The sequence below is a fragment of the Haliotis cracherodii genome, unplaced genomic scaffold (assembly GCF_022045235.1).
Source record: "Haliotis cracherodii isolate W230 unplaced genomic scaffold, xgHalCrac1.p SCAF_1, whole genome shotgun sequence".
NCBI classification, from domain to species: domain Eukaryota; kingdom Metazoa; phylum Mollusca; class Gastropoda; order Lepetellida; family Haliotidae; genus Haliotis; species Haliotis cracherodii.
The window spans coordinates 72,300,884-72,372,972 of NW_027266264.1; the positions used below are offsets into that span (position 1 = coordinate 72,300,884).

The 72,089-nt window shown below is 39.2% G+C and overlaps 4 protein-coding genes across 4 annotated transcripts; 2 read left to right on the forward strand and 2 right to left on the reverse strand.

The window, feature by feature from the left end:
• Positions 1 to 6,391: 6,391 nt before the first annotated feature.
• LOC139469137 (glycosylated lysosomal membrane protein-like) lies at positions 6,392 to 26,871 on the reverse strand. Its single transcript, XM_071251306.1, has 7 exons — positions 26,791 to 26,871; positions 22,593 to 22,886; positions 21,719 to 21,949; positions 20,985 to 21,206; positions 19,713 to 19,996; positions 17,750 to 17,936; positions 6,392 to 7,186 (listed from the first exon to the last, which is right to left on the reverse strand). The coding sequence occupies exons 1-7, from the start codon at positions 26,869 to 26,871 to the stop codon at positions 7,169 to 7,171; spliced, it is 1,317 nt and encodes a 438-aa protein (XP_071107407.1). The 3' UTR covers positions 6,392 to 7,168.
• A 3,169-nt stretch (positions 26,872 to 30,040) lies between these two features.
• On the forward strand, positions 30,041 to 37,956 carry LOC139468261 (NADH dehydrogenase [ubiquinone] 1 alpha subcomplex subunit 13-like). The gene is made up of 4 exons (XM_071250111.1): positions 30,041 to 30,155; positions 33,666 to 33,744; positions 34,344 to 34,415; positions 37,560 to 37,956. Exons 1-4 carry the CDS (start codon positions 30,065 to 30,067, stop codon positions 37,762 to 37,764), a joined length of 447 nt encoding a protein of 148 aa, XP_071106212.1. The 5' UTR covers positions 30,041 to 30,064; the 3' UTR covers positions 37,765 to 37,956.
• A 5,394-nt stretch (positions 37,957 to 43,350) lies between these two features.
• Positions 43,351 to 52,598, reverse strand: LOC139457399 (stabilizer of axonemal microtubules 5-like). Its single transcript, XM_071238802.1, has 7 exons — positions 52,034 to 52,598; positions 50,707 to 50,810; positions 49,342 to 49,573; positions 48,116 to 48,234; positions 45,635 to 45,833; positions 44,056 to 44,144; positions 43,351 to 43,518 (listed from the first exon to the last, which is right to left on the reverse strand). The coding sequence occupies exons 1-7, from the start codon at positions 52,596 to 52,598 to the stop codon at positions 43,351 to 43,353; spliced, it is 1,476 nt and encodes a 491-aa protein (XP_071094903.1).
• Positions 52,599 to 53,258: 660 nt separating this feature from the next.
• LOC139469234 (vesicle transport protein USE1-like) lies at positions 53,259 to 59,355 on the forward strand. Its single transcript, XM_071251410.1, has 6 exons — positions 53,259 to 53,357; positions 53,816 to 53,865; positions 55,376 to 55,454; positions 55,989 to 56,136; positions 57,132 to 57,307; positions 58,437 to 59,355. Exons 1-6 carry the CDS (start codon positions 53,259 to 53,261, stop codon positions 58,614 to 58,616), a joined length of 732 nt encoding a protein of 243 aa, XP_071107511.1. The 3' UTR covers positions 58,617 to 59,355.
• Positions 59,356 to 72,089: the final 12,734 nt, after the last annotated feature.

Below are 72,089 nucleotides of genomic sequence, written 5' to 3' on the forward strand. Positions count from 1 at the left end.
CCCAACTAACTCACTCAACTAAAAATATTATCTGATTAGGACATTGGATTCCTGTGTTTCATTTGTCGTTGCACTCCAAGGATATTTGAACATCGGTCTCGATTATAAAGACATAAGAGAAATCGCAAAATAACTTCCTTGTATTAAATTGATTCAAGGATGCTTGATAGAGTTACAGTAACTAAATCCTTGAATGCGTCTTTTCACATGATTTCTAACATCCCTTTAAAGTGTAATGGTTCTTTTCAGTGCATTATAGGGGCTTGCAGTTGTATCTGTTCCTTTCTCTTTGATTGGACGAGTAAAAATAACTCTTGTCTATCAGAATCGGGCAGAGCTTGTTTGATATCAAATAGGTCAATCAAGATGGGGAAGGCGACGTCCGGAAGCCTTTCCTTGAACGTGCAGTTTCATTGCGTTATATCATTGGAGTCAACTTGATTTGGGGGGATATGTTTTGAAGTTTGATGACTGTGTGTTGATCCTAGTTTGTTTGATGATAAATTGCGTGAAATATTACTGCTGTGTCTGCTCATCGCTTCATTACGCCTGAAGTAAGGGTTGAACAACGATACTGTTCCTTGTCATTTGTCATTACATCGTTCACTGATCAATTCAAGATAAATTTGATTTGGTTTTCTACGTGTGTAAATATTGACTTCCTCGTCGTCTTCGTTCATCGTCCTTTCGACTCTAATTTGCATTATTTTTTACATTAATTTTGAAATATTCGTTGCAGAGTGTGCATTTTTCCGAGGGTGCGGGTTTTGAAATATTCCTTTAAGAAATGGGAAATGAAATAAAAGCGCGCCTGACCACCCGATCACGTTAGTCGCCTTTTACGACAAGAATGGGTTGCTGAAGACCTATTCTACCCCGGATTTTCACGGGTCTACCATTGGTTTGGTGACGCTGTTTGAGAAGATTCGTGTTATCATTGCCCAAAACATTATTGCCAAACAACTCACCACCTTCATAGTATTACTCAACATCTTTGGGGCCGGTCGGGTAGCCTAGTGGTTAAAGCGTTCGCTCGTCACACCGAAGACCCGGGCTCGATTCCCGACATGGGTACATTGTGTGAAGCCCATTTCTGGTGTCCCCCGCCGTAATACTCACTCACTCAACATCTTGAGCCAAGCCCATCATCGCATTGTTACTTAAGTGCAATACCATCACCATCTTTCGAGTTAGCATCGCCACAAGCATCAGCTACATGACCACCAACCAGCATCTGCAATACATGACGACCATCGTCTCACCATGATACCACCGCAACCACTACCATCATCGTCTTGACCCATACCTACGACCCGGTAAACATACAACGACACAACACCATCACCACCACCTCTATTACCAAATTCACCTTCACCACAAACACTACTTTCCCCACAACAACCCATGAGCAACAAATCAACGCTCATCACTGCCGTCACCATGAAAACCACGACTGTTACGACACAAAACACTACCAACGAGTTTAGCGCCGCATCCATATAGCGACGTGCATGCACGTGTATGTGTGTGTGTGTGTGTGTGTGTGTGTGTGTGTGTGTGTGTGTGTGTCAGCTTGTACTAGTCCGGGCTGATGTCGATTTATAGTGCTAACCAACTGAGATACCATGCCGTAATTTAACATGAATACCCTACCCAGACACAGCATACTGTTTACGCCCCTTATGCCGAGCGCCAGACAGGGTAACAACAAGTACCATCTATTAACGTCTTTTGGAATGACGCGGCCGGGGATCGAACATTGGAGCTTCCGCTCACCAGGCAGACGCTCTTCCTCTAGATCACGGAGGCGGTCCAACAACGCATGAACCATCACTGCCTCAATAAACACTACTACATTCCCAACCACTATTCTATCGCCAACAATAACCCACAAACCTACATCCGTCATCACCACTGTTTCCTCACCGACGTCTGAATCATGTTCAGACGTATACCATGACCTTTCTGCAAGGTCCTTTAATGTTCCTCTTTTCATATGCAATTACATGGTTAAATGTCACTTGGAATAATTAATCCCTTAAAACGGATAATGATAATAGTTAACTTACAATTTTCTACTTACAAATATACAGTCCAAGTAGGGAATACAGTAAACTACGGTTATAACGAACACGCTTATAACGAACTGACGGATATAACGAACTTACTTTTTTGGTCCCGACTATTTATTGTAGTTATGCTGTATATCTGCTTATAACGAACTACGGTTATAACAAACTATAATTAGTAGTAGGTATGGTAATGAATGGATAACGAAACGGAAGGATTAGGTGTAACATGACAATCAAAAGAAAATGTTGGCGGTGTCTGTTTTCTGTCTGGTGGTATTGTTAGGATGCAAACAACGAAGAAGACCACAGGGGGGTGTTGTCACAGATGTCTGAGATGACGTGATCAATAATGGGCCATGCCTCCACGATTGGTCAAACATTCGTTTATGCGGCGTGGCATGGCCAGAATCAATCTCCCAATGCCAGTTTCAGGCAGCCTTGTCCACTCCCTTTGCAACGCCTTGAACAATTCGGCCAACGTAGCGGATGGCCTTTGACGTCGGCATACAAGTCCCCCGATCAGTTTTCAGACGTTCTTTACCGGGAAATGGTTAGGGCACATGGCTGGCAAATTGCATTGTGGTAATGTTTTGCTTCTGACACATGCACATTGGGCACATGCTTTCTAATCTTAAGAGTCAAAACGTGGACCAGCATGGCGCGCATACTGCACAACTATTGGCACCAGTATTTTATCTCGGTAGTACTATCCAGTGGCCCTAACATGGACAATATGCAGTGGCAATCTGACAGCCATAGAGATCCCGTCCCATAAGATTCGTTAGGACGTCTCCAGACACGTCCAAGTCTATCCAGAAAGTCCACAGTAAATCTGGACTCACCTGGAAACATTACACGAGACCATCGGCGATTTTCCCAGTTTGGCGCCAGACATCGGGCTAGAATGTGTCGATTTGTTAAAGGTGGTACAACACGTGGTCGCCGAGCATGCAGCTTAGCTGCATACAGACGTTTTGATTGACTGTTTTTGAATGACACTACAGCGTCCTGTGCGGGGCCGATCATAAACATTTGGTGTGTGCGGAAACCTGTTTTAAAATCTGCAAATCACAGACTGAGACACATTGAACACATTGACTACCACTTCATCCAGTTCGAAGCATGACATTAACCCTTAATTGTTCTTAATATTATAGACGACGTAATTCCCAATTCCCAGCATAAGTGGAGAGCTTACGAGTTCCTGTGGCTAAAGATATTTTCAGACCTCCATCAAATACTAGTAGCTGAAATATTGCTGAGTGCGGCGTTAAACAACTAACAAACACAGTGTGGCTAATGAAAATCAACAAGACTAATGGCCCCGAGCGATTTGACGACCCTTTACTGAATTATAAAAATTAAGAATGACCACCTACCCACTTGCAAAGAGAAATAGCCTGACTCACGTGCAATGTTACGGGTGTGTTGTGGAGTCAGGATTTGGTACACAGACCGCTCTACCTCTGGTAATCATTTTCGAAACTGATCGTTCTTCTGACGACCGACCATAACATATATACTTCATGACCCCTACTTGTTTTAGAGAGTATACAACTCCTGCATCGCAAAATACTTGCTATCCGCAGACTGCTTTATTGATCTCAGAAGACAGCATTTCATATGCCATATACTTCCACTGAGAACTGAAGAACTGAGGTGTCCGTGTCAAGTGTCCTCAAATGAGTAAGTAATATAGAAGATATAAACTGCAGACGCCAAGCAATAAAAATACTGTAAATATAATTTAATAATAAAATCAGTTTAAAGCAATATCGGGGGATGCATTTTTGAGGTGACATTGTGGAACGATTTAAATCCTGTGTCGTCAAGGCAAAACATATGCAAAACATATTCTTCCTTAAATCTACTTCACCAGGTGATATTGTATTAAGTGACGCAAATATCAAACGGCATTCAATGACAGTTATTTTTGGAAGCATTTGAAAGAACGGCGTCTTTGTATAGGTAAAAAAATTGTACATAGCACATTTGCCTTTTAGAAAAGCTCGGGTTCACAGAAAATGCCATATTATCGAACTAAAAAATAATGACAATTCCACAATATCAACAATGATCATCAATTTTGATCGACTGGTCTAATCGGGAGGATATGATATAACACAATATTTAGGTTATTGTATTTGAAAGTCTACACGAACCCAATGTGGATGTAGAAAATGAACAATTCCATTTTAGATTTCAATCGTGACACACCCAGAATAAGGCTAGGCGTATATGTCTGTTAATTATTCCTTATCATGCATTTATCATATATGCAAGGCGGCGGTCGGGTAGCCTAGTGGTTAAAGCGTTCGCTCGTCACGCCGAAGACCCGGGTTCGATTCCCGACATGGGTACAATGTGTGAAGCCCATTTCTGATGTCCCCCGCCGTGATATTGCTCACTCACTCATACATACAAGAGTACCCGAGAAGGTGCAAGCTACCTTATTAATACTTCAACACATATAATCCTGATCATGCAAATCAATAAGTTATAATTGTGTGTGTGATTGTGTGTTTGTGTGTTTGCGTACGTGCGCGTGTGTGCGTGCGTGCGTGCGTGCGTGCGTGTGTGCGTGCGTGCGTGCGTGTGCTACACTCAACCATAATCAGGCTACATCACGGCGGCCTAGACTTTACGAGTCAGGGAAACCAGTAATTGATATTATGAGCAACGTGTGACGCCGTCACCAAACTCACCGAGCCTGACCACCTGATACATTTCTAACCCGGCATCCCCACTGGTGAGATGATATTTCCATTCTATCTTTGGTATTGGGTATGAAATAATGCCTAATATTTGAGAAGGTTCCTGGCAGTGTTGAAATAATGGAGGTTACTACTAAATCTCTAGTTATAAATGATGAATGTAATGCACAAACAGAAAAGTTTTGAGAATCTGATTTGAGCAAATCGCTTTGATAACCCTTCCAACATCGGGACCAGGATTCGAACCCTCGACCATAGGTTTCTGTCGTGCCCTAGAGACGCAACTCTGCACGGCGAATTCCGGGGCCTTGGATGACCGGCCACCCGTCGATTCTAAAACCAATGAACACATAGAGAATCTCACCCGAGTGTCTTTTGATATCTAATATATTAACATGAGTTGATAAAAGTGGAAAAATTACGAGGCTTGCCGAGGATTTTTGCCACTTTAATCAACGAGTGTTGATATATTTGATATCAAAAGACACGAGGGTGAGATTCTATTTATCATCCAACATCGTTCTTTCAACTTTTTCAATTTTTAGACAGTAATTAACAGTGTCTTCAGTGTAAAAAGTACTGCAAACAGCTTCAGTAGCAGAGCCATTAGTGATGTCATTTGATTGTGACGTCATGGTAACCAGTGACATCACGATGTTCTGCAAAGCATTGTGATGTAATTTCATTGGAGCGATATCTACAGTGTAGATATCGCTTGATCTCATCCAAGCGATATCTCCTGTGGGAGCCAGTTTTGGATGATAAACAGAATTGTTTTCCTCATGGGAAAATCCAGATTCGTTGCATTCAACAAGACCTGCTTTACAGCAGTGAAGGGTGAAACTCGGTGTGTGATAGATGTAGCGTACCATTCGTTTCCACTCGTGACATTCCGTGATAGACCGCGGCAATTTGCGAAGTGAAGCGATTTTTGACGAATGGGAATGAACAGGTGGCATGTCTCATCCAATGCAACATATTCGAACAAGCCGATGTCCTTAATGTATAGGCATTAAGAAATGATACTTTGGAAAAGGACAAGAAAATTAGAATCCAAGCTGATTACAATCTTGAAGTTTGCATCGGTACCCATAAAGGAAATAAAAAATATTCTTGCAATGTGAATAAAACATCCGATTAAGATCGTATTACTTAAAGGTAGTAGCGATTTGAATTACATAAAAACAAATTTTGAATTTACAAGCATTATTCTTGAAGTGTAACTCCACATCCAGATAAACTGATTTCAATACAATCAGTTTGTTTGTTGGTCTTTCAGCGCCGGCACTCAATATTCGAGCTATATAGAGTATGACGGCTATCTGTTAATAACAGAGTCTGGACCAGACAACCCCGTGGTTGACATCGATCTAGGCAGTTGGGACATACATCAACCAAGTCAGCAGGCCTGACCATCCGATCCCGTTAGAGTGAACGAACGAACGAACGAACGAACGAATGATTGAATATACGAATCTAATAGTCGCTAATGGTCTCCTGCTTGCGGTCACCACGCGTCCACCAGATATTGCCATGTGGCCTGTCATAAACTTTCCTCAAAATGGATACAAAATAATTTCACACCAAAAAATAAGGAAAGTTACATGTTTCTTGACTGTTTATTTACAAATTTGTAGAAGACAAAGAATACTTTAAATCACAGCTGATTGTGTTTTAAAAGGCTGAAATAATTTTGATATCATCCATACAGATACTGCATCGATAAACGGCTGCCATGAAGACCTATGTGTCATGAATATATGTTATACTACAAGAATGATTGGCATTTCGATGAGTATTATATTAATTCATCCTAGATTATTCTCCAAATGAACTCGTCCTCAACTCTCCGGGGTGACCTATGCATTCTCTGTGTTAAAGCAAGTATCTACAGAATGTTTGAAGCCCTACTTTACAATAGTTCATGTTCAAAATGAAGACGGCAAATTAGCTAACAATAGTGATTAAATTGAGATTATAATCACATACGATCTCATACACATTTGAGTGAAATACATATGTAAAATTTCACTTAAAAAAGAAAACATTACGTAACTTTACTCATTTCCCCAGAGACTAACCGTATATACAATGGGTTGAAGTAAACCTAATTCCCTGAATAAATAATTATTGCACATGCACACATATATTAAGAATTTGACAATATATAACAGTTTTATAAATATATATTAATAATTATTGCACATGCACACATATATTGATAATTTGACAATATGTAACAGTTTTAAAAATAAATTATATATCAAATGAAAGACCAGATTTGGACCCTTGCGCTGCAGACAACTGGCGGTGGAGTTGCTGGTAAAAGTTAGCTGGAACAGGTTGTACCCCAGGTTTGATGCTCTGGGCGATGTTCTTCATCTAGGTAGACACGCCATTCTGAAGAACATGGAAGTTGTATATAACTACAATGAGATATGGAAATATATAACGTCAATGCCATAGAATAACCAGACACAATGTTCCCACAGATTCCATTGGGGGTAAAAGGCAGAATTACATGAAGAGTTCACTCAAAATCATCGATGACAGTGATGTTCGCAAATGACGTGGTTGGATAAGGACTCGTTTGTTCCACTGGGAATGTCAAGCGTTTAAGTTGAGGAAAATGTTCTTATATTGGCATGAAAATTGTCATGTTCAAATGGCTGGCAAGTTATGTTTGTTTTGTCACATTGGCTTGTTTTGGACTTCTGAATGAACAAATGCATACACATGGCTAAAAAGAGTGAAAAGGGAATATTTGTACAGTGTTGTTATTGCTATTGTTGTTACTAGTCAAGATGCAGTTGTTGAGTGAGTGAGTGAGTATGGTTTTACGCCGCTTTTAGCAAAATTCCAGCAATATCACGGCGGGGGACACCAGAAATGGGCTTCACACATTGTAGCCATGTCGGGAATCGAACCCGGGTCTTCGGCGTGACGAGCGAACCACTAGGCTACCCCAGTGTCCCTGCAGTTGTTGAAATGAACAAAGTGATATTCACATTCATGGGAATACAGCTGATAACTCTCACAATGATTTCATGTACTAAATTGCATGATTATCCAACAACATGGGCCAACACGTACTCTCATCATACCATGTTCAATGTGTATACCAAGTTTTGACACAGTCGATGAGGGGGCATTGGTGACCCAGTCGTCTAAGGCGCCGCGATTCGCTGTGCAGAGTTGCGTCCCTTGGGAACGCCAGAAACCTATGATTGTGGGTTCGAATCCCGGTTCGCCCCGATTATGTTTCTAGGTTTGTCAGTACCATACCCGTACTCGTGGGTTTCACCGAAGTGGTAAACGTCTGAGACCTACATCACTTGGGGCTTTCCTCCCACATTAAGCTGACACGCCTCGATATAACTGGAATACTGTCAAAAGCGGCATTAAACCCAACTCACTCACTCACTCACAGTCGGTGAAGTACGAATTAGACCAGTGCCACACAAACCAGTGGTCAATAGTGCGAACATTAATCCGTCGGTTTAGATCTGAATTGTTGTCCATTGTATCGTCATTTGGTTGTTTGGTTGGTTTGTTGTTTAACGCCGCACTCAGCAATATTCCCGCTATATGACGGCGGTCTGTAAATAATCGAGTCTGAACCAGACAATCCAGTGATTATAATATCATGAGCATCGATCCACGCAATTGGGATCGATGACATGCATCAACCAAGTCAGTGAGCCTGACCACCCGATCCCGTTAGTCGCCTTTTACAACAAGCATAGTCACCTTTTACAACAAGCATAGTCACCTTTTACGAGTCCCAGTCATGTACATACTGCAACAAAAGCGACTAAACCCTTTCCATAATCATAAAATATTTATTTGTCCGTAAGTACGATTTCATGAAACGCCGTATTGGTCATTTGATCTGAAATTGTGTCGCCATTTCATATCTTATAGGTCATCTGCGACAGACTGGAAGAGGACGTTAGCAACCTATACTCCTGATACAAATTGTGTCTGTCGTTGACTATTCCAAATATAAATCTAAATTAATCTTGTGAGAGACGTGTGTCGTCTCGGTGGAATCCTGTTACCTCCTTAGTACCATCAACGCTTTTGTTTGGAAGGTCACATTATTTATGATCAAAAACAGGGTGAGGTGAGGTGGGGTTTAACGTCGCATCCAAGATTATTGCACTTATATAGCGATGTGCATGCACGTGTGTGTGTGTGTGTGTGTGTGTGTGTGGCTGCTTGTACTAGTCCGAACTGATGCCGATTTATAGTGCTAGCTCACTGAGATACCATGCCGCAGTTTAACATGAATACCCCACTCAGACACAGAATACAGACTCCGAGTCGACTAGTCCATGTTTTAGCCCCTTAATGCCGAGCACCAGACAGGGTAACAACAAGTGAGTGAGTGAGTATGGTTTTACGCCGCTTTTAGCAATATTCCAGCAATATCACGGCGGGGGACCCCAGAAATGGGCTTCACACATTGTACCCATGTCGGGAATCGAACCCGGGTCTTCGGCGTGACGAGCGAACGCTTTAACCACTAGGCTATCCGACCGCCCCGGTAACAACAAGTACCATCTTTTAACGTCTTTTGGTATGACGCGGTCGGGGATCGAACCCCGGACCTTCCGCTCTCCGGGCGAACGCTCTACCACTAGACCACGGAGGCGGTCTCAAAAACAGGGAGGGGTGAGGGCTCACTAACGACATCTTTTGTTTTTAAATACTTAAAGCGGGGGTTTTCTGTGCCATTGGCGTGCCGAAATAGGACTCTTGCACTATTCTGTGACGACTGTGGGCGGGAAAGGTCAACTGTAACATGTGTGCCGACAGAATAATGCTCACATGATCGCCCTCTGGCTTGCCTGATCCAGGTCCATCTTTCATACTCCTTTGATTTCCTAATAGTTGTTATATCGTGTGTTTTTAGCGTTACTTGCAGATGCTACTTTTTAGTAAATACAACGTTTAGTGCTGCCGATTTGATGGACAATGACAACGGACAGTGCATGCATCAAAGTGCACTGACATTTCAGTCTCGTGAACACTCATGTCCTCCGGGAAACAGCTGGATCGTGCACGTCACCAGATTTACGGAACAATAGCTCATGTTCTTATATGTGCTTAACACGATTTCTGTCAAACGCAAAGCCCAATACATGCCACAATGCTTTTAAAACATAAATAAACAACTACAATGCCTAGCTATACAATATGCTATGTGCAGTTATGAAAAGCTGGGCATGACATTTAGACTGATCAATATGATACACAAACATAGGGAAACCATCTGATGTCGGAGCTGCAATACCCTATCAATATATGACCATCAAATTAAACAGTCGTTCGTATATATACATATATGGCCTTGACAGGCAATGGTTTCAGTCTGACGTTTATGCCTTCTTGCAAGAAGTTTTGTCAATATCTGAAAGTGAATGTGGATAATACCCCAGCGTCAGGTTTGTAGCAAATAAAGGAGAACGTCCACATTACCGTTCTCTTGGGTGGAGTCAAACATGGGAGTGATGGCGGATGCTTAGGTATGGAAGAGCTTACAGGGGGTTGCTTCTTGAGGTGAGGTGAGGTGAAATTGAGTTTAACGTCGCGTCCAAGATTATTGCACTTATATAGCGACGTGCATGTACGTGTGTTTGTTTGTGTGGCTGCTTGTACTAGTCCGGACTGATGCCGATTTATAGTGCTAGCTCACTGAGATACCATGCCGCAGTTTAACATGAATACCCCACTCAGACACAGTATACTGACTCCGAGCCGACTAGTCCTTGTTTTAGCCCCTTAATGTCGAGCATCAGACAGGGTAACAACAAGTACAATCTTTTAACGTCTTTTGGTATGACGCGGCCGGGGATCGAACCCCGGACCTTCCGCTCTCCGGGCGGACGCTCTACCACTAGACCACGGAGGCGGTCTGCTTCTTAAGAGTGTGTTGCCTCTGGGACAAATACACCAAAGTGTGGAAAAACGCATTGGTTGATCTGAGTACGAATAGGGCCAGATACCAGGATGATCCCCATCATAAAAGGTACAGTCAAAACCACGATAAAGTGTCCAGAGTAAGACGCCATACAACTACTATTTGTAATCAGATCCAGATCGTGTTCATATATTATCTTTCTCAACATCAACTGTTGATTGGGGTGTCACATTGTAAGTTAGTATCAAAGATGTTAATTAAACGTGTAACGCTAATCTGGAAAATATTATTCCACTAATTCTACTTTACTGTTCAAAGTAAAATATAGAAAATAATTGTAAATAATCGAGCCTGGACCAGAAAATCCTGTGATTGATATCATGAGGATCGATCCACACAACTTGATCGAGGATATGCTTCAACCAAGTCAGCGAGACTGACCACCCAATAGTGTTCATTAAAAGCAACAAAACTCTTTCAATGATCACCAGAAGCCTCTGCCATTGTCGATAGTACGATGCCAACTATGTCATGATCATGTGTTTTGCATCACTATCAAATAGTTATGAAACGAGGTGTTCATGAAAAGGTGAGTGTATCCTGTCTCATTAGTGGAGCCCATTGCAAACACATGCAAAGGCAAGTAAATTATTCACCTGGGAACATATGGTACAAGTCAAAACAGGGGATTGCATGAGACATTATTTTGGTCACAGATGCGTCATCAAGCGATACAACTTTACGAAAGCTTTAGTGAGGCCTCACATATTGTTACCCTGGCAAAACAAACGTTTGAGCAGGAGTCATATGGCGCTCTTGGAAATTTGTAATACTGTTCTGAACAGTATTTCAGTTCTGTCAGGGCCTGTAAGCTTGATGAGGGAGGCCAGGCTCATGTGATGCAGGTCTTCAATGTTTGCCACAGGTATGGGTGGATTAACAAACCACGAAACATATTCAGGTCGAATCTGAGATTCGAACCCAGGATCACAGGGGTCTGGCATGGCTAGGGGACACAACTCGGCACAGTGAATTGTGTCATGGTAAAATGACTGTGCCACCCATGATGCCTGTAATATTTGAGAAGGTGTCAAAAAAGTAAAAGATAACAATAGATGGACAAACAACTAATTGACGGATGACAACAGACAATGCAATACGTCTGTAGAATTTCAGTCAGGTGAACTAAAAAAGAACACACTGGGACACAAATTGAAATTTGGTGTCCATTTTTCAATATGATCCTTCTGTCTAACAAAGGATGACATTATATGTTTATATACATATTTCATGTTACATGTCAGGAACAGCCTATCATGACATGTATCCTCATTCAATGTCCTTTGACACCATGAACAAAAAAGAAAGTAAGAAAAAATACTTTATTTGGTCGTTAACAAATCAAATTTCAAATCAGACCACAGTGGGTAAACAATTTCAAACATCACTGAGATCAATATGCAATCATGCTCATAGTAAAACTAGGAACTTGCAACATTATTTCTGATCAGCTCTAAAAAATACCCAACTCACACAGGAACAATATATACAGTACAAGATAACTGGTACAAAATAGGTAAGCATAATACTATACATCTGTACACATTTACATGGTAAAAGAGTATAAATGAGTATTTCATGATTTATTTCAAAATGTTAAATTACCTCCATTTCCATCACAGTGAATCAGTTTGACAAAAGTAGTTTAGTTAAGGATAAGTGAACTTATTTTTTTCAAACAGTAAAAAGAACTAAGAATGCTTAGCGTTTGTCTCTTGTTGCTTGATTTTGTACTCTTTACCAGCAAAAGTTTGAAACTGCATTTGAAACTTTGCAAGATCTCAGTCTACTTGGTATTTACAAAAAAGCTATTTTATCATAAAAAACAATATAAATATGTATCTGTAGCAAACCTTTATGCAAACCAGAGGTATGTGCAAAAGGAACAACGAGTTACAAAACATTGAAATGAAATGTTTCTTGCATTGTACAGCAGTAAAAGACATTGCATGTTAGCTATACAATAGACTCATGATGTGATGGAAACAATAATAAAATGCCCATTTATAATGAGTCAGATTCCATAAAAAGGTACATTATAATTAGCCGATCTTTAGATCAGTGTGCACTCAATACTCCCTGCTGTAAAAGGCAACTATGCTTGTCTCAAGAGTCGACTAATGGGATCGGGTGGTCAGGCTCGCTGATGTATGTCATCATATCCCAATTGCGTAGATAGAGGCTCATGATATCAGTCACTGGATTGTCGGGTCCAGACTTGACTATTTACAGACCGCCGTCATATAGCTGGAATATTGCTGAGTGTGGCGTACAACTCCCTGGGCAGAACACAAACTAAGCTGTCCTATGAGTCGCTAGAAGGACAACAAGTCACATTACCATCTTATCCTACCCTATCCAATGGGGCAACAACTGGCAAACATACAGACACTCTTCTTTCTGATACATGACCACATCAGTAACAGCGAGTTCAGTTTAACACAACTATGAACAGTATCTTAGTAATAATACATAATGCCAGCTTACTGTGGAAGGAGAACCAATTGTGACACATGTCACAGACATTATGGAAAACCCACAGATGTGATCCTGACAGCTGGGATTAAATTGAGTGAGTGAGTTGGGTTTAACGCAGCTTTTAACAATATTCCAGTTATATCACAGCATGTCAGCTTAATGTGGGAGGAAAGCCTGAAGTGATGCAGGTCTCAGACGTTTACCACTTCGGTGAAACCCACGAGCACTGGTATGGTACTAACAAACCTAGAAACATAATCTGGGCGAACCATGATTCGAACCCACAATCCTAGGTTTCTGGGATGCCCAAGGGACGCAACTCTGCACAGCGAATCGCGGCGCCTTAGACGACTGGGCCACCTGTGCCCCCTAGCTGGGATTAGAACCCATGACACAACTCTGCAGGGCCTGAGACCACTGGGCCACCATATTACACACTGAATCATATCATGATATGTTATGCATGTTCCCACAATAGGTCACTTTGACATGGCTGATCTGGTCCAAGTCTGGAAGGGGAAGAGGTATCTCTGATTTGTACATTTGTACAATGGTATGTCTTTATCATGACTGAGTGGGCATAACTTCAACACTATTACAGGTAGATATAACAGGGGTGGTTATAAACATGTTGTAAAATGATAAACCCTGAACCAGCAGTCAACAGTGTGAGCATATATTGGGGTAAGATAAAACACTCACTCATGGGTCTAAGTAACTTGTTTTCTAATTTGCCCTAAAACACATATGCAAATACAAACTTTACACATACTTAGAATACCAAAAATGACACCCCTATAAAATTCTACTACTTTTCATTGGAATGGGAATGTCAACTAAGAACATAATGAATAAAAAAAATTCCAGCCAGAATATATAAACATTCTTGAAGCAATTTGCAAATAAGTACCCTTTTCTTACAGTATCAATCACATATAGAACACCTCTTTACGAAACTTTTTCAAAATGATTGATTGAAAAACATGCACAGCTAGTTTTTACCATGGAAGCTCAGGGCTCAATTTCAGGAACTTGATTCAACTTGCACCCTAGTCCCATAAATTTATCAAAGTTGAAACGTGCAAAAAATCTAGAAATTTCCACAGTTTTAAGTCAAGGTCCCCAATACATGACAAATTACACAAAACCAAGGGAATGGTGATGTAGTATGATAAATAAAGCTTAGAGGAACAAGGGAGATAGGTCTATGGATATGCAACAGTGTGTAAACATCATCTATCATCCTTCAACCTTGTACAAACATCAATTACCCACATGTATAAAACCTCATTTCTGTTCATCACTTGCTTGATAACGGTGTCAGTATCTACACCGAAACGTTGCAGTCATTGTAATAAAGAATTTGAATATCCACAGAACTATCTCCCTTGCTCATCATGCCAACTTAAAGAAGAAGGCTTAGAGGTACTGATTGTGTTAAAGATTGACTTTGTATGGAGATGAAGGGTAAGCCACAAATTTGAAAGATTTTGACATGCATTTGGTGCATGTAAATATAAATATTAGTTTGCATTTTTCAATAACAGGTTGCACTGGTGCATGTTTATACACCTAAATCGAGCCCTATAACTATCTCAATCATTATGACCTCAAAGTATATCCTCATGGAGCACTGTGTCACTACACAGACATGTCATACAGTACATTACTTTGTCTGTGAACATGAAGTCACCAATGTCGTATGATGGGATAGTATTTCAAGGGAGGTAACTGTGGTGAACAAGCCAAGGGATCTTGGGTTGTATTAGCTGAAGAGTCATAAAAGATACATATACTAATTACATGGCAACTTACTTCACAAACACATTTATGAATATCGTCAAAACCCAGGACAACACAACATTGACTGCAGCCATGTATACAAGCACAAACATTGAAGTAGTACATCCCTGACAACCAACTCTCATATTGGTGGACATTACCTGAGCATGTAAAGAAAACATGGCTGATTCAGATCAATTTGATAACAACTTTGTTCTGCTTGCATTAGGTGTTTAATGGCACAGGGAATTCTAGTATTTATTTACATTTCAGCATGGATATTTAATGCCTAGATTTCAAGAGAAAAAAGCGCTTCATGGATATTCAATGCCTAGATTTCAAGAGAAAAAAATTGCTTCATGGATATTCAATGCCTCGATTTCAAGAGAAAAAATGTGCTTCATGGATATTTAATGCCTAGATTTCAAGAGAAAAAATGTGCTTCATGGATATTTAATGCCTAGATTTCAAGAGAAAAAATGTGCCTCAATTGACACTAACATGACTAGTTCCAAATCAGTTCAACAAAAAATATTCCAGATTATGCTGAAGATGTTATTACAATATATAAAGATTCAATAGGATACAATTAAAGGACAAAATAAATTGGAGAAATGAAAATCACTCTCCTTGATTAATTAAATATTTTGTGTTCTTTTTGCTATGTGGCTAAGATATTGCAGACGTGATGTTAATATCAACAAACTCATTTTGTCATGAAAAGCACACAAAAGTAGTCTTTGATTTCAAGTTGTAGAAAATACAGCAAAGCAATAATCATAATAATGCCAACAGCACAAGCTTAATGAAAGCAAATCATTTCACATGTTTAGGTCACATTGATCATTGTTAAGAAGTCCAACATTCATTACTGTAAACCAAATCAAAAGAGCGTCACCTCGACTTCAGTACTGTTGAATATTTTGTTGAATCACAATCCTTCATTATTCAGTGTAAGTACAAATATAACAATGCCACAAAGTGTTGCACAAACTGCATTAAACATATGATAAGATAAACATAATGGAAGAATTATTAACCATCTGTTAGCATATCATTAAAAACATGTTAAGCTGTCCTTTTGACCACGCATGAATTAACAACCTTTCTATTTTTAGAAACTGTTGTTTCCACACCGAGCTCATTACCCTAAATGTATGCAAGCACAAAGAACAGGGCCTGAGCATGATGAAATGGTAACCATGGTAACTATATAATATATATTTGAAAAACACAAAATCAGTCCCTCTCATAAGTTTTGTCTTCAAAACAATTTTACAGTGGTCTAATATTAATGATATTAGACACTTAGATACAAAGAAACATATATGTTCAATATCCATTGATACGTCAGCGAATCTTAGAGCTCCTAGCAACCATGTGAAGATTATTTGAAATGTAAAACAGTTATTTATCATGTTTCTGTTAGTAATCTGTAAATTAGTAAAATCTAAATATTTTTTACATTTGTATACTCATTCAGCATCACTCATTAATGCATTAGCTGCTGTTTACTTTACAAAAAGATGAAGCTGTGAGAGGCCTAGCTGCAGAAGTTTTTCCAACCGGTACTGTAGCAATACCCTCACACTGCTGCTGCGTGACACGGAAGTGTTGACGTCACGTAAGAGCACAATAGGCTTTGTCAGGCAACAAAGCTTGTTCGCGGCTCTAGTCACGGTAATTATGGGCGTCTTGTTGTTCTCGCCATTTTGTCTTCACCACGTGGCCGCGTATTCGTGTCTAGTGTTGTGAATTCTAATGCTTGTGTATTAGGCTAAAAAGAATAATAGTCATGGTTCTCAGGCACCGCCCGCAACATCATAAGTTGTCCGCACATTTCGTTTAAAAATAAATCCTTAAATATTCCAACTGTTTATTTGGTTACACAACTGTTTATTTGGTTACATACTAGTTTGAAAAAAAATAAATAATAATTTTCAAAAATCATTGCCTGAGAACTAATTCTCTTATTTTTTAAGCTTTGGTAATTTATTCTACATATATAACCTATTCCTATGTGTACATTTTAAGTGTTTATTACACTTTTTTATGTATACTGTCTCTCTTATAAACTGATGAGTTTTTGAGTTACAAATTATTTCTTATCCTACTTAGACTGTCTACTGTTTCCGATTGTTCTACCTGTTCTCGATTTCTAGAACACAGCGGCTGTTTGCTTACATGCCCGTAATACTTTAACCATTTTTTAGTCAAGTGGGCTTTTGTTAAACTTATCTATGGATATTGAAACTATATGCAACTATATGCTACTTTGTGCTATGATACAAGTACCATCTCATGACATATATCAACACCCATCAATTAATTAACATAAAAAATGACATGTTACGAATGTGAATAGTACAATTTGTAAAATACTATTTTCTTCCAGGATGGCCAATCTGGGATTTATTTAGGATATAAGTGAGTGCCAATTGCAGGCATGGTGGGAATACAGTGTTATTTTATACCGTAGAGGTTTTTTTCAAAGTTCATAATTTGGTTCATTGATGATAGAATACATATCCTTAAGTTTCCTTGTCCTGTGATCTCACTATCAGTGCAGGTATGTCATGACATCCTACCACTGTCTCAGTGACCAGCTCTGACATGCAGTAAAGCATCGTGACAGATGAGAAAATAGTCTGGGAGATGTCCTGTGTTGAGTGACTAGGGTTGAATCGTGCTTGGTGCTGGTGAAATTAAGTATTAACCTGTGGGTAGCTGGAGGAGACGTCTTGTAGATGGCGATAGCTCTTCTTGCGCTGCTTTCTGATGCATACGAAGATGCCACCGAATACAATGATGATAACTGGGATGCCAAGTCCAGCTGAGATGACCCCAATGACCAGGAGGGAGACCTTGTCAATGGGTGGGTTGCCATGGCCTACACTGGCTGTCCTGGGGACACAACAAGTCCATCAATACAAGAGGTACATCAATACAAGAGGTACACCAATACAACAGATACATCAATACAACAAGTACATAAGTACAAAAGGGCTGGGACGATACTAGGGATGTCATGGTATAGGTACCTCACGATATGATTTGTATCTCGATTTTGAGGTTGAAGATACGATATGTATCTCGATACAGCAATACCGACGTTGTATGCGCAAATTTAGAAGCAAACTTTTTAATTACATATCACATTCACAATTATGTGTTCTAATCACTATCAGTAGATGATGTTGTAAATAATAATACTTAGGAAAGGTTGATTCTGTTTATTCAAACAAGTGTCAGACACTAACTAAGTTTTCGTATGTGTCAAATTCAGAAAATATGATGACATTTCAATTCGAAATGAAAAATCAATCGATACACAAACAAATGGATACCGATTTCAATAAAATTCTGTATTGATATAAATTTACATGTATCTTGTATCTTATCGTGAGAATTATCTACCGATGCATCGCTACAATCGGTGAATCGTGACACCCCTAAACAATACACCAACTGGGCGATCCCATACCAAGCTCACAACACTTGCATGTGCTCCTATCTGTGCTGCATCCATCATCCTTTTCATAGACGATTTACAGTTGGCTGTGTTAAGAATGGTGCAATAGAAGAAAATACTACTACTAATTTTAACTACTAATAAGTATTTGGTGGAACAGTTCTTACAGCAACCATTTAATGTTAGAATGTGTGTGACTGCGATGAGTACTTGTATCGGGAAGTAAACAATCATGATCCACCGACGTCTCTGCGTATCTTCTCACTACTACAATGCAACAAGTACAACAGCAAATTTTCAGATCACTCCTATAATTTTCTGTCCTTTCAACATGTTCAAACCGATGTACATCTTTCATGGAGAATGAAAATACTATACTATGTGAGAAAGTACAACATTAATTCGGCAGTATTCAAATTTGTTAATTATTAGTTTATATACCGCAGCTATCCAGGTACTAGTATCTGCTCGAATGTGTTTATATTCTTTTCCGACTAGTGGTTCCATTCTGCATTTCAGTTATCATTCTCAACTCCCTGGGGAGTATCCAACCCAAGTCGCCTACTGGTGCTAGAGGGTTTTTACATTCACCTCACATATCGGGGACCCATTGGCTGCTGGGTGAACAGAGGCACATTTGAACTAAGTCACTTGGCCAGGGTGACACCACACATTTTGACACTTGTGTTTCGGGTGTATGTACATATTCGTGTTTCCACCATCTGGTTATCTACCATAGGATGAGTGGGTTCTTTTGATTGCACAGGTTGTATGTACTGTACACTAGGGGTAGTTACAACACTGTAAAGAACTGTTAATGTTGTTCATCCCAAAGCTGGGTGACAAGTGGGATACAATCTCAGCACAAGGCGCTTGCTAGCCTGGCGCTTCTGACCGCTTGCCTACTCTCCCCTCCCACCCTTCCCCACACACACACACTCAATAGCAGAAGAAACTTTGATAGTGTCCTTGTTTATCATATTGTGATTTTTTAGATAAAAACTTTATTCAAAACGCCTCTCTTTTTCTTTGGAGATTTTCCAATGTGCATGGGCATGGATTTACAGATGAAGACAATTAAAAACATTTATCTTTGGTATTTAAAATTAATAATAATAATAATAATAATGATAATGATAATGATGATGATAATAATAATAATAATAATAATAATAATAATTACAAACTCCCGGGAGTCTACTGCTTACCACGATGTATAGTTTGTCTTGGTGTAACTACCATCCTTAGACAGTCCAAATGACACATTGGTGGTAGCGCTGTTCATTGAATCAGAAAACAGGACATCACTGAAGTAAGCATAGGCCAGACTGGACTTGAGCAGTGAGGTGACATTCTTGATGTCCCCAAGTGCATACTTCTGTACACTGGTGGCCACAGAACGGGATCGAGGGGAGTCCTGGTAACACACCGGCTTCCACTGAACAAACGCTCCATTGGCTTGATCTTTAGGTCTGGCCTTCAAATTGGTGATCTGAAAATGAATTGTTTTATGATAGAAATGTCATTCATACAAATCCTGACTCATGGGCACAGGGGCATGCACACTGGTCACACGTGACCAAACATGTGACCTGGGTTATCACTTATTATCTCTTCAATTTTCTAGTTCGAAACACATGTGAGAGAGGGGGGGCGGTTGTGCAGGTGTTTCAGCGTATGAGTCAACAGAGTAGGCTTCATGCAGGGAATATTCAACTGCTGTTGCACAGCCATTAGAACCTGTTGCGTAACGCTGGCGACCAGGTCAAAACAACAAACCTAGAAAATAGAAGGTTGCACGAACGTTTGAGGTTGCGTGATTGTTGCAGGCTGCATGAAAGTCGACTTTCTCAGTCGTCTGTGGTTGCGCGCAGGTCTGTGGCTGCGTGAACTATTGAGCCTGCATGAAGATCAGAGGCTGTTCGAATGCCTCATGCTGCACAGAAGTGGTATGCTGTGTGCAAGTATCTCCACTCCAAGAGGACTTCGTGAAGAAAGGCTTCTCATGAAACTTCCACAGATGATTTCTGCTTCATGGAATGTGAAACTTTGCAGAGGTCTGCGACTTCACAGAGGAAGACGGCTTCAAGGAGGAGAAGGAGCAGGAGAAGGAGGAGGAGGACTTTTTCTCACTAATGCCTGAAGACAGAAGATGAAGCTGGTGATTTCTTCTTTGGCTTTGTCGTCAAAACACCATTCAATGAGGTGAGGTGCTACGACTACCTGGGGATGAAGTCAGGGGTGAGATAGCTGGGACCTTTTGTGATGGAGGAAGTTCTATCTCAATCTCATCTTGTATGTCGAAGCCCAATTCTTCATCTGATGGGGGGATGGTGTAGTCTTCTTCTTCTTGGAGGCTTGAGGTTATTTCAATCACAGGATGGATGGTAACCTACACCACTGGGCCAACCTTCCCCCAGCTTTGTAACACAATACTGTGCAAACTAAGTAAGACAGAAGACAAATGTAGCTTCACTTACTCTGAATACACCTGGAGTGTACTCATCATCGATAGACTTGGTCTCCTCAATAGACATGTCTTCCTTCTGGCTTTGGCTGATGATGGCGAGCTCCACTGCAAACCTGGACATGGAGAAGGATGGCATGAAGTTGTCAAGGGTAAAGTCAAACTGAGTCACGTTCTCGTTGTACAGGAGATGTGGGAGGCTTGATTCACGGGACTGCTCGTCAAAAACTCGGAACTGAAATAGAAAAAAGTTAAAAAGATAAAAATATTATTGCGATATCCACAATATATTATGATTATGCTGGGATGTGTTCCATTGAAATGTTTCTAAGAAGTTGGAAACTTTGTTCAAGCATGTTTCCACATAGGATCAAGGATAAGATCAAAAATGGACCAATCTGACATTTCTTAAAAACCGCCGACTATAACAGTATGAAAAAAGAAAGAAAGAAGTGCACAACCTAATATGTTATTGAAGGAACAACCCGATTTGAGATGATATTTCACATAGTCGTCTAGGCAGGAAAATGGTGACACACATGTGCTTTGTGATAGCAATCGAGGGCAGAAATTCAGAAAGTTAAATGAGCTTTTTGTTATACTTTTATTTGACCACTGACAGTCTCTCTATTTTTTCAAATACTGACATAGTAGGAGCAAAACAAAATTCCTCAAATAAACTAAAAAATAGATAACTGCCTAACTGTAAACATAGTGTTGCATTACCATTCTTGACCTAGAACTTACAGTAAAGGACAGCGATGGAGTGTAGTTGCGAGGTGCATCATGGCCAAACATGTCATTGGTTGAATTGACCAACATAGTTGAGTTAAAAACAAAAGCATTTTCCTCTCCTTTGACTGTAGAAGCTTCCATCCATTCAAAGTTATCAAAGTCTCTCACAACCCGCTCTGTGCTGTTCCACGCTGGGTAGGAGTTGAGATCTGCCGCATCGGCTGTGTCGTTGTACTCATGAAGCTGTGGAAATACAACACTGGCTACAGAATACACTACACCCATACATGTTTGTCACATGAACGTGGAAAATGGAGCTAATCTGGAAATGAAGTCAAAAGTTCAGTACAGTTAGTTTGTTTGATTGTTTGTTGTTTAACGCCGCACTCAGCAATATTCCAGCTATATGACGGCGGTCTGTAAATAATCGAGTCTGGACCAGACAATCCAGTGATTGACATCATGAGCATCAATCCATGTAATTGGGATCGATGACATGCATCAACCAAGTCAGCGAGCCTGACCACTTGATACAGTTAGTCACCTCTTACTACAAGCATAGTGGCCTTTTACGGCAAGCATGGGTTGCTGAAGACCTATATTACCCCGAATCTTCATGGGTCAGTACAGTTAGTATTAGTACAGGGCCCACTGGCACAAAGCGATCTTAGCAGTACAACTATTGTAAGCCTATGTTAAAGTATGGGAGTTAGGATCATCTTAGCGCTAAGATCGCTTTGTGCAAGTGGGCCCAGGTATTCCAAATATGACAGCAATAATCAAAACTTGGTAAAACATATGATTTGTAAATAGTTTCAAAGGTATTTCGGGATGATGTCTGAACTAGAAGTGAGTACAATACATATATATCTCTCGTTGATCTTACCTTTGTAAAAACCACAGCATAACTGTAGACAACTGTTTTTGGATCACTGACAGAAATAGAGTCATTAGTAAATTCATCTTCAACTATTAGTTTTTCCCAATCCACATTCAGTTTACTATTAGCATCCCCTCGTGTGTGAATCACAAGAATTGTTGGAATGTGAATTGTGCTGATAGCATAATGCAGGACATCACTTTCTTCTTGTGCCCGAACATACACAAGGTTGGGAAAACTGCCATTGACACCAGTCTTGCATTCTGGGACATCACACATATAGTTCAATTGAGTGGTGACCTGCAACATCAAACACAACACTCAGACACAACAATCAGACACAATCATCAAAATTACTATAAATTGTCAATGCAAGAGAATAATCAGCCTAAATTTTCTGCAGAAACAGATTCCACTTGGCATAAAGGGCAAATAGCTTTCGAAATTGGACTACTGAAAATGACACCAGGTGTTCCCAAAAAGGGTAAACATGTCCTGCCCTACCAGTAGCACCTGCCATTCATACAAGTTGCTAAAACAGGAAGTATTTATTTTCTGCCGCAGCACAGCAGTAATCCTGCCAGGCAAAGTCAGCCTGTAAACAAACCAGACAATAAAATGATCAATGAACTAGAAAATCCAGTGACACGAGAGTACCATTACTGATTTTGTTGAAACTAATAAAAATGGTATGTTAATTTTGAAATACGTCTGATGTGTACAAGTGCAGAGATTTTGCTACATATAAGTAAATAAAAATGTAAAGAAATATATATTCATTTTGCAACAACGTGGGGTGCAGTTTTAAAGTTTTCAAATACAATTATCAAACACAATCATCAGACAGCGTGAAACCCGTGGGAATTCCGAGTTAGAAGTGGTCACCGACAACCTCTGCTGGTTGTACGAGGTGACTAAATGGATCAGGTGGTCAGACTCAGGGACTTGGTTAATGGCATGTCATCATACCCTGACAGCAATCCCTGTTGCTCACAATATCAATCACCAGAATGATTGTCTGTTCAAGACTTGATTATTTACAGGCTGATGTCACAAGCTGGAACGTTGTTGAGTGCAGTGTTAAACAACATACAGTCACTGTACAATGTGACAAAATTTGACTGACACTGTCTGATATCACTAAACCCGTGACTGTTCTGAATACACATTCCTACATGAAACTTCTGTCTCCAAAATACATTCAGGCCGACGTCATGTAGCTGGAAAATTGCTGAGTGCAGTGCACACACACACACACACACACACACACACACACACACACACACACACACACACACACACACACTTAGTGTGAGAGTAAAGTCTAGGGTGGCGAAGCGTAGAAACTTGACATAACAGCTTATGGTGGCAATGACCCCTTGGCCAACCAAGCACCCCTGGTAACAAACAGGGTAAGACAAGGCCACTTATCTGCTCACACTGTGACTACAGAACATTTGGAAGGAACACTTCTATCAGCTCCTAACTAGGGTTTCTCTAGCATTACGTACTACCAACAGTTTCACACTTACACTTCATTAATGGATTGCATACTTTGCGTCCTAAAGGGGCATTCACACGGTACAACTAGTTGTACACAATTTGTTGCATGCAACACATTGCATCGTGTGAACGGGCAAGTCGGTCCAACTTTTGACGCATGCAACTTGTTGGACGTGAGTTGTACGGAATAGAACATGCTCTATTTTCATGCGACAAGTTGTACGTACGCAGCCAATCAAAACGAGTATGAAAATCATGTGACATTTACACGTCAATTTGTAAACAAAAATAGCGACTCCGATTCACGTCGGTAAGTTCTGCTTTTCGGTATCCTAAGTGTCATCACTCAATAAAGGACCTATGAAAAGTAGGTACCACTGTCTCAAATTATATATTTTGACATTTGAATCGGTCTAATTCTCCAGGTTAAACTGTTTATAGTGTTATTTGAAACGACAGGCTATGTGACTGTATATACTGTAGTGTAGACCAAGGTGAGATTAGGTCCATATATGTTTCTAAAACTTAAAATACATCATACACACAAATAAACGTCACAGTTTTAGATTCTGAGGGGAATTTTCTATTATGTGATGCCATTAACAGCTATGTTAGGCAAAGCATATGTATCACTAACGACATCTGGAAATAGTGTACAGCGAAAATATTGCCATTTTCGCATTTTACCAATTCACTGTTCTAAATGTCATTATTTATTTAAATAAGGTATAGCTACATGAGAATTTCAATTACAAAAACATTGGGTTTCTGCTCTTTGTCAAAACACCAATCATCATTCCCAAAAGACTCCAATAATCCTATATTCGTTTTCGAAACAAAAACTCTGGACCGAACCGCCATGTTGATAGCGTTGGGAAATCACGGTTCTTTTCGCGTTTGACGAGATGCCTATCACATCACATGTATTTCACACTCAGCTACGATACATACATCCCTGAATTCATCATACCATTAAGAATCAAATGACATTTTGTCTAAGTCACCAATACAAACGGTCCAAATGAAATCAACCGCAATATTCAAGTGTGAAGCCAAACCCTGTGCTCTTCTCATTGAAAAAAATGTAAACAAAGCAATCTTCTAGTTTTACTTAACATTTTCTACTATTCCGAGAGATTTAGTCGTCAATTTGTTGCCTACAATAGCTCGGATTATTACGATTATGCAATCCTTGCAAAAATTTAGGAAAAAATAATTAGAGTCTAGATACTTTTTTGGAAAAGTCAACAGAAATCGTTCCACGTGACGCCAAGATATTGACGCAAAATCACACACACTGACGACGGTATTGGTCTGCCTTTCCACATAGTATCAAAGCGAGAATGGAAACATAAAAACAAACAGAACTTGTTGATTTCAGATTGATTCTGATTACTTAACTTACATGACTCATTTATGTATGTATATAATCCCAGCATCACGGTAAAACCTGCTCCAAACATTCCGCGTACTGCTATCAGTGAACTCGCTACGTTATGACGGGAGGTTACCGGTAGTGATGTCATATTAGTATACGTCAACATCAACATCGTTGTACATATTTGTTATTTTCTTTGAGGTGCGGGTGAACTACCACACAACGCATTCAGTTTATGAAGTAGTTTACTGTTTCAATCTTGAATTATAATTTGAATATCTCTTCAATATCTTTTCACCCAGTAAAATAATGCACTGCTGCAAAATGGGTACATGTATGTAGTACTGTTACTAATATAATTTAAAATGCCATAGAATTTATGAAACTCAGAATAATCAGCTGTTTTTTTTATCACAGAAATTGACATTCATCGTGTCATTCTTCCTATAATATGCTTTGTGAATGTACCACACTGCAGCATATACATATTTCCTTTGCAGAATTGTGAAATATTCATTGTGGCAAATTTATATAGATAGGTTAAATAAAACATGCCCTTCATTTCTTAAATTAAAGTAAATGTACACCTGAAGGAAATTCGTCACGTTATATTTTTATTAATGTATAACTCATGTGTGGACAACTATTTGTTTTACATTTGGATTTTATCGTCTAATTGGCGGAACATTGACAGCTAAAGCTTTTTGTCAGAGATCTCGCGAGACCCGAGTTGTATGCAACTCGCCGCCGTGTGAATGCGGAGTTGTATACAACTTCAGTTTGTGCAACTTATTGCATACACCAAGTTGTATACAACTAGATGTACCGTGTGAATGCCCCTTAAGTCTACTTCACAATTTTATTTGTTATTTTTCTATAAATCCAACCATGGACTAGACTCCAGATGGATTCACTATGATCAAAGGGACTGTCATGTCTCTCCATGTGTAACATAGAATGGTATTTCCAAACAAAATATTTCTAAAGCATTTCAAATAAACAATCATAAAAATAGGGGCGTGCTACAAATACTTCATGACTTGACCATGTTGACCACTGATCTGGTCTACACATGTGCCGTACACTTACAAGACATCTGAATATTACAACTGTACATAGATGCCGATAAAGGAAGAGCACTTGATATACGACGAAGAATAGTTTCAAAGTGTCTGCGATCAGCTGATTTGAACGACAACAGTTGACAATGACAGCTCTCGTCTCAAGGTAATTTCTCACACCAAAAGAATAGAACAGCACTTATCACCAAAGATTCACACTACAGTCAAATGTTGTAACAGTAGTAAAAGGAAAATGTCTTACCTTCCTCTTACAGCTGACGGTAGCAATAAGGAAAAGCAGACAAGTCGCTACAAACGCCATGACTTCCCTGTGCGTCGCCATATTGCTCGAGTCACATGATCACATGACCAATGTAATCACATGATAAGGGGTGCCTTGCAAAAACAGCCAATCGCTTGCAAGCGATTTACCGCGATTCACCCCACAACGAGTTGAACTTACCTGTGTGAAGTTTGGGGTTATAGAGAAAATGGTCACATGCAAACATGGCTCCAGACAATTTGGAGAAAGTTGCCCCAAATTTTAGTGGAAATGGCTCCATGTTTTGGAGAAAATGACCCCAAATAAACCTTTGTTGATGCAAATTGTATGAGACCCTTAATTGTCTTCAGTTTGACATTATTAATTGTAATATTATTTATTGTTTTTCAATTAGTAGTAGGAAGCATTGTCACTTAAAAAGCCACAGTTGCCAGAAAAAAATTACTCATACTGGAGAAGTCAGGATTAGGGATTATATTGTAAATAATCCTTAATACAATCAAGGAAGGACTTTCTTTATATTCACAAAAAAAGTATTTGAGAAAAGTGGAATTAATACCATGTGGATTCTCAAAAACGCAAAGGATTTGTTTGACTTTTTGCAATCTCAGAAAAGATCCTAGATCAATTCTGTCAAAACCTTTGATTTTTCAACTTTGTACACCGCTATTCCACATGGCAAACGTAGGGAAAATTTAATTCCTTGATCCATGTGGCTTTTTTTACAAAACGTGGTGCATGACCCAAGATATTCCAGCAGCTCCAACCTTTGGTGTTTATATTTCACAAGTTTTGAGATACAATCGAGCATACTCTTTCTACCAAGATTTCAAAGAGCGTCTTACGACTCTTGCTCAGAAGTTGTTTGATCAATGTTATAACATTCAAGGCCTCAGTAAAGTTTTCAAAACGTTTTATGGTGACCATATGGAGATTAATTTCCAAATTTTATGCATCAGTGATAAAAATGACGTCCGATGCAATTCCCTATTTTGACTTTACTATATGTTTTTTAGGTGAACAATTGACTTGCCTTTGTGTGTGTTTATGACGGATGCCACAGGTGGGGCAGGATACGCTCACCCATTCGCGAACGCCTGTTATCATCACTATTTAATGGTGATACAGAAACACATGCTCATAATAAATCGTACAATCGGTCCTGCTTTTGGCAGAGATATCTTATGAATATGGAATGGGTTTTGTCGCTTTTATTTACACATATAGATCTCTTAAAGTAGCCCTCTATGTGGACACGAAATGTCGGACCCCTTCTGCCCCATAAACCTGACGAGGTTAGGTGTCCATGTCGTCTCATTTCTTCCATTCATAATTAAGGTGGAGTAGATACTGACGTATTATCTCTAACCAGGGTCGAGCGACGTAAGCTCTTTGTTTCTGAAAACTACAGTGAGGAGACGGTTATTATTTAATTTTACAGGTTCCGATATTAGAACTGTATGAATAGAGCTGAGAAAATAGTTCATAAAACGATTTCCGCTGAAAACTCAAATCTACTTACATACGCGCACGTTCGATGTTATATTTGATTTTACCTTATTAGTTTTAACGAAATAATTCCAAACTCATATATTTCTTATCGAAATGGGTTGAGTCTTTGTATAACTCAAGACTCGTGTTGACACTAGGTTATAATTAAGTCGAGGGTTGAACGACTCATCGCTTCACTGCATAAAACATTCTTGACATTCGTGCATTAATTTTCCTATTCAATGGCTCTGTCCTCATTATGGCGTCATGTACGTCTATTAGCATGACATTAGACTCATGAATATGCACACTTGACAACTTCTCGAAGGTGCCTTACTCAGTAAAAGATACCTACTGTCGATTATGCCTTGCAAGCTGGGTAACTGTCTTTTGCCGAAAAATAAATGTCTATTCACAAAAAAGCAAATACTCCAAAGTAACTATTACATTGGACGACAAACGAAATAGTTATAACATAAGAAGGTTCAGCAAACACTAACACACTGGATTTCTAACCGAGGTGGAAGGACGACTAACGAAATAGTTATAACATAAGGAGGTTCAGCAAACACTAACACACTGGATTTCTAACCGAGGTGGAAGGACGACTAACGAAATAGTTATAACATAAGGAGGTTCAGCAAACACTAACACACTGGATTTCTAACCAAGGTGGGAGGTTTTAGATCTGCATCGTCTACTCACTCAGGATTCCGAACGTTCACAGATGTACACACATGTAAATACACTAAAACGTAGTGTGGAGAAATGTATTCTAGGTTTTGTTTACATGCACAAGTTGATGAAGTATATGACTCATTTAAATAAAACTAGTGTGAAGGAAATCCGTCGACCCTTTGAAACAAACAATCGTTGTTCACATGAACAGTGAATTAGGAGACTGTCACATAAAGATGACTTGTCAAAATTGGATCCGCTGATTCATGCATGTCACCAAGAAACTCGTGATATATATATTGTTATGTAGAAGTTGCATATCCATAGAACGGGTGCAGGCTAAAACTGCACCTCAGCAAAACGTCACCGATTTCTTGGGCGAAAACGGCACCTCATTTGGCGAAAACGGCTACTATTTGTCGGGCGAAAACGGCACCTCCATTTTTGATAACGATTTATGTTGTAGAATATATGATTTATTTACATGCTTTAATGATGGGTCCACTGGTCAATAGCATGTTGATTTTTTCTGACATTCTTCTCGCATGCAACACATCGAAAGGCCATTGTGAATAATTGTGATCTGACAGCACCATGTTAGGCCTCTTAAATAGGTCCCATAGAACTATCTCCGCTCATCCGTTGACTATCTTGTGTATTTGAAAGGTCGACTGACCCTTTTCACGTTGATATAGTCATTTTCTTCAATTTATGCCGTTTTCGAAAGCGACATTTTACTTTTACAAAGAACCAAAGATGATTTTATTTTAAAATCATAAACAGAAGACTTCTGAGAAAATTTAAGATTCCACGGAAAGTTGTTTGTCTACCATTTTAGCTAAAACTAAAACAACCAATGGGTTTCTTTCTTTGGCTATGGCGATGCATAAAATCATTACTCTTTATAAAGATAACTGGGTTTTGGTTTCGATTATTAAAAAGAAATCTAAATATCAGTTGTCAGTATTACTCTACAGCAGCGCGTGCGTCCAACTTTATATATTGATGTTCGGTGTTTCAAGAGACCAAACGAGAGTTGTCTCCCTTAGCTGCAGCGCTGCCTGGCGGCTTCCAAGTGAAAACGATGCCGAGTGGACATGCCCAAGACATGCCCCCTCCGGGGGGCTATAGCAACATAGAATGGGCAAAGAAATTTCCGAAAAGCAGATTTAGTGGTAGGCAACGATATAGAGCTGTATGCCATGTACTTCTATTTTTGAACAGTCATTTTATTGCATCGATAAACGTGTCGTCAATAATGTCCTAATGCCCTTGGATAGTTGTTGTTGCTATTCCGATCAGACTGAGGTACAGGAACTGTGTTCCATAGTCTGGTGCCATTTCTCAATCTTGTTCAAAGCATCGTAATTAAACTGCCTGTGTAAAACTGTGGTGTGATCTCTGGGGATGTATATGGATGTGATAGATAAGACACTAGCATTCAAGTTGTTTAAAAAGAGAACTTTGCTGGTCTCTAACATTACTGTGGGCTTCGTCTCTCATGTTTATAGCTAACCAAACATGCACAACAGTAGTGTAAGCATATATTCATATGTCTGTGGTGATTTGGTAACAATCAAGATACAAACTACATTTATATCGCTGCTGTTGTGTAATACTTGGAAATGCATATCTATTATAGTCCTTGCCACTTGAAATAGAATCATGAAATATTGCAATCATTAAATTAATTAACGAAGATAGCTGCATGTATGCTAATACTTATAAAGTTAAAACAAGCAATTCCGCCGATGAGGAATACTACTAGGCCTAACAGTAACAACAAAAATGGACATTTCTTGAAAAATACACTTGGCATATTTTGTCATTCTTGTACGTAATATGGTACTTATGAGCTGAATGGCTTGTTTTCACCTTATAAGTATTAGCACACATGCAGCTATCTTCTTTCATTTATGATCCTGACATTTCGTGATTCTATTTCATATGGCGAGCCCACATGGGCAAAATGTGTGAAGTCCATTTCTGGTGTCCCATGCTGTGATACTGCTGGAATATGGATAAAAGCGGTGTAAAACAATATTCACTCACTCAAGAGGCGAGGACTATAGCACTGAATTCAAACATGTCTCTCTTTGCACTGCAGCAAATGTGTTGGAATTCTATTAATTGTAATAACCCTTGTAGCTTACATGCAATTTGATTCAATAGTCCTTATTTGTAACTCAATATGTAGTTTGAAAACATCAATTATCCTCATTTGGTGCCAATCATTGTTGTAATAAAGAATTGGTATTTTCTAGCTTGATAAATGGGCATGGGTGGCCCAGTTGTGTAAAGGGAGGCAATTCTCTGTGCAGTGTTGCATCCATATGGCATGTCAGAATCCTATAATCGCAGGTTTGAATCCAGGTTCGCCCTATTTGTTCATTGGTTTGTCAGCGCCATACCCATGCTCAAAGATTTACCAAAGTGTTAAAGGGGCACTGACCTAAAGCAATTCCCCAGGACTGGTTGTTGCCTTTGTTATTGTTTTTCCCCGTGAGTACCCGGGTGATATAGCAGAAACCTAGACTAGTTCGTGACGTGTGCTGCACAATTCGTAAGCGCATTTCTCACTTTTGTTGATAGTATATGGGTGTATGGTCACATTGATCAACAAAATGAAATACAGTTTTGGAAATAATAAGGAAATGTAGGTATCTTTGTGGGTAGCATCGGTAATGGTGATGAAGTCTTGATCATGTTGATAAGTCACTTGCTTGGTAATTGTGCGATTTTCGTTTACACTATTTTGACTTGCAGCACAAAGTAAATATTTCTCCTGAGTATTGCTTATTTTATTGTGTTTATATTTTTACAATCTAAATGCGCAAAATTTTCACTTAAGAAATTTATTAAACGCCTGAAAATTCAGTTATTTTACAAATTGACTGAAAAATATGTCCGTCTGTATTTTTATGACAACGAATTCCAAACATTTTTATGTTTAATATCATCACCAAGAGACAATGTTACAATGAAAAGTACATTTCTATATTGTTTGGCTTCTAATCCACCATCATAATCTATTGTGATGTATTAAGGCCCTTTTGATCGCCGTAATCAATTTTATTCAATCTGTTATAGAAATGGACAGATGTTTCAGTCAAAATGACTGCAATATTTACACATTTTATAAATTGCCTGAGAGAATCACATTTTACAAATTGACTGTAATATATACATGCATATAATTACAACCTACCACATTTAGGCAGCTTCCTTGTTCGAGGAATGTATCCGTGAATATCCACACAAAGGAACAATATCCCATACGTCTGCAGCTGTACAAAGAAACTTATTCGATGTCACGTGTCTCTGTAACAGTCAAATATTTTAGAATATATATATCGTTTCGGGATGTCATAACCAGTGTTCGTTTCTCATCTTATCACTTAGATTGTTTCAGTTGTTTCACATAGGTGTCAAGTCTAAAAGGTTGGCTGAGAAAGCCCACGTGTCAACTATTTTCATAACATCCACGGTTCCTAAAAAAATCCATTAAGTTAGATAACATTGAGCAATCAATCAATGTATTATCGGTTAACCCTTTGAACAAAGTATGGTGTATTTACATTGGCACTTCACGCCATGATGTGAGTGTATTCCCTTTGTTTTAGTAAACCTAGACATGTAAACACTCACTTTTGACATATCCACTGTGCAAGATAACAGTGATTAATCAATCCATGTATTTTCTGTTAATCCTTCGATGACTAGGAACGATCCATTGATTTACAAACAAGTAAATCAATTGATCATTCATCTCATCTGGGCTGCCACGTGCATATTACATAACACACATTTCACCTCACTTCAAACCTGGATTTAGATTGAATAATTACCCCAGACACAATAAATGCCAAATGGGAACCTTTTTCAGGTATTTTAAGTGGTGCTACCACTAATTATACCTGTAATAAATTCATTAACTGAGCATCAAGTGAATGACGACAAATACACAAGTGTAGGGTTATACCAGAAAACGTGGATGACAACAAGGGAGTAGTAATCATATTATCGACGCAATCCAAAATCCGAAAATGCTTTCACTGCATGGATACTTTTTTTTGTTATTAAACTATAACAATCAGGGGTATTGCCAAATGACGAAGTCCGATGAGCTCCGCCATTCTTGTTGGCTGTTTGTTGAGGCTGAAGAAATTAATTAACTTGCACCCTTTGTCGAAATCTTCATAGATCATGGTAAACCAATCAGTGTTCAAAAATGGGTAAAACAAATATTGCCTCCAAGTTTATTTAGCTGTCCTTGCAGACGGTAGCCCAGTCTCTTGTCATACTCAGTTGCGTTGTGTTTCATCCGGGTACTCTCAGGGAAAAAAACAATAACAAAGGCAACAACCAGTCCCGGGCAATTGCTTTAGATCAGTGCCCCTTTAAGCATCTTGAGACCATGAAACCCTGCATCACTTCAGACTTTCCTTCCATATCAAGCTGTCATGCTGTGATATAAGTTAAAATACTGGCATTATGCCATTCACACTCACTCACTCACTCAGTCACTCTGGCTTGATAAATCATTAAGTGAGGGAATTGGATGGTTTTATGGTGGACACATGTTTTAATTAACTTAAGTTACCATAAACCAGTCTGTAGGACATGGACACTTCTGAGCCATCAGTGACTGAATCTTATATCTTCATTCAACATTATGATTTCAGGTTATGCACAGTTTGGTATCTTCATTGGATTTACATCAGCAGCCTGGATAGCATATTACTTTCAACGAAGAAGACAGGAGTAAGTGTTTCTATGTTGTGATTGTACTTTATACAAGAGTGATTGGAGACTTCTTTTTTTTCCATTACAAATATGTGATTACATATCATCTCTATACAGGTAGGCACCTTCTTTGCTCTTACTTAGCACAGATATTCATGAGAATGGCAGCATCTTCCCTGTATGACCAGCACAAATATACTTTCTATTTAGCATTAATATATATAACTATTTTGAATCTCTTGATGATGTCAGCTGAAGACAAGTAAGGCTTGTCTGTTTTAAAAGGTATTTAAAAGTCCTAAGTTGCACATGAAATACGGCATCACTATGAAAATATGAACATAATAGACTGGGAGGACATTTCTATGACATACATTGTCATGGTTAAAAAAAGTCTATCCTTGAGTTCCAGCCTGGCAGTGACATCCAGCTCACATAATTAGTTGTTGATTCAATCATGAAATTAGGCCAACTTCCTTAAGCTGTCCTATCTTTCTTATTGAAACTTAAATAACAAGTCACATTACAACTAAGGGTGATATCCTCTGACAATACTAGCCACAGCTAATATGATTCATGCTATGATGTTACTTAATGACAGGACGGTTTTCTTACAGCCAGCTTGCTCTTGAGATGAGGGAGGCACGGTTAGCCATTGTACCCCTCCTCCTAGCAGAACAGCAAAGACTGTAAGTACTTATTGTGTTGTAAGGTTCTAGTTGGCTAAATTTGTTCACCTTATCTGTTAAAGTTTTAAACTCTAAACCAAATTGTCATGAATATTCCTCAAAAATATTTTCAGTTTCAAAATAAGATCACAAACATTTAATATAAACATTTGTTTAAAACCAGCAATAGAAACTTACTGTTTTAGTCCACTAGTCCTTATAATGATGACATATAGCAAATCCCTTAATAATTGCACATTTCTACTAGTCCTTATGATACCTTAACTATTAGGCAGTTTGGCAAGGATTATAGGACTAGTGCCAATTTCTAATGCTGAAAACAATGCTGAGAGTCTCAACATTCAATTATCCTAAACACTCCAACAATAGTTATCCAGGTGGCCTTAGACCCGTGAAGATCCGGGGAAGAATTGGTCTTCAGCAACCCATGCTTGCTGTAAAAGGCGACTATGTTTGTCGTAAAAGGCGACTAATGGGATCGGGTGGTCAGGCTCGCTGACTTGGTTGATGCATGTCATCAATCCCAATTGTGTCGATCGATGCTCATGATATCAATCACTGGATTGTCTGGTCCAGACTCAATTATTTACAGACCGCCGTCATATAGCTGGAATATTGCTGAGTGCAGCGTTAAACAACAAACCAACCAACCATCCAACCAGGTGGCCTTAAACCTAAATCATACGTCTACCAAATATACTCACCACCAAAAGAAACGCAAAACATATAGAGGAGTATGTCGGTTAAGAAGAGATGACAAAACTAACAATCAGTCAAGTGTAACCACAGAGTGTCTTTATTCTTATCATGATATGCTGCCATATCCAAACTTTACACGCTAATCCTGCACGAGACAAATGGTGCATCTCAAGTCATGAATCTATGTCGTCACATGTGATGCGTTCATGAGCGTTGGTTCACATAATATACCAGTATAATCATTTGTGCATAGAATCAATCTAATATCTCTTGAATATGAGTAATTCTTCACATATTTAACCAACATGTATGGTATTCATGTTTCTTTTGGCGGTGAGTACATGTACTAAAATGTGATCAGTGCAGGGCTCCAGATAATGTGTTTAGCTATTGAGTATTTACTCTCATCTTATCATGCTTATCATTCACTTTGGGTATTTATGTTTTTCTTTGGGCATTTCATATATTTTTGCCACCCAAGGGTCCAGTCTATTGGTTTGTTTTGAACTAATAAGTGAAATTTTTTTAAGACATAATTCTGCTAAAACTCTGTTTTGGGTGTTTCTAATTTGCACCTGTCTGTATGATGCCCCAAGTGTACAGTGAACTACGTTAATAACGAACACGCTTTCAATGAACTGACAGATATAGCCAACTGTTTTTTTACCCCGTCCATTTGCTAAAATTATGCTGTATATGTGCTTACTACGGTTATAACAAACTAAATTTAGTGGTCCCTTTAAGTTCGTTATAACCGTAGTTTACTGTATCACATAACCTCACAACGCAATACGTGTCCAAGTTACAATAAGCAAGTTACAGAACTGTTTTAGCATTACTCACTGCTCACTGAAGTCGAGTTTCAAGTATATGTGATGCCTGCATTCAGTCAGTAAAAAAGCTGAAATGGCGACACTGGGTAGCCTGAGTACATTTATTTTTTTCATTTTTCATGCTTGCATATTTTTATGTGAGCAACTGAAAATTCATTTGGTTGTGATTTATTGCACATATTTTTCACAAATATGCAACTTATCTGGAGCTCTGTCATTGTGACATTGTTAACCAACTGTGGCCACAAAAATATGATTTGCCAGGATTCAGGAGTAGTGAATCCCAACTTTGTCACACGATAATGATCTTTGTCATTTGTTGTCATGGTGGTAATTATGACTCACACTATTTGGGCTTTTCCCAACTTTGACATGTTTGAGATGAAGTACTACAATGTACTATGATGTACATGAAAAACTGAATTTAACTCTTGAGACAAATGTGTCATGCATTTGTATACCATAATCTCTGCAGGTACTATGTATATGTTTCATAATTGTTACTGGTGGTAACATGGCAGATATTTTAGTTCCAAAGTTTTTATAATGATGGAGGATGGGTCATACACGAGAAATAGCCCACGGTCATACTTTTGATAAATGAATCAGATGGGCCCCATGTATATGCTTAGTTATTTATGTGCAGAATATGTTCCTGTGGATGACTGTGTGTCAATATGTTCAAACAATGTGGATTGTTTATCATGTTTATTACTTGTGACAGTAATCCGATTGGGTGAGCTCATTGGGCTATAATAAGACATAACCGCAATAATTCGTACCATGTTTAAAATACTTTCAGTCAAAGAAATCAAGCTCTTGTGAATTAATTGAACACATGGTGATGCTGTAAGAAATTTGATTGTCAAAAGAGATTGCTAAATAATTTTAGTTCTTATGCTTAACATCATGATCATGTTGAAGTTTGTTTCTCCAAACTCCTGCTTGAATATTTGGTGCAGACAAACTAACTGATTGATCCTTCAAAATACTAATCTGAAAGTAGATGCTGACATTGTCTATCCTAGACTTTATCATGGCCACTAGTCCGATAGTCCGAAACTAGTAACAATCTAGATACACTGGTTGTTTTATCCCCAAACCTCATTGATATCACCCGCTACGAAGTGGGTGGGGGATATAGGAATGGCCGCTGTGTTTTCCTTGTTTAACATTGCATGTTTGTGCACAGTCTCCGCCATGCCAGACAGTTAGATACTTTGTCAATGATTTGTTCTCCCTCACACACACACACATCTTAAGAATATTTTTTCTTGAGGTGTTCTATTCCCTGCATTATCCATTGTATTATATCTTTGTACTGTGTACTGTGATAAATAAGCTGTACCCTTTCACAATCACAATCTTCATTTCAGAAGTGATCTCACTAAGTCCAATGCTCCTATCTCTAACTTGACACATAATTTCTCTTGAGCGTGATGGTTAATTTATTAGACAGCTTTTTTGCATTGTGCTTTTCAAACTTTTCTTCAACTGAAGCTGTGGTAGCAATTGGGTCCAAGGTATTTATCAAATAGGATGGAGATGTGATACACTCGGTAGTAGTGGATGTTCCTGCATTGACTAATGTCCCTCACTACTCTTCCTCCAGGTTCCTGAAGCAGCTGCGGGCAAACCGAGATGAGGAGAATGAGCTGATGAAGGATGTGCCCAACTGGAAGACGGGCACACTCTGGGGGGAGCCAGTGTACCACAACATTGCAAACCGATTCATTATGCCATCCTCAGAAGAGTTCTTCGCTCACTGTTCCTACAGGCAAAAGTATTTAGCTGTTAATGAAAAGTTAAAGCATTAACGCGTGACTGTGTAGGTTTTGGGTATTTTTGAAAGGGACAAACTGCATTGTTCTGTGTTACAGGATGAGAAACAAGTGCTGAGTTTAAGACAGAGGTGCACATGTTCCTGTCATCTGTGAGATGTTTCGATGTTTGGAATCTTTATGCACTTGTGAGAAATAGTATCTGTTTGAATAAACCTTGTAGATTAATCAGTCTTGTGTTCTATATAAATTGAGAGTTAACACACTTTTTGAACTATATTTTTCAAAATCCAGTGATACCATGTGATCATGAATGTTGGTCACATCGTCTGAAGTCTTGCTGGCCTTGTGTATTTCACATGCAGGTTTTCAATAATGATTTAAGTATGGGCATACTTTAAAGACTATAGATAGAAATTAAACTTGGTCAACCTTCGCAGAAGAGATGGGGGGGCATGGGTGGCCCAGTCGTCATAGGCAATGCAATTTGCTGTGCAGAGTTGCGTCCCTAAGGCTCGCCAGAAATTTATGAGTGTGGGTTCGAATTCCGGTTTACCCAGATTATGTTTCTAGGTTTGTCAGCACCATACCCGTGCTCGTGGGTTTCACCGAAGTGGTAAATGGCTGAGACCTGCATCACTTCGGGCTTTCCTCCCACATTTAGCAATCGTGAAGATCCAGGGTAGAAAAGGTCTTCAGCAACCCATGTTTGCCGTAAGAGGCAACTATGCTTGTTGTAAGAGGCAACTAACGGGATCGGGTGGTCAGGCTCGCTGACTTGGTTGAAGCATGTCATCGATCCCAATTGTGTGGATCGATGCACATGATATAAATCACTGGATTGTCTAGCCCAGACTCGATTATTTACAGACCACCGTCATATAGCTGGAATATTGCTGAGTGCTGTGTAAAACAACAAACAAACCAAACCAATCCCACATTAGCTGACACGCCGCGATATATAACTGGAATACTATTAATAGCGTTAAACCTAACTCACTCACTCGCAGTAGAGATGAATAACCTCCTCTGTGTGGTATAGTCTTATTGAAGTGAAAATATTGCGACTGAGTTGTTGAGATTGGCCCAATAGAGTTAACCTCAACAGGTTTTGTTGGACAGTGGAAAAATATATAAAAAGGATAATTATGAAAAAAAAAGATAAAAATAGTTATTTTCATAAGATTTAAATCCATAAATATGTGAAATGAATATACCTTGCGTAAATGTTTTTCCTAAAATAAACTGTATCTGCCCAATGAAGATCTGGGTTCAAATAGGTCTTCAGCAACCAGTTCTTGTTGTAAGAGGTGACTATGCTTCTCGTAAGAGGTGACTAACAAAATCAAGTGGTCATGCTCGTTGACTTGGTTGATGCATGTCACAGTATACCAGTTGAGTTGATCGATGCTCATGATGTCAAGCACTAGTTTTTCTGATTCCATTAGTCGCCTTTTGCGACAAGCATAGTCGTCCTTTACGGCAAGCATGGGTTGCTGAAGACCTATTCTACCCCGGATCTTCACGGGTCTAATAAACAATGGGCAAATGGGAGACAGGGGATAATTAGCACTGATAGGTAATAGTAATGGAAATGGTTGCATCCCATTGTGCCTACAGTCCCAATGTGCTAACATACAATGGGATATGATTTTCTCCCCCCTTAGAATAGTGGAACATCCCTGTTAGCTATAAGTATCATCAATTACATGAAGTAGAAGACATTATATCTCAGATTAATGGAACATCCCTGATAAGAATCATGTAATTACCTGTAGTGGAAGACTTACATATCCAGATACATTCTAAAACAATAGAGGGGTATTATTTTCTCTGCTTCATAGCATTAATTCACCTGATGAAGAGTAAGTACATACTCCAAAATGTGTTCCTCATAATGAAGAAGTTGACATCCATAAATTCCCTGCTTGATGTGTATCACTTTTAACTGCCATTCAAAGAATGATCGTGTTAGATCTGCCGAGTCTACTGAAACACATGTCATGTTGGATCATTATTAAAATTTCAAAATCAACATTTTATGAACATGACCAGAATGACATCACAGGAAACAATTCTTGCCTGACAGTATTTTCATGAGTTCTGAGAATTAAAGACAAATGCATACATTGCAGGTAAATATTTTTATTTCCAACTGATAAATATTTTCCAAACACAACACACTGTAAAAATATTTAGTCATCAATAATTGTATGTAAAATGAATAATGTAAATATGTAATACTGGCATGTAAATAGACAGTTTTACCTGTAGATGATATTTTGATGAGTAAAACTTACCTTGATCACATTCTTATATAATTGACTAGAAATAATACTGGCATCATCATGATAGTAAATTTATGAAACTCTTTACTTTTGTATGTTTCGACTGACGGTGATCACTTTGGTAAGGACTTCTACCGAAACAAATGTTACTGTTTGTTAACAAGAAAAATGTTATTGTATATGCATCGGTCATAACAATGAATTAGCTTGTGACCCAGTGAACATCATAAGATAATTTGATAAATTGGCATTAAGCATTTTCAAAGATTTAGTTCCACATTTCATACTCCTGAGGGACCTCATTATTTGCAAAGAACATTACAAAATTATCATGTCTGAGGTATAAAATATGTATGCAAAATAATTGTAGACTTTGTGTGATCAATAAACTAATAAAGCTAACGTGGACAGATATTATATTACTACGAAGAATCTAAATTTTACACGGTCAGTATGTACAAAAATTATTAAATCACACTGCAGGAGCCAGTTCAAGGACAACAATTTTTGTTATATTAAGCATTTGCCATAGCATGTCATTCAAATATGATTTTTCTGATTTCAATTTGATAAAATACCTCTTTTTAACCTGAAAGAGAAATACAAAGTATGGGTCATTAGTTTATAATCTATGAAAACATGTTGTAACTTACAAAAGCTTACCAATTTAACTGCAAAATTAGGTAAAGTTTCCCGGGCTGAAGTCAGTGCTGTGACTTCCCCACCAATTTGCCTACTGGAGTCTTAAATGTTCATTCTGACTGCTAAACTTCACATGATCAAATACATTAAGAACAGAAATTTGTAAACTATAGACATGAACATCAAAGATCAAAGTAGCTCTACTGTGGTTTGGTTCAAAATATCAAATGATTTCTTAGTTGCTTCACATGAAAAAGCTAAGTTAACTCTTCATAATCAGTAGATTACTAACACATTTGGGGGCACGGGTGGCCAAGTCGTCTAGGGCACCGCGATTCGCTGTGCAGAGTTGTGTCCCTTTGGCATGCCAGAAACCTATGATTGTGGGTTCGAATCCCGGTTCTCCCCAATTATGTTTCTAGCTTTGTCAGCACCATACCCGTGCTCGTGGGTTTAACCAAAGTGGTAAATGTCTGAGACCTGCATCACTTCAAGCTGACACGCCATGATATAACTGGAATACTGTTAAAAGCGGCGTTAAACCCAACTCACTCACTAACACATTTACATGGGACCCTACACTGAATAATTCAACATTTCACTTTTTCAGTGCTTTGCAGGATACATAGATTCTCTCTGGAACAGCAAACTGTAAGCATACCAAATTACCAATACAGTTTGAGAGACACAACACAACACTACTGAGAATTGGTTGATAGACTTAACCTAATAGCTTAAATCTACATCAACCTCAACAGAGCAACATCCATCACAACACACACTGAAATATTAACACCAAAAAACAGTGTAATAAATAAATGTATTCTAAATATATATATATATATATATATATATATATATATCTTGAGCAAATCACACAGCAGCAACATTATTAGAATACTTGAAGTTAAATACTGGTTGGTTGAGCAAACATGGATATTCCAATAACATTTCTACAGAAAAAAATGGAATTATGCCACTCATTCTCATTGGATGAGAACACTGCAGAAAAATACTGATTGGTTAAGCAACTAACAAATGGAATTGTGACAAAGATTTTCATTGGATGTTAACACACTCATAGAAATATACTGTAAGCAAACCAACTATCAATTCTAAATGATGAAATAATGTATTCTTTGAACAATACATCACCATGTCTTCGCAGGTCGAAACATTCTTAGAAAGAACATGCTGCAGGAACTTGTGAAGTAAGCAATAATGGTTCACTTTGGTTTTACCAAAGTGAACCATTATTGCTTACTTCACAAGTAGACAAGTAGACAAGCCTACTGAAGTGATAGATATAACATCAACAGCCTCATCTGTCATCTGAACAGTATTGTTGAGGAAATGGCAGGCGAGTTAAAAATTAGGAATTTGTAATTGTAAGCATCTAGTCTATGAAAGACCTCATGTAGACAATACTGCTTGGTTGAGGAAGCACAGCAAAGTGGTTCACACATCACTTGTACTGTTTAGTGCTTAGATGTGCTTAGATGTGCTTAGTGACACCTATTGTGTAGTTTATAGTTACAAGGAAGTCATTCCTTGTAGCCACTGTGGATTTTAGTGAGACTTTCATTAAGCCTGGAAGAGTCGTGGATCACTCAGTTTTTAACCTGAGAGGAGAAGTTTTGAGAGTGATGTCAGGATTTCAATATATTTGTACATCTTGTCATGCCACCCATTTTGGTTCTTTCTTCTTAATCCTTCTATCCATGTTTCTCTTTCCATGCACAACGAAAAATATCTGAAAACAGTGCATAAAAAGCCACCATGACCAAGTCCCGATGTTAATGCGCGATGTTTCTACTCCCAAGGGAGGCAAGTTTCATTTTTCATTGCTGTAAGCAACGGCTCATTTCCCATTGGTTTGTTACATCACAACCTTGGTTCATTCCTATAATTTGGTGTCATCAAAACAGAGATTGTTACATTAATTGTTTAGATCTATAAGAATACATATCTTAAAAATGAAAGATCTCATCAAGGTGCCGGTAAATATAAAATAAAGTACACAGAATATTCTCAATATATACTACTCAAAACAACATAAAGAACACCCGATTCTTTCATATTACTACCGGTATTACATTACCGGTATATACATTGTACCTGATAAAGACCTTTTTTATAACAGTACAGCTACTTGATGTATTTTTCATGTAGTCTAAAAACATTTAAGTTTATATACTTTAGCATGTTTATAAACTCCTCAAGAGAAGTTAAAGAACGACAAATTCTTTCATATTGCTATAGTTACTCTGTCATGCCATGACAGATTAACTCTAGTACAATGAACGAATTGGTCGTTGTTAACTTCTTTTGAGTAGTATATTATTCCATGACAGATTAACTATAGCAATATGAAAGAATTTGTCGTTCTTTAACTTCTCTTGAGGAGTTTATAAACATGCTAAAGTATATAAACTTAAAAGTTTTTAGACTACATGAAAAATACATCAAGTAGCTGTACTGTTATAAAAAAGGTCTTTATCAGGTACAATGTATATACGGGTGGTATTTAAAGTATAGTTTCTTTAGACTCATCAACAAACTAAGCCTTGAATTTCAACCTGATTTGAAATCAATTCATAGTACACTGGCGCCAACAACAAACAGCATACAAGTAGGTCACTTAATCACATATTAAAGGAGTGCTTATCTGAGCAGTCACTGAAAGCATGTCTCAGGCATTGGCAGACATCTGCATTGTGCCGAGAGGGACGGAGCTCTTCTGGAGTCTCCCCGAGTCGTAGGTGTACTTCTCGGACGTCTTCGGTGTAAACAGGTCCCCGTGAGTGGTGTGGAAAAACATGGCCTCCTTCAGCGGGGGGAAGAAGTGAGACTTCCTCAACTGTTGTGAAATAATACAGCTGTAATGATGCATTATTTACATATTGCAAAGTGCTTTCTAACAAGAGTTGCTGTTTTGCCTGCATGTCCGAAACACAAGAGTTTTTTCATACAAAGGATATTTTATGAAAATTATCAACTTCATGTCATGTCTGACACGATGATAAAAATAGGCCAGGTGATAGAAAACAGTTATTTTGGGGGATGCTGGAGTTAGCAGCCTTCAAAATTCATGCTAGTCCGCAAGTCTGAGACTACTAAATCGTGCTTAGGTCAGGTAAAAATCCAATTGTGGTAGTCCTCATTGACTAGTAACATTTGAGGGGTTTGATCCTGAACCAGTTCTCAATGCTTCAATTTTTCTACAAATTGGAAGTGAACGTAACTGACAGAAAATGGAAATCGTAAACACTTTTTGTCTTCTTCAAGAACCAACAACAAACACTGAGGACTAGTGACTTGCACAAGCCATTAAAAAAATAACTTTCTGAGGTTGTGTTTGTTTGTTCAGATTATGAATAATCCCCAGAAGACTTACGTTATCAAGATACTCTTCCTGTGGGACAATCTTGCCTTGCTTGGGGTCCTGGTAGTCACTCAGAGTGGTCGGCTCAGACTGCCAGCTGCCTGTTGAGACAACAGGTCATCGAGTTGTCATTCATATCAGTAATATTATATTACTCAACAACTGATACAGGTGCTGGCAATTTTCATACTGTTACGAAACTAGTGGACAACAACTTACTGAATCTGAATGTTTGTTTAATTAACATGAAATGAAGCCAAACCTGCTTTCTGCTGTAATATCAGATACTATTGGTATGACAACACATCCAAACAGTCAGTGCCCTATCAAAAGATGAGATGTTTATTTCAGGGGCAAGGAGTGAGTGAGTGAGTGAGTGAGTATAGTTTTACGCCGCTTTTAGCAATATTCCAGCAATATCACGGCGGAGGACCCCAGAAATGGGCTTCACACAGTGTACCCATGTGGGGAATCGAACCCTGGGTCATCGGCGTGATGAGCGAACGCTTTAACCACTAGGCTACCCCACCGCCCCTCAGGGGCGAGGACACCACCCTTGTTTTAGCTGTTTACCTAGAGGTACCAGGATCCAATAAATGTGAGTTTGACTCACAGATTTCCCTGAATATGATTTGTCACCATTGTACCCCTGGGTTTCACACTGGCAGTTCCAGAGTGGTGTTTGCACCCGCCTTTTTCAGACGCCGCCCATGTTAACTGTGTCCTTAGCCAAGTCACTTGGTGACATGGGGCCTATTTAATATGTGCACTCCCCAACTTTTCAAAGTCCTGGTTGTAACATGTAAGGGTCTGACTTGCTGTGAGACCTGTGAAGATCCAGGTTAGAATAGGTCTTCAGCAACCCATACTTGCTTTACAAGGTGACTATGCTTGTCGTAGGAGGCGATTAACGTGGTTGGGTGGTCAGGCTCGCTGAATTGGTTGATGCATCTCATTGTATCCCAATTGTGTGGATCGATGCTCATGGATTATCTGGTCCAGACTCGATTATTTTCCATGTTTACAGACCGCCGTCATATAGCTTGAATATTTTTTAGTGTGGCGTTAAACAACAAACAGACATACTGTGATATACCTGAGTGAATGAGTTTGGTTTTAAGCCGCTTTTAGCAATATTCCAACAATATCACGGCAGGGGACACCAGAAATGGGCTTCGCACATTGTACCCATGTAGGGAATCGAACCCGGGTCTTCAGAGTGACGAGCAAACGCTTTAACCACAAGGCTACCTGACCGCCTCTGTGACATACCTGAAAAACTGTTCAACACAACTTACTCTCCTATTATTGGGGATACGGATTCATGCTGAAATAGCATTATTACATCTGTAGCGCTACGACCTGACCCTTGCTTGAGCCAACTGGTATATGTGACCTTCAGACTGTGTCATCCAGCCCAAATGGTTTGCTCATGCTATCAGCCACTGGTTTACCCGAAGCAGATTTGATTCTGCACAGGCCATGGGTGCTGGAATATTGATGATAAAATAATATTCACTCACTTGACTAAAGTGATTGTTCTCAGAGATCTGTCTTAGACCGATGAGATTATTAAGTAGCATGAACTCACTGTAGTACTTGAGTGGTACGGCACTAGTCAGATGGAACTTGGTGCGATCATGGCTGTAGGGCACTGTTTTTGGTTTGAAGACATCACCTGTGGATGTTGAATAGGACTTTTGTCCCAGCACTGGGTCTCCGAACCACACGTTGCTCCGGGTTCCAAAGTTAGCCCCAGACACGATCTGGTTGTGGAGACCTCTCGGAGGCTGTAATCATAATAATAATAGTAAAACATATAATTTTTTAGCACCAATTTCCAGATTAGATCTGCTCAAAGGCGCTTTTGCATGAGTCTGGTGGTCAAAGTGAGAGTTCAGTGAGCGTTGTAGGTGGATTGAAACATGGTTTTTTAACAGTCCCTTAAATTAGTTGTATCTTTCACGGGAATGTTGTTCCAAAGCTTTGCGCCGGCCATTGCAGAGCACCGGTCACCAAGTGACGTAGTTCTGGTTTGGGTCACAAACAGGAGCTGACTGTTGCCAGACCTGAGTGATCTTAGTAGTTGATATCCCTGTATCAATTCACCGATGTAAGGTGGGCCGATGTCATGAAGTGCTTTGTATACTAACACAAATATTTTGAATTTGATGTGCTTTGTGATCAGGAGCCAGTGTAGTTCCACTAGTACAGGTGTAACATGCTCGTACTTTCTAGCACGGGTTACAACTCCGGCAGCTTCGTTTTGAAACAATCTCATTAAATCAGATGTTAGTTTTCGCTACCGCTAAACAAAGATCTGAGGACATCCCATCACAGGTCACATCAGAACGACCTTTCGCGAATTTTGACCGACCAATGAAATGACCGACAAGAAATCGACATTAGCCAATCAGAAGGCAGCTTTCCCGAGCTTTACGACACTATTTTCAAACTGGTGACTACACTTCGAAACATATTTTGACATATTCTCGATTAAAAAAATTAAAAGTGATAAGAAAAATATTCTTGAATGGCTTATAGATGGCCTAGATAGTATGGATATAATCATAAAACCCATAATTGTCGGAATACTCCGTGTTAAATATTTCGAGGTTGCACGATTAGAATACATTCCGACTGTCACTTTCATGATCTGGTAACCAACGCTCTGATTGGTTGGATGAAAGGTCGTTCTGATGTGACCCTTAATGGGATGTCCTCAGATCTTTATTTAGCGACAGCGAGAACTAAGATCTGATTTTAATGAGATTGGTTTTGAATACGCTGAATCTTTGCAGTCTCGTATTTAGGCAACCCATGCAGAAGAGAATTGCAATAGTCCAGTCTAGACATGACAAAAGCCTGACTGAGAAATGCAGCCACGAGTGGATTGATGTGTTGCCTGATAGGACCAATATTTCTGATATTTTAGTATGCACGTTTGCAGACGATATTGATGTGATCATCGAGTAGTGCAGTTTATAAACAAATATTGTCGGACCAATACAGCGTGTCAGAAAAGTTTTCTGTTATGAGAGAAGGATGTTGCTTAATGCCGCAGTCAGCAATATTTCAGCAACATCATGGCGATCTGTAAATAGTCACGCCGAAATGACCAAACATCATGGCCAGTTGGCCTGGGACAAGTCTCAACAAACAACCCAGGTACCCGAGCCCCTATTACTCAACCCTCCCAGGGGACCTTCTGTAGGTCTCAAGGCTGGGAATTTTTTACTGGAGCACTGGCAAAAAGTATTTAGATACACGGATAAAATAATCCGATCATGCATACACTAAAGTTGACCAGAGCTGTAACTTTATTCAAACATATAAAAGTCAGAAGGAATATGTGCATAGTCAGAAAGAAATGTAAACATAAGCGACTTGTAGTGTAAACTTTGGAGTTATATTGAATTTTTCTCATTAAACATGTTAAACAATATATCACGTGACTAACCACGGGTCCAGGTAGTCCTGTGGGTAACCGGGTCCTACACAGTACCCACCCGACCCGAGTACCCAAGTTTCCCTTCCCAGCTCTAACGGACAGTTTGGTTCACATAGTCACCCTGGGGACTCAGGAAATGAAAGTGTATTATAAACCTCTTTGAGAAGGGAGGAGGCAAACTAGATCATTGTGAAATGATAACTATGATGGATCAACAGTCTTGTTCTTGATGGCACACTTAAATTCCAAACGGCAGAACTAAACATCTGAATGAGTCTTGGGTTTCCTTGACAGCCCCCAAAAAATTTGTTTTATTTTGATGGAAGCCAAACACTGACAACTTGATACATTCTTTTATTTCTCGTAACAAACCAAAAATATCTATTTCAGAAAATTATATACACTCAGGATATCTCTCATATTATGAGTGAGTGAGTGAGTGAGTATGGTTTTACGCCGCTTTTAGCAATATTCCAGCAATATCACGGCGGGGGACACCAGAAATGGGCTTCACACATTGTACCTCATATTATGAAAAGAACTTTTAAATCATATCCTTGTCATTTATATTACTTGGTAACCACTAAACAATATTAGACTGAAGTGTTCTGTCACACTCACGTTGCCATGGTAGAACTTGTTTGTGGTCATGCTGACTCTCTCCACATCTCTGGCTGGCTGCCTGTCACCCTCGGGGAAATCGCTATGGTTACGGTGCTGCTTTGGTACAAACCTTACAACTGAAACCATTGTTGTAGTGAAAATCAATAAAAACAATAAAATGTGTCTAGCATGTCTAGTGTGTTAATGATGAAAAACATAGTCTGTAAAGATATTACTGTTGACATATATATAACAATATTTGTTGTGTTTAATGGAGGTGTAAACATAAAAAGAACAGTGTGCACACTGTACATAAATCTGCCACCTGGATAGGGCTGGGACGAGTCCAAATTTACTACCCGGGTACCCACCCCCTATTACCCGACCCTACCTGGATTCCCGCTGTAGGTCTTATAAGGTAGGTACAAACTGTCCGATTGAGAAGAGTCTGACCGTAGTCCTGGCAAAATGCATTTAGATATGCGTATAAAACGATCTGGTGTATACACTGAAGTTGCCTGAAGTTTATTTTTATTCAAACATATAAAAGTCAGAAGGAATGGGCGTAGTTGTCAGAAAGAACTGCGAACATTAGTGACTTATAGTGTAAACATAGAGTTCTAGATACTTTTTTGTCTTTAAACAATATATCACATGACTAACCACGGGTCCAGGTAGTCCTGTGGGTACCCGAGTACCCGAGTTACTCGTCCCAGCCCTACACCTGGATTTACATGGTATGCATACAATCATTTTACACATATACCTCCAGGAACGTAAAAAATATTGTGGTCAGTTCTCATGAGTGCTGTTACTTAACTTTATGGAACATGCTTTGATACAATTCTTACAAAAATACATTTTGCCATCTTAAACTACATTGATTTGATATAGTCTCATTTGATAAGCCACAACATAATTAACATATAAGGCCAGGAAAATAAATGATTGGATCTCAGGCAATAGCTTTTGAAAATATAATGAGGGCAGGCGATGGAAATTTTTCAGGTGGTTGTTCCAGCTAGTATGTAGCCAAAATTGTGTTTACAATAATGGTGGTGAAATCATGTTCTTAAGTATCGTAGCATTTCACTCGAAGGTTGTGTATTCGAGACGCGTAATATTTAGATTATTTGTTTGTTTTTCAAAATGGAAATAAAAATGAAATATGCAGCAGGCGGTGCCTGAGAACCAAGACTATTATTTTTTTTAGCCTAAGTTTGTAAGTGTTTACTCTGACTTACAATTCGGGTCTTTAGGCTTGAAGCTAGTACTGGCTGTACTGACGTAGTCGTTCCAGGTGCCAAAACCATCACGCTCTTTGAGATTTGTCTGGTACAGCATCTTACTCACAGCCTCACTGCTGTATGGCTTGAAGCTGCTTGCATCACCGCGGTAGGGAAAGGATTGTCCTGTGGTTGTTTCACGCATCACAATCTTCAATGTATCACCATCAGGTACACTGGTACCCGTCGGCTGTATGGAAGAAGTTTGTTCTTATCTTATCTTCATGAAATGGCATTTCAAATCACAGTTCTGAAGTTTTGTCTGTAAACAATAGCCAATAACCCCCGACCTTACTCAGTTCTGCTCGTCCTATTCCACAACAGAAAGTTCTGTTTCAGTGACCACAACGTGGGTGTAATGCTTATCATGTGACCAGACTTTTCTTTTGTTTGTAAACATACACACATATTCTGAATTAAGAACAGACGGGAATATTGCAAGTCTTTCGGTGCGCTTTACATATTGTTTTGCATAATTGTATAGACATACTAGTTACTACTACAACTGTGACAATGAGGTTCATGACAATATTGTTTTACACATCAAAGTCACCATATCGTTAGCTCTCCATAGAGCTTTGAATAAGGCACTTGGAAGATAAATATGCAAATGGAAATAGATTTTTTACATTTTAGGATATTTTAGGAAAGTTATGTTATGTCTAAAGTGAAACGGATGAAAAACAGATGAATGGACTGAGTAAATTGTGACAGAGGTACTAGGCTGGCCGCAGGGAACTCTGGGTAGGAAGTGATTGGCTTCACATAACTGAGCTATATTTATACATGTATTGTAATGCAGGCTTTGATAAACACTGGCTCCTCATTGAATCAAGCTGGAAATAAGCATTTTAATACTCATATGTCAGAAAAACCCACAAGCTGTCTCTTCTATATATCTGCTTCTAAAGAAAAACATGACTGAAGCCAGTTTACTGTGCAGCGCTTGCGCTGTCGACTGCGCTGTGTGGCGCTCTATTGTTTTGGTTTGAGAATTGAATTGGGCATGTGAAGTTACACTCGGAAAATATTTCATGCATGATTTAAAAACACAATAAACTGTCAACATACTGTCCCTTCGTACACACTTGGCTGAGGATTTAAACAAGAAAAGTGATGATGTAAAAAGCAGTCCCCCACTCAAGATCTTGTCCGATGGATAATCACACAAAGGAACTGGGTTACCAGTGAATGATTTATTTGATAAACAGCAGTGTATTGATGCTGAAAATTGGTATATAAGTATTGGAGACTTAAAAACAAAGAGGTTAAACAATGCTGAAGAGATATTTTGTAAAATACAAGGAAAGGGAGACAACTCACAGCTGGGAAGGGCTTCACTCTGGGTTGCCACTTTCCTGGGAACTGGTCACCCGTGGATGTGTCAAAATGTGTCATTCTTGGATCACCTTTAATTGTTGGGGGTCCTCCAAGGATAAAAAAACAATTTCTATGTCTTGACAATGAAATTTATAGTGTCATGAACAGAAACATTTTTAAAATATACAGCTTACCATTTAATAATACTTTGTATCATATATCTATTTCAAAATAGATAACAGACATTGCAAAATCATAAATTTAATTACATTCGGTAAAACTTCTTTACGTATATGACAGATGTTGTGATAAAACAAGGTGGGAGAGTGTCTTCAGGTCTCTTACACACCTATTATAAATCACATACATTTCCTACAAAGAGAAAAAATTGATAAAAGCTTTATGATGCATTATGTAGGATACCCTCTCTATTCATGACTGCTATTTTCTACACGCACAAAGAACACCCCATCAGCATATTATAAGCTCTTATTTAACATACTCTAACTTATTACATTCATTTTTCATACACATAAAGAAATATTTGTATATTTTTTCAATAATTAAAAGAAATGTCACATAATATATCAACTGTAAGCACATAATATCTATTATTTTATAAAATTGTGCCATGGCACTTTAGATCATCTGCATATATGTAGTTAACAGTGTAAATGTCAACAATGACAACAGCTCAACAAAAGTTGGTGTCGGCATTGATATTAAAAACAGTTGTGCATACATACTGATAACAAAACTAATACTAAAACATAATGATATGAACAAATTATGATGCCATCATAAGGAGAAACATACAGGCCAAAGTTCTGCTCCTTCAGTTGGCAATTTCAGAGGAGAAGAATTTTACAGAGCAAAATATGAATGTAAAGCATTGCAAAAAACACATGGAGCATATGTTCTGAATCCCACAACAAAAAACAAATACCAAAACTCATTAAATTTTGAACAAACATCACAGAGCAATGGCCAAAAATAGCTTTTTTCAAAATGGCCGCTGTGGTATTGTGATGTCATGGTGGGAACAAGCATGTGAAGTTTCTGGCCCTTTGAAGAAAAAGATCTTTGAAAACTTTCTTGTTATAAATCATAGATGGCTCCCTGGTGGCCATATTGAAATTCCAAGTTTGATACCCTGAACAAACATAAACCCCCTCATAGAAACACAAAATGTCTGCTGAATCCATCAAGCCACTTTAGAGAAATAGTCAAAAATGTAAAACGTTTATGGGAAATGCTGATGGATAGATGATATGGACTCTCAGGCCAGGTGAGCTAACAACTGCTTGTTGTATGCACAAGTCAATATTACCTTGATGCATTGATGGGGCTTTCTCCACCTTGTGTTGCCGAGTGTCATGTCCCAGGAAGTGGCCCCTGTAGTCTGACACTGAGGCTTCTGCTTTCTCCATGTCCCCCTGGGGAATATGTGAAGCTGTGGTGTTAAGCACTGGCTTAGCTCTCTCATAGTTCTCATCCATCTGAGGAGTGAAGTAGTTATCATGGGTTGTGCTGAAGCATTTGAATTTATTTGTGTCCCGATCCATTTTAAAATTTGTTTGACTGAGCTTTGAATGGACATTCAACAGGACAGGTTTCTTCAAGTAGCGGTATTCAAAACACTTGGAAGTTTCTGATTCATTTTGACTGAAGTAGCGATCATCCTGGTGCATGACATCTCCAAGTTTTGGTGGTTGGGCTTTCTCACACCTCCCATAATGTGGATGTGATGGGTAATCATTCTTGAAGACACTGCACATTGATGACTTGATTACTCCTGGGTCTTGAGAGAAAGTGAAGTTACTTGGGCCAAGATGACTCTGTGTTGGTGGAAATGTCCCAGGCTCTGCATGAACGTTCACTGCTGGAGGCGCCATGACTGCTGGAATAAAATGCAACAGAAACTTATTTTTTTATTAGCTAATATGAACATCAATGATGATTACAATTTACTGTGTAGCTGAACATTTATATAACATATCTTATTTTGAAAAAGAAGATGAAAACAAGTTTCTGTAGATAAGTTTTCATAAAGAACTTGTTTTTCTTACTGAAAATCATAAAATTAGATCCACATAAAAATTTTTTTAGTGTTATTTAAAAAATACAGATAGATCTATATAAAAAATATGTCACTTGAAAAAAATAACAGACCGAAAAAAATGTCATGTTAGATACAGTCATCTGCTTTTAAAAAAACTTAAAAGCTTCCATCATAATTGCATACGCCATGATACGGTATTCATTTTTCATGCCTGCACACTTCTCTTTCGAATTCCCACGTGTTTACCTGTTTACAATGTAGATAGTGGTCCCAGTGGTGACACTGCAGTCTATTGATCTACTTGCGATCCAATTGAGATCGGTTGTCAGCCAATGAACGCTTGAGCTGAACCTGCCATTCTCCGGTGGTAAGGGCCTTCAGTGTTGACTTTCACCCCTTTTGTTTATGGTTACTAGAGGAACCATTAACCCGGAAGCGAATCAACCGGAAATGGAACTCTTCACACCGAAGGTAAAGTTGTAAAATTGCCAACATGGCGGCCACCAGGCTGGAAATAAACTTCAACAGGTTGTTAAACCGATGTGAATCCGTGGCAAGCGATAAATCGCAAAAAGATTGGCGCCTCGAGAAGGTATGAAAATACTTTTGATATTTAAAAAAATAGTATTTGCATTAAAACTCAAGAAGGGTTGGATTATCAAAGCAAACCCTAACTCTTTCTTCATCAGCTGTTAACTGAAAAATGTACTTTCCAGTAATACCGTTATCTGTTTTAATATTGTTTATTCTATTTCAGTGGTTGGTAGTTTCTATGAAACTACAGTAACAGATAAACGATATCTCAAAACATTTTGGGTTTTAGAATTCATGTCAGTTAATTATTTGTGCATCTATTTCATTTGAATGTCAATCATAGTTCATGTCTAGTGCTAGTGTATACGTGTACCTTAGTGTGCTGTGTGTACTTGTAACGTGTTGTTTGGTCTCAACATTGTTTTGTCGTGATGTACATCAAATTCCTGGAAATGTATTAAAGTATATTATTATTATTATTATTATTATTATTATTATTATATTCATACTTTCCAGTACATAGGAGCACTACAGAATCAGTTGTCAGAGTTGAAAAAAGCACAAAGGTAGGTTTCACTTATGTTGCAGCACACATGGCCAAGTGGACGTGGCATTGAGTTTGTAAATGTTCTCCCTTAAACCGCTAAGCTTGACAACCTCCATGACTATGAGACAAACTACTGTTGATGTGTTTGGTTGGTTGATGTAATTATTTGTATCAATGTTTATGTTTTAACACAAATGTCAGCAGTATACAAGCTTTTTCACAGCAGCCTGAAATTATCAAGTATTAACCAGACAAACCTGTGACTGATATTACGAGCAGTGCCCCATGCTGTCAGGGTACAATGACATACAAGTAAATGGAAGTCACCTGACACATTCAGTTGAAACATATGGCAAGCATAGGTTGCTGGGGAGTATTCTAAACCTGAATCCCCATTTGGCATTTTGATTGATGATTATAGCTTTATATTTTCCTCATCAAGAATATGTATGTAAAACACTGACCTGCTGATGTTGATCATGATGGTCATGATGGTTATTACTAATTACATTTGTAATTTGGCATAATAAGTCATTATACTTATACTGTAACAAACAACAATTTCAGTCCTGATTGAACTTGGATGTCTGCCAACTATGCTGACTTGTCTTTGATTAAATGAATCATTCAGACATATCTTTCATAGCTTTAACTTGAAAGTTAAAGATGATAAACTGTGCCTCCTAGCAGTTACATTGCCATGATTACATCAGGTAGGGTGTGTGCTGAAGCAAAGGATAAATCTGTCTGTGTTGTGCTGATGTTGCCCTGGCCATACTGAGTTTTTATCATGTTTATCTGTGACATCAGGCATTGGGAGGATGGGTAGCACAGGTGAGTGAAGAATGTGAATGATAATGGTCCAGACTCCTTTTTAAAAATATAATTGAATTGCATCTGTCCTCAACAAGGCCTACCATGTTAGCACTGTAAGTGTGACCATGTGGACAGCCCTGTCTGCCCATGTAGTGCTCTGTGACAAGAGAATATTGGCTGTTCCATCCACCATGGTCTCTATCTAGACAACCTTAACAGGAGAATATGGTTGGGTGAGTGAGTGAGTTTGGTTTAACGCCGCTTTTAACAGTATTCCAGTTATATCGCGGCGTGTCAGCTTCATGTGGGAGGAAAGCCCGAAGTGATGCAGGTCTCAGACGTTTACAACTTCGGTGAAACCCACGAGCATGGGTATGGTGCTGACAAACCTTGAAACATAATCGGGGCAAACCGGGATTCGAACCCACAATCATAGGTTTCTGGCGTGTCCAAGGGACGCAACTCTGTACAGCGAATCGCGGCGCCTTAGACGACTGGGCCACTCGTGCCCCCGAATATGGTTGGGAACGTACAGGACTGGTTGTACTAGTGTATGCCATATACACGAATAAGTTTCACTATTGCTAAAATGAGTCACTTACCAGATTCAACAACATTTTACAAAAGAACAATTTTATACACAATCATTGTAGAAATGGCATTTCTCTAATTTTTAAATGTAAAATTTGATTTTATTTTGTTGTTGATTTCAGTAAACCCTGTGATGAAATTCTTGGTGGTTACACGAAAAAGGTAGAATTATTGAAAGGTCTCATAGAAGCAGAGAAGATGGTGAGTTATTAAATAGGTTCTTCTAAAGTTTAAAAAATGTATGTCTACAATATCATGATATATCATTTTCATACTGGTTGCGCCAAGATGAAGTATCATAGATTAACAGTAGAAAACAATAAGAATGTTTTGCTTTGGTAATAACATCAATGTTTGAGATTGTTAGAGATAAAAGATATTTGGGGACCCTAGGCATGCTATATACGAATACTATGGCAGGCAACATCAAGGATCCCGCCATCCCTCCTTAAAGTCAAATACTTGTTGAATATTATAAACTGCCAGAAACTATAGTAACTAACAAAATTAAGTCAACCAGGTAATATAATGTTAGTTTTAGGCTAAAATAACCCTGCATCATCCCAAAGTCCGTTTTTCGCGTTTTACATTCAAACAAACAAGAGTGAACATTTATGAATCTTTATTGCTAGTATTCATGATTGATTCATTTTTATCCCTGGGATTCATTCTGTTCATGATTTGAAGGTCATGTTATGTTTGTGTTGTCATCCATTAACTATTCCCCGGTTACAGCCAACTGCTTCTGAGAAGGCCCATGCTACAGATCTTCTGTCTGTCCCACGGACAACATCATCAGTATCAGGAAAGCAGCTGCACATGCAGGCCAAAGTGATGTACCAGCAGGAAATGAGGGATGAACTCCTCGGGTCAGGACGAACAGGTTAACATACCCTTCAATGAGTTTTATTAACATCTAGCTCACTGCAGCAAGAGAAGTTTATCGAGCAGAAACAGAAGTACACATGGTACACCATGATCACGATTATTGTTACCTGAGACAAGTAATAAGTGGGTGGATACCATGTTTGGTTATATGATTCATTATCAGTCTTTGATCATAGATGTAACCTGTGGGGATTCCAGGTTTGAATGTGAATGATAGTGGTTACAAATTAGGTGAGGACCTGTGAAGATCCGGGGGAGAATAGGTCTTCAGCAACCCATGCTTGCCGTAAAAGGCGACTATGCTTGTCGTAAGAGGTGACTAACGGGATGGGGTGGTCAGGCTCGCTGACTTGGTTGATGCATGTCATTGTTTCCCAACTGCATGGATCAATGCTCATGTTATCAGTCACTGGATTGTCTGTCCCAGACTCGATTATTTATGGACTGCCGTCATATAGCTTGAATAATAATCAGTGAGGCGTTAAACAGGAAACCACAAACAATTTAGGTTAGAATTTTTCCCCAGCAACCCATGCCGGTTGTAAGAGGTGGCTAGTTCGATCAGGTGGTCAGACTTGGTGATTTGGTTGATGGTGTTAAAACATACCCATATGTTCATAATATCAATCACTGCACTCGTTTCTTGCCATGCAAACATGTACTTTTATATTGCTGTTTGTGGCGTAAAACAACAGTCACATACATAGATCTACTCTACAAAATTATTTCCCTTGGAGAATGAAATGTGCACAGAGAAAAAAACAACCTAATTTGATATATCATTGTGTTGCAGTTTGTGTGTTCACTTTAACATGTTTAAGGCTGGAAATACAAGTAGGAAAATGCTGTATTTTTAACATGTTGTCTTGTATATATATTTGACCAAAGTGGCACAAATTCTTCCTGGAAGATAGCCATTCCAATTTGTTGCCATGGTAACTCATTTCCAAGCATTAACAAATGTTTGGTCACTCTGTTTCGTGTTAATAGATGACGACGAGCTTGGTTTACGTCAGCGACAAAAGACCAAGGACAAGGACATTGACACCGTACTGCAGCATCATCATCAGATGCAGGAGAAACTGGCGGAGGAGATGCTGGTCATTGCGCAGGGCTTGAAGCATAATGTCACTGTATCCAGCAAGATTGTTCAGGATGACATCAAGGTGAAACTACGGGAAATGGGATTGGGGATATAATTTGATTGTGTGATTTCAGTTAGGCCAACATCTGCAGCCCTAATCACGTTTATGGAACATGTAGCAAAGTATATCTTTGAAAGACTTCATATTTCCAAAATCCCCTCCTGTCAGTATTTGATACTTTGATTCATTTTACCTTGAACATGATGGTTTAATTGTTTTATTGATTATTTCAATATTCTTCAATCACATTAGGGTAATTATCATTACTATTACAAATACTCTTAGACAGGACTGATTCTTGTTTTAGCGCAATATTAAGTACAGAATCTGTCCCATTAATGTGAAAATTCAACTTCTGGATCTGGTCAGCTTTGAGAAGCAGCAACTGCAAACATAAGACTTGCTAGGTTATGGGTCAAAGCAATTAATACTCAGCCATTTAAGAGGTCAGCTGTTATCACAAAACAGTATTGGGTACATATACACATGTATCACCTGTTCGTTCAAGGCTATCAAGTGATTAAGGGACTGAAAATTGCTGTCTTGTGATCAGTGATTATTACAGACGGAACTCTGTGATATATATCAATATATCTGTATCAAGGGACACCACTCTGCATTTGTTGATCTTGCTTCAATACACTTCCAAAGGGGTCACACGTGAACCAGTGATCCTAGGCAGCCATCAAAATTAGTCCTTTAGAGTATGATGCTAGTCCTGCTTAAAACAAGACAAACATGTTTACAATGTTTTCAGTTAAATTCAGTTCCAATTTGTAGCAAAATTGAAGCATTGGAAACTGGTCCAGAATTATAGCCATCAAATGCTACTTGTCAGTCAGAACTAGGATCACTGGATTTGTAAATGTCCTCAGCACGATTTAGTAGTCCTGGTTGGTCTTCAAAGGCTAGTGAATAGTTCTGTCCCTTGCTGGTAAGATCCATTGATGAATGGTCCAAACTGCACACCAATGCTCACAGAGTTAACCAAACCTACTGATGAGCTTTTAACTCTCTATAAGCATACATGCTGTGACGTAACACTGTTCATAGCAGCAGTGTAATACTGAACTCACTCACTCTTTCATATGTTGTGTTTGGGTCTAATGGCCTGCGAAATCAATCAGTCATTATTATGTTTCTGTTCCAGAAAGTGACGGACAGTACAAGACTGGCGGACACCAACCTGAGTAAGCTGAAGACGGAGAGTGAGCGACTTCAGGCTCACACCAAGACGTGTTCGTGGTGGATCTGGGTGATGCTGGTGGTCGTCATCATCACGTTCTGCTGGATGGTGCTTCTTATGAGGCTGTTCCCGAAAAAGTCATGATACGAACCGGAGTCATGATAGCTTGTACTGGTCAGCCATAGGGCCGGGCTTCGTGTACATGCCTTTGTAACCATGAGAGTGTTAAGAGCTGCATCTTACATCCGTGTCTGTACACAGTACCTCAAGCTTTTTATATAAGCTGTCTGATCATGACTGGGTGATTGTGTATTTCAGGGTGCCCTGACAACATGGATTGTTGCTTTTGCATCAGTCACTGATGCCTCATTGTTGGTTTTTCAGTCACTGGTATGCCTTCACAGTCTGGATAATTTCAAGATGCATTGATGTAGCTGTAATACTTACTGCAAGCGATATTTTGTCACCAAGAGCATTGGTGATCCTCTGTCCTAACTGTTAACAGTGAAGGGTAATGGGGGTGGAAGTTAGGCGATGGTCAAATCATTTGTCCATCACTGCAAGACCCAGGCCACATGGTCCACATGGCCACAGTGTGAAACTTATTGTTGTTATCCACAACTAAATATTACTGGAATTATGCTGACATCTAGGTAAAACCATATCGGTCTCTCCAGAATGATGTATGCACTGTTCTCCTCCATCTCACCTGATTAACTGATGACTGTTTTGCTCGGCTTGATGTGATGATGGAATTGTAAAACTCTGCTTACTCAAAAAGAAAAAGGAGGAAATATACTGCTCCCATACCTTGCACAAATATGATTAAGCACATTTGTTGGTGTTATTTGATGTAGGAATTAGGGCTGGGATGAGTAACTCAGGTACTGGAGAGGACTACCCGGACCCATGGTTAATCACGTGATATATTGTATAATGGCGAAACTTATCTAGAACTCTATGGTTACACAACAAATCACTAATGTTCGCATTTCTTTCTAACTATGCATGCATTCCTTCTGATTTTCATATGCTTGAATAAGGATAAAACTTCAGTCAACTCCAGTGTATGCATGACAAGATCGTTTTATACCTGTATCTAAATACATTTTGCCAGGGTTAAGGTCAAACTATTCCCAATCAGCCAATTTGTTCCTATCTCTTGAGACCTACAGTGGGTACCCGGGTAGGGTCAGGTAATAGGGGGATGGGTACCTGGGTAGTGAATTTGGACTCTTCTAAGCCCTAGTAGGAATCCTGCATATTCGATGCAGTGTGACCTATTATGTCGCTAATAATCAATTTGTGTAATATCTGACAAAAGTAATTTAATTCAGGAATGTCACCTATACATAGGTTCCTGATTTACTGGTGTATATGTGCATCATTATGTATTAAGGAGTTTATTTGGGGGAAAAATATCTGGTGTATGTAAATACCAACTTTCCCCACCAGACACTGTTTTCTATTCCATTACTGCTGTCAACTAAGTTGCTGCATCAAGCATTATCTATCTTGTTCTACATCTCTCACCTGTCAACTTACTTCCCTAGCAACTGTTTACCTACCTGGCAACTATTTACTTTATATATCCTGTGTATGTCATCTTCCCTCTAAGACTACATGCCCAGAGAGTGGAAGGTCCAGGGTTCAATCCCAAAAGACGTTAAAAGATGGTACTTATTGTTACCCTGTCTGGCGCTTGGCATTAAGGAGCTAAAACAAGGACTAGTTGGTTGGAGTCATTGTCTGAGTGGGGTATTCATGTTAAACTGCGGCATGGTATCTCAGTGGGCTAGCACTTTAAATCGCCATCAGTCCGGACTACTACAAGCAACCACACACACACACGTGCATGCACGTAACTATATAAGTGCAATAATTTTGGACACAACGTTAAACCCCATTTCACCTCACCTCTAAGACTTAGCACAATCACACAACTTCTGGTTTATCAAAATGAAGCCTCCATGAGTTGCCTCCCTTACTCTACACATGCATCATGTGGATGAAAGAGGAAGTATTTCAGTTATAATTAATTAAATTCAGGATATACTTTTGTGTCATCAAAACCCTGTGTGCAAAAAGCAATAGTCTAAAAAGCAGACATGCTAATTGCTATTCCTGGGAGACAGTTGCAATTTGTACTTGTGTGTTTGGAATTCAGTTGAATATATTGCCTTTAATGTTGACTAATCTTTAAATCACTACATGTAGTTACACCCTGTTGTTATAGATTGGAGTTTCTTCTTGGCAGCCTTTTCTTGACTTGGCAAGGCGGTGGGTTATCTGTAGACGTGAAGCATATTTATGTGCAAGTAGTCATCAGAATTTCAGTAAATATGATTTGTTTGTTTGTTGTTTAACGCCGCACTCAGCAATATTCCAGCTATGTGATAGTAGTTTGAAAATAATAGAATCTGGACCAGACAATACAGTGATTGACATCATGAGCATAAATTTGTGCAACTGCGATAAGATGGCATGCATCAACCAAGTCAGCGAGCCTGACCACCTGACCCATTTAGCCACCTCTTACAAGCATGGGTTGCTGAAGATCAATTGTAACCCAGATGTTCACAGGATTCAGTATACGTGTATATGATATATGCTACCCAGGGAAATAGCCCGTCAATTACTTCACCATCGTATTCACAGACTATCAAGAACTGTTCTGGGTATTTTCTGTTTGTCATCTTCCCTGTGGGGATCAATCATTACTGCGGGGCAGTCCACACCATCATTGATGTAAGAGCTGACAAGTGACGATAGGATGGATACAGTGTGTGACTTAGCTAATGCCCTGACAACATTGACTGATGCTCATAGTGTCAGTCACTGGTTTGCCAGGTGCAGGCAGGTGATGTAAGAGCTGACAAGTGAGGATAGGATGGATACAGGGTGTGACTTAGCTAATGCCCTGACAACATTGACTGATGCTCATACTGTCAGTCACTGGTTTGCCAGGTGCAGGCAGGTGTGTAGCTGGCGGAAATTAAAATGTAAGCAAACACGTTGCAGTACATTTATGTTTTTATCACTTAAAACCTTTAAACCAGGCCAGTAGACAGATGTACAATGTATATCCCTATCCCTACCTGGACATAACACATTGTACATGATATAATTGTGGAAAAGCTTGATCATTGTGATCAAACCCAGACATCCTAAAAAAAAATCATGCTAATGTGACAAGCAAACACAACAATATCGAATCAACTCATCACACTAGCAGCTGGGACAACCAGAAAATTAACCAAAGATCATGTTACTATAAGACACAAATGAAAGAAGGACACAATATAGTACGTTTTTAAAAACTTTATTTTAGTATTACAGTATTATGTAAACACTTGATTTTTGCGCTACATAGCTATGCCACTGCCAGACTATTTACAGACTTCCATGATAGAGCTGCGATGTTGCTGACTGGGGAGTAAAACAACATTCACTCACTCACTCTATCCTGCGCAAGAGTGTGATTGATCTGCATTGGCCGTACTGAGTGTTTCATGCATACACCACACATCCATGTCAAGTCTCAATAGCTAACTGTTGGACCATCATTGATGTCGTTGTTTTCATGAATGACTTTCTTGCCCAAACTCAATCCTTATTTTGTTACGTCAATGAATCTTTGTGAAAAGATATAAATGCATGTTTATCATGTTTATGGAAACATGAATTAAAAACAACTGCATCATTTATGTAAATGCTATTCAGGTGACTTCTACATGAACTTAGTACATTATGCGTAATGTTACCATGGTTACAGCTCGGTGGTGCTACTGTTCTCTAGTCTTCAAAACAATCATTACAGCAAATTACGGCAAACTGTGTGTATTGTTAGCTTCTCATATACCGGTACTACTTGAATATTGGGTGCTGAAACTTTGTAAACTCATGTTTGTCTGTCTGTTTGTTTGTTTATTTTGTTTGTTTGTTTGTTTGTTATGGGTGCCTTTTAGCGAGTATTAGGGTCATTTAAAAACTAAAATGTAACTTGAAAATTGAACATATGTGACCAGCCATGTCCTTAAGGGACCTTATGTGTGAAAAATCACACTTTTATTTTTCATTATATTTTAAGACTACAGTATCTTCAGAACACAAATACATTTCACAAGCTTCAATTTCTGTTTATTACAGAGATGCATGACATCAAACATTTGGACTCATTTCCCGACTTTTAACATGGCAAAGTTCACTGAAGTAAGTTGACGTCAAACGTCTTTATGATGTCTTAGCACAATTGTATCCTAGCACTCATGAGGTCCCTTGTCTGGTGGTTCACACATCTTGAAAATTCAACTTTTTATCTGAAAAATTTCAACATCATATCTTAAATTTGGATTTTCAAGATGCAAACAGTTACTGTTTTCTATATATGAATCTTGTCAAATAATAGGTGATGTCATCCAATCACCTGAAAAGTTGAGTTGAGTGTATGACTCAGATATCTATCATGTAAACATGATAAGCATGTTATTGACAAGAAAAGCCAAATAACCTCCATATGTTTGCTTGTCTTGCTTATCTTAGTCCTGCACCTACCCAGAGATCCTTGCAGCCAGCCTAGTACCTCTACCACAGGCCGGAGACATGGAGTAATTCATCACGTCTTACACAGTCCATTCAACAAAATGCATATGTCTTTCTTCTGTTCCTTTTTTATAAGTCTTCACATTTAGATAAACACAAGGAGTCATTGAGGCAGCATTATCGCTAGCTTGCGATACAGTCACTTTGATGTGTTAAATACTTGTAGCATACATTTTTAGCTGTGAAAAACAATCTGCAAATCACACAAAAAGGCTTACACTAGTCAGGGCTGCTATAAATTCAGAATGAGCACCTTTGTTTACAAATAAGAGAAAAAGGTCCAGTCACATGATGCATGTATGCAAATTAGCCAGTGGCAGAGGTGTATGCTAAATCATCACTGTGCTGGAGTGTGGATCTTGGTCTGAAAACCACAGTAACTGACTGAAAGTAGTTCCGGCATTCAGTGTTACTGCACTCACTCACTTTGTTTGTTTGTTGTTGTTTACTGCCGCACTCAGCAATATTCCAGCTATATGATAGCGGTCAGTAAATAATCGAGTCTGGACAACCATAGTTTTTGCCTTTTAGGACAAGCGTGGGTTGCTGAAGATCTATTCTAACCCGAATCTTCAGGGGTCACTCACTCAATAACATGTGGAGATGACTACAGTATTTTATCACTAAAACGTGTATCTTGTTGATGGTCCCAATGGGTTTCCATAGATTGTGCGATGGGAGGTTGTGTGGTGTAATGATTATGTTATGATCATCAGGCTGATTATGTAACCTTCTGGATCCTTTCCTGGCATGATCGGTAGCAATGTTTATCAATGTATTTGTCAAGTATATATATTTATATGGAACATCCAATAACCATGGTACAACATTCTGTGATAAGTACAATGGATACAAAGCATACTCAGCACAACACAGTGTGTTGGTACAATACAAGGTCTTCATGTCATCTTGTGGATATATACTACTCCACTTTTCAAAGATATATGTTTTTGTTTCTACGATACACACAAATGATTCCCATAATATGTTGTGTTATTTATATAGAATGGCATATCTGACTCTCCCTATCAAACGTTGAGTAGTATATGTATGAGCAGAGACTATATACTGTGGTCTCTGGTATGAGGCATTTGGAGTAAAGGCTGTGAGTAAGGAAATTTAATGATGTGTATGGGGGCACGGTGGCCCAGTCGTCTAAGGCGCCGCGATTCGCTGTGCAGAGTTGCGTCCCTTGGGCACGTCAGAAACCTATGATTTTGGGTCGAATCCCGGTTCGCCCCGATTATGTTTTTAGGTTTGTCAGCACCATACCCGTGGCCGTGGGTTTCACCGGAGTGGTAACCGTCTGAGACCTGCATCACTTTGGGCTTCCTCCCACATTAAGCTGACACGCCGTGATATACTAGTAACTAGAATATTGTTAATAGCAGTGTTAACACAACTCACTCACTCACTGATGATGTGTACAGATGAACTTGAATTGATGTAAATAAACATCCCGATGCTTATCATTTCTTGATGTCTTTTTATATGGAAACTTTGGAAATGAACATTTCAGATTTGTGGAGTCAATGACTACCATCATTGGATTTTTACTAGTCCTGTAGTTGGTAGCCGCATATTATCAGTTTTTGATTACTTGTCATTGTCTCTTTAAATCAAATCCCAGGCAGCTTTTGTGGTCAGGGTGCCGTTGTACAAAACAACCTAAGCGCTACGACTGTCCTCAGTGTATATTAAGGTATGGGAGTTATCATCACCTTAGCGCTAAGATCGCTTTGTACAACAGCACACAAGGCTTGAGTCTGCGCTCAGTAAAACCTACCATTGTCCAGGGATATTAGTATGTCATGCTTCTTGACATCGATACTGAGAACCAGTGTTTCATGCCCATGGAGAAGGTTTCCAAGCTGTGAACTGTTTTTCAACCAACCAGACTGCAGCAATCACTCTTGTTAACAATGCCCCCACAGTGTTTCCAGGAGCCTGTTTCATTAAACTTTCATAAGGCTATGTTATCATAAATAACTTTTAACTTAACTCTCTCATTAGATTTTATAACTTTTCCCAAAGGTCTCGCAGAGTTACTGTATCATAAAGTTACAAGACTTTCATGAAAATTCAGAAATGGAGCCTGGACAGGATAGGCCCAGCTACCGACACCAGTCATGAGAATCCACTGTAATGAGGATGGTTTCTGACTTGCGTTGAGTGAACTGGCTGATGTTCCTTTCATTTCCCAGTGGCATGGACTTTTTTCTCAGGCTGTCATCTTATGGATTGCCTGGCCCAGATTGGGTAATTTACAGGCTACCATGAAATTGCTGGAATAGTGTTCACTGACTATCCCTCCTTCCATCCCCCACCCCTCACTCACTCACTCTCCCACTCACTCAGGACAGAGCACATAAGTTTGAATGATGTCAGGAGGCTACTGACTACATGTTCAGCACAATGAATCTGTCGGAAAGGAAAGGGCTTAGAGTCAGAATTCAAGCTAGCAATCTATTGTCATTTTATTCAGAGGCCAAGTTACATTCTGAAGAAAACAAAAGGGATAGATAAGAAGTGGCTTTCAATCTTGTGTTTGCCCTCCCCTACTCCACCTTGTGCAAAGGCAATCATAGACTTTCAGGTTAAGCAGTAGTCGTGTCGAATCCAGACAATAGATTACAATTGCAATGGAAAATAAACTCACTGTTGATTTATAGAGGGGAGACCACTCTTGTAACTTTGTGTTACACACTGATAAAATTGACTGAGGTGTATCATACATATTGATGGTTCACGTCAAAGTTTACAGTGTTGTGTTTCATGTCCATATTCAGATGCATGTTAATTTAATTATTTGAAATTGAACTCAGTTGAAGATTGTCTCACATTTGTGTATATTTCACATATACCCTCTGTGGGAGCTGTTCTGTTGCAAGTTCCTCAGTATCATACCTTGTATAGTAGCGCTGGTGTCGATAAGCCAGTGCTGTGACGTTTTCTTTCCACTAGCATACCTCACAGGGTGTTAAATGTGAATACTGGTATGTCTCACAGGGTGTAAGATGTGAATACCAGTATGTCTCACAGGGTGTAAGATGTGAATACCAGTATGTCTCACAGGTTGTAAGATGTGAATACCGGTCTGTCTCACAGGGTGTAAGATGTGAATACCAGTATGTCTCACAGGTTGTAAGATGTGAATACCGGTCTGTCTCACAGGGTGTAAGATGTGAATACCAGTATGTCTCACAGGGTGTAAGATGTGAATACCAGTATGTCTCACAGGTTGTAAGATGTGAATACCAGTATGTCTCACAGGTTGTAAGATGTGAATTCCGGTCTGTCCCACAGGGTATACGTCGTAAATACCGGTATGTCCCACAGGGTGTAAGATGTGAATACCAGTATGTTTCATAGTGTGTAAAATGTGAATACCAGTATGTCTCACAGGGTGTAAGATGTGAATACCAGTATGTCTCACAGGGTATACGTCGTAAATACCGGTATGTCCCACAGGGTGTAAGATGTGAATACCAGTATGTTTCATAGTGTGTAAAATGTGAATACCAGTATGTCTCACAGGGTGTAAGATGTGAATACCAGTATGTCTCACAGGGTATACGTCGTAAATACCGGTATGTCCCACAGGGTGTAAGATGTGAATACCAGTATATTTCATAGGGTGTAAAATGTGAATACCGGTCTGTCTCACAGGGTGTATGATGTGAGTACCAGTATGTCTCACAGGTTGTAAGATGTGAATACCAGTATGTCTCACAGGGTGTAAAATGTGAATACCAGTATGTCTCACAGGGTGTAAGATGTGAATACTGGTATGTCTCACAGGGTATACGTCGTAAATACCGGTATGTCCCACAGGGTGTAAGATGTGAATACCAGTATGTTTCATAGTGTGTAAAATGTGAATACCAGTATGTCTCACAGGGTGTAAGATGTGAATACCAGTATGTCTCACAGGGTATACGTCGTAAATACCGGTATGTCCCACAGGGTGTAAGATGTGAATACCAGTATGTTTCACAGGGTGTAAAATGTGAATACCGGTCTGTCTCACAGGGTGTATGATGTGAGTACCAGTATGTCTCACAGGGTATACGTCGTAAATACCGGTACGTCTCACAGGGTGTAAGATGTGAATGCTGATATATGTTACTGTGTGTTAGATGTGAATAATAGTATATCCCGCGAGATATAAGATGTGAATAACAGTATACCACACAGGGTACAAGACCTGAATACATACTAGTATGCTGTGTAATACACAGGCGACTTCACTCAGTCGGACGCATGATTCGTGATACACAGGAGACGTCAGCCCCTGTCGGACGCATGATGTGTGGTATACAGTCGTCTTCGTCAGTCAGTCGGACGCATTATTCGTGATACCCAGGAGATGTCTATCAGTCGGACGCATGATTCGTGATACCCAGTCGTCGTCAATCATTCGGACGTGTGATTCGTGATATCCAGTCGTCGTCAATCAGTCGGACGTATGATTCGTGATATCCAGTCGTCGTCAATCAGTCGGACGCACGAATTGTGATACCCAGGCGACGTCAGTCTGTCGGACACACGATGTGTAACCCAGGTGACGTCAGTCTGTCGGACACACGATGTGTGACCCAGGTGACGTCAGTCTGTCGGACGCACTATGTGTAACCCAGGTGACGTCAGTCAGTCGGACGCACGATGTGTGATACCCAGGCGACGTCAGTCTGTCGGACGCACTATGTGTAACCCAGGTGACGTCAGTCAGTCGGACGCACGATGTGTGATACCCAGGCGACGTCAGTCTGTCGGACGCACTATGTGTAACCCAGGTGACGTCAGTCAGTCGGACGCACGATGTGTGATACCCAGGCGACGTTAGTCTGTCGGACGCACGATGTGTAATACCCAGGCGACGTCAGTCTGTCGGACGCACGATTTGTGGTATACAGTCGACGTCTGGCTGCCGAGCGCAAACCTTTGCGAACTGTTTGGGGAATCTGACAATTGGACCCCGATTACCAGATCCTGACTACTAAGGGACGCAACTCTGCACAGTGCTTTACATTGTATTAGACCACTTGGGGAACCGACATACCCCAACAGGTTCACTGACTAAGCACTATTTGCATCGAACAGTTTTTAATATGATTCTACGCTCGAACTAAATTCTAGCCTTTATTTTTCATTCCCGGCTAAGAAGAAGTCTTGAAATATTCCCAAAGGTATCCCTACAACTCACAAGTGTCACAAGTCCTGATGGCTGCGTAATTTCATAATGGGTGGTCGAGTTAAAATTGTTGAGAAGAATGCCATGAAACCTTTCTTTTTGGGAGTAAACAAATGCTGTCTCTCAAAGAGAGCCATCTTATTTGCTTGGTTTTGACTGACACCAGTGGTATTTTGCAGATAATAATGTAAATTCTTATGTCATAATAAGATAATAGAGTGTTTGAAATATCTTTGCGGTGTAATAAAACGGCTGCAAGTGTTGTTGTGACTGCTACAGAAGAGATTGTTAAGCACAGCAGAGTAGCGAGTGAAACTGAACCAGCGGCACTTAGATAATTCAAGAAACACCGTACCGCAAGAACATTTTCTCGCCAGACAGTCGTTACATTGTTAGGGTGTTGTTGGCCTGATGTAGCTTTGTCCCCGGTTTGAATCTCTCAGGATATCTTAATATCGGGTATATAATGATTCATAGATCTATACTTAGAGAATCTTTGAAACAAAACGAGCCGTTTGGATAGAGATAAACGGATAATAGAAGACTTGATAGAAGAATTGTTATTAAAAGTAAAGTAGAATACTAAATAAAAAGCTCGGTAGTGGGATCGAAAGAAGGACGATAGAAGTATAGGAAAAACGGGAGATTGGTGGATAGATGGAGGGATGGATAGAAGAATAGATGGGAGAAGTGTTTGATAAAATAAAAGGTCGTATTGGATGAATAGAAAGATGGACAGAAGAATGTGCAGTAATATTGGTGAAGGAATGAATGGAAGGATGGATGCATTATAAAAAAACTTTGTAGAAGTATTGATAGAATAATCTGTGCTCCTATTGAAAAATACAAGTGACCAAAATATATCCACAGTCATAATAATAAGAAATCTCCGTTGTCCGTTGTACGGTTCCGACTATATCATAAGCATGTGTTCATGAATCACTATCAAATAGGTATACGCGAAAAGGTGAGATTATCCTGCCCCAACTATGGCACCCGTCACAAACACATGCAAAGGCAAGTCAATTGTTCTTCTGAACAAATATAGGAACTAAGTTACAAGTCAAAATAGGGAACGAATTGGGAGAAGGATGGATAGATGATGGGTTGAAGTGTTGGTAGACGGGTAGATAGAGGATGAATAGAACCGTATCTGCATTGAGTTTTCAGCCTCGGCGTTCTGAAGACTCCACTCTGTGTCTAGGTAGACGATGTCTATTGCAATAGGACGAAATGCCTCAGCCTTTCCTATCGCGATATTTGCACCGCGATACGGTTTATTTCTTTATAGTATAATACAAAAATGTGACCAATGCACACAAAGGTGAAATCAGTATGCGGTACACGATGTAGGTAGAGAATCATTTAAAAAAGAAAAAAAACAATAATAATTTCGTCTTGTTTAATGACGTCATAATAGTTAATGACATCACAGCCTATAATTGTGATGTCGTCTTTTGAGTCTAACGAGCGGATATTAAAGAAACGCGTACACTCGTGTTTATCATCATACTGCTTTAGCGAAGCTCATGTGAGAATTATTGTATTCCCTTCTCTCTCCCGTAATGCAAAAAATCTGACACTCGCTTCGAACGATTAGTACGACAAACATGAATGTTACAACCTCAATCTAAGTGGCCGGTCACCTATTTACTTCGCGTGTGCCTGACATTTCGCCGCAAGTCAAGTAGCGCTAAGCATCCAATCTCCAGAACGCTCGAGTGGGTTCTTGATGGGTCCACCCCCGGGCAGGCTGGCCGGCTTTGCCCTACCCTAGGTGGCGTGTTGGTTGAGCGGTGGAGCAGACGTGCTGTGTCAGTTGCAACTGGTCACGCCTTGATACTGTTGTTGTTTCACCTGGACCGAAGCTGTTTCCAGTGGGTTGACCTGACGCATAATGGTATCCAGTTGAGATGGAGTAGAGGGATATTGGTTACAGGTTGGATTATATGTTGGAGGTCTTTGGGTTGTGGAATAGTGTGCTGTTACGATGGTTATATTGAAGTGTGTTTCTTGGTCTCGTGGGCATTTGTTCTGTCATTTTTCAACGCGTTTACATCGCTTGATACCTATTTCAGGGCACTGATAAAATCATTGTTGAACAAACAGTTGTTATCTTCAGCATTGATGATATCTATTTGTTTGTTTGTTGTTTAACGCTGCACTCAGCAATATTCCAGCTATATGACGGCCGTCTGTAAATAATCGAGTCTGGACCAGACAGTCCAGTGATTGACATCATCAGCATCGATCCACGCAATTGGGATACGATGACATGCATCAGCCAAGTCAGCAACCTGACCACCCGATCCCTTTAGTCGCCTCTTACAACAAGCATGACTCACGTTTTACGGCAAGCATAGGTTGCTGAAGACCTATCCTAACCCGGATCTTCATGATCTTAAAATGGTAACACATGATAAGTTTCTTATTAATATACCTATTGGTAACATTATGAGACAAATAATGTATAAATTTACTGAGGACGTTGTAGAGTTTCTAAATACTATTTTAAACAATTTCATGACGCAACATATCTGAACATTAGAAACACCTTTACAACGTCAGGCATGCTTAACAGAACACAGCGACGAATCAAAACCACAATCAGAACACTCAACCATCTGTTCTTCAGAGCACCTCTGGTCAGTTGCGTATGATATATGTAATTTGTTTAACAATCACATAAAATTGACAATCAAGCTTTCATAAGAAAACATTTTTTGAACAGTAGAACCATGCTCGATTCTCCAGTGTATTATATCTCCCTTCTATTTTGATCAATACCCCGGACCTATTCACCACCATTGTATCGTTTGGGAATGAAAGTGACAAAACCCGTTTACATTGTCATAAGAAATATCTTCTGAAAGGACAGTAGACTGTATGATTCCGACTGTAACATGGGCATGTACCACATGTGTTTATGAATCGCTATCAAAATGGACCACGTGACTCTGAATCTTTATGCACAGACCTCGGTATGAAACAGACGAGGCGATCTCGCTGGTCTACTTTATTTTTAGTTAGGTGGGTAAATCAGTGGAAGGAAACGAGCGATTTGATGGTTATGGAAAGATATCAGCTCATCGATATACCGGAAGCGTATGCTAAAAATCATGACCAAATTACCTTGTTATGACTTTGTCATATGTATAAAGAAACAGATCACCATGAAGGGAAGCACAGCTGGTGTCCATGGGGATGCCTACTTCTTACTTAATGTATTACCCCTGTGTTTTACATAGAGATTATAATGAGGAAGTCCATCATTTCACATACTGTGTTCTCAGTAAGCTTCATATGGCATTTGATTTGATTTTTGCCAAATTGTCCTGAACCTCTGAAGATGGCTAGGTTACTGTAGCTATGTTCACCAAAAAGGAATGGCGTTTTTCCTTATTTTTGTAATGCGGGATAGCGGTGAGCAAAGCTGAAAAATCAAATGTTTTGACAGAATTAAACTTGTTTCTTTTCTGAGATAGCAAAATGTCAAGCAAATATTTATACAAGGTCACTTATACCAAGTTCTTTGATTACACAGGGGTACGGGTTACCCACTAGCCCACCCTGTGATAGAACAGAAATACTGTTCAAAGAGGCTTTCCTCCATCAAGCAACTGGCACCCTGTGATAGAACTGAAATTCTGTTCGAAGAGGCTTTCCTCAATCAAGCAACTGACACCCCGTGAAAGAAATGAAATACTGTTCGGAGAGGCTTTCCACCATCAAGCAACTGACACCGCGTGAAATAAAATGAAATACTGTTCGAAGAGGCTTTCCTCCATCAAGCAACTGACACCCCGTGAAAGAAATGAAAT

Excerpts from the sequence above, each read along its gene's own strand:
- LOC139469137 (XM_071251306.1), bottom strand. The coding sequence starts at position 26,871 with ATGGCGACGCACAGGGAAGTCATGGCGTTTGTAGCGACTTGTCTGCTT. Across the intron at positions 22,887-26,790 it reads CCGTCAGCTGTAAGAGGAAG|GTCACCACTCAATTGAACTA; the intron begins GTAAGACATTTT and ends TTGATGTTGCAG. Across the intron at positions 21,950-22,592 it reads ATGCTGTGGTTTTTACAAAG|CTTCATGAGTACAACGACAC; the intron begins GTAAGATCAACG and ends GTATTTCCACAG.
- LOC139468261 (XM_071250111.1), top strand. The coding sequence starts at position 30,065 with ATGCCGAGTGGACATGCCCAAGACATGCCCCCTCCGGGGGGCTATAGC. Across the intron at positions 30,156-33,665 it reads TCCGAAAAGCAGATTTAGTG|GTTATGCACAGTTTGGTATC; the intron begins GTAGGCAACGAT and ends TTATGATTTCAG. Across the intron at positions 34,416-37,559 it reads CTAGCAGAACAGCAAAGACT|GTTCCTGAAGCAGCTGCGGG; the intron begins GTAAGTACTTAT and ends CTCTTCCTCCAG.
- LOC139457399 (XM_071238802.1), bottom strand. The coding sequence starts at position 52,598 with ATGGCGCCTCCAGCAGTGAACGTTCATGCAGAGCCTGGGACATTTCCA. Across the intron at positions 48,235-49,341 it reads CAAGCCTAAAGACCCGAATT|TTGTAAGGTTTGTACCAAAG; the intron begins GTAAGTCAGAGT and ends CAATGGTTTCAG. Across the intron at positions 43,519-44,055 it reads AGGAAGAGTATCTTGATAAC|TTGAGGAAGTCTCACTTCTT; the intron begins GTAAGTCTTCTG and ends ATTTCACAACAG.
- LOC139469234 (XM_071251410.1), top strand. The coding sequence starts at position 53,259 with ATGGCGGCCACCAGGCTGGAAATAAACTTCAACAGGTTGTTAAACCGA. Across the intron at positions 53,866-55,375 it reads GAGTTGAAAAAAGCACAAAG|TAAACCCTGTGATGAAATTC; the intron begins GTAGGTTTCACT and ends TGTTGATTTCAG. Across the intron at positions 57,308-58,436 it reads TTGTTCAGGATGACATCAAG|AAAGTGACGGACAGTACAAG; the intron begins GTGAAACTACGG and ends TTTCTGTTCCAG.